This window comes from Pungitius pungitius, chromosome 9 (assembly GCF_949316345.1).
Source record: "Pungitius pungitius chromosome 9, fPunPun2.1, whole genome shotgun sequence".
NCBI classification, from domain to species: domain Eukaryota; kingdom Metazoa; phylum Chordata; class Actinopteri; order Perciformes; family Gasterosteidae; genus Pungitius; species Pungitius pungitius.
The window spans coordinates 13,046,300-13,110,616 of record NC_084908.1 but is presented as its reverse complement, the minus strand read 5'-3'; the positions used below and the strand labels follow the sequence as shown (position 1 = coordinate 13,110,616).

At 43.8% G+C, this 64,317-nt stretch overlaps 2 protein-coding genes across 23 annotated transcripts; both read left to right on the top strand.

The window, feature by feature from the left end:
* Positions 1–5,312: 5,312 nt before the first annotated feature.
* krt97 (keratin 97) lies at positions 5,313–8,637 on the top strand. Its single transcript, XM_037471076.2, has 8 exons — positions 5,313–5,773; positions 6,042–6,124; positions 6,437–6,593; positions 7,142–7,306; positions 7,414–7,539; positions 7,814–8,028; positions 8,332–8,393; positions 8,469–8,637. Exons 1-8 carry the CDS (start codon positions 5,381–5,383, stop codon positions 8,570–8,572), a joined length of 1,305 nt encoding a protein of 434 aa, XP_037326973.2. The 5' UTR covers positions 5,313–5,380; the 3' UTR covers positions 8,573–8,637.
* A 3,293-nt stretch (positions 8,638–11,930) lies between these two features.
* rims1b (regulating synaptic membrane exocytosis 1b) lies at positions 11,931–63,532 on the top strand. Of its 22 annotated transcripts, XM_062564704.1 has the most exons (34): positions 11,937–12,377; positions 26,656–26,869; positions 28,653–28,664; positions 29,122–29,142; positions 35,286–35,587; positions 35,861–36,765; positions 39,438–39,478; positions 39,655–39,765; positions 40,236–40,335; positions 41,059–41,182; positions 41,639–41,685; positions 41,801–41,916; positions 42,170–42,300; positions 42,484–42,655; positions 42,927–43,080; positions 43,319–43,375; positions 45,102–45,255; positions 46,362–46,478; positions 47,587–47,649; positions 48,090–48,167; positions 49,863–49,982; positions 50,738–50,827; positions 51,887–51,964; positions 52,400–52,465; positions 53,478–53,591; positions 54,082–54,188; positions 54,632–54,735; positions 54,868–55,028; positions 57,619–57,836; positions 58,815–58,959; positions 59,572–59,684; positions 60,210–60,311; positions 60,507–60,646; positions 60,786–63,532. In XM_062564704.1, the coding sequence occupies exons 1-34, from the start codon at positions 12,211–12,213 to the stop codon at positions 61,002–61,004; spliced, it is 4,863 nt and encodes a 1,620-aa protein (XP_062420688.1). In that variant the 5' UTR covers positions 11,937–12,210; the 3' UTR covers positions 61,005–63,532. The 22 variants fall into 22 exon arrangements, with proteins under 22 accessions (XP_062420705.1, XP_062420688.1, XP_062420689.1 ...); XM_062564705.1 differs by lacking the exon at positions 29,122–29,142; XM_062564709.1 differs by lacking the exon at positions 51,887–51,964.
* Positions 63,533–64,317: the final 785 nt, after the last annotated feature.

Sequence of the window (64,317 nt, the reverse complement as noted above, 5' to 3'; positions counted from 1 at the left end):
ATACAAAAGAAGCTGACTACGTTAGCCAGGAGATTTACCGTCATCTCACTCCCACACGTCCCACACCCTTTCAGCAAGGTGGCCTCAGCAGCAGCGATGATGATGACGATGATGAATAAGCCTATAAGATAAAATACCTAGGAAAACAGAACCTGACGGGGCGTAGTAACTCTCTGTGTCTGGGACGGAGGATTTCAGCTGTGGCTGTGCACAGGGAATGCTACGCAGCCTGTTTCCACATCATGTTGCTCCCTCAAAGGTCCAAGAAATCACATTCGTTCTTTCTCGCTGTCACACGACATTTGTAGGAGTGTTCGCCCCGGGAAATCCCATAATAAAGCCTATGGCGATATACAGGTAGTGATTTGTTAAAGAAATATCAGGGGCAGAGGCGGAAAACAGCCTTTGAGTAAATGAAAGCAAAACAAGTCAGTCTCAGATTACAGGTTTAAACCGTTTCTCAGAGTTCCCGCACGTACCCGACCTCGGCGACGTGGCATTCCTCTGCTCGTGGGCGCCAGCGAGCTCTTTGATCCTTTCGCCCTGTGAGCCCTCATTTTCTGTACACGGACCTGGAAAAAGATAGATCCATTACAAAAACACAATCATACTTTGTTCCACTGTTTAACAATTCTAAAACAAACTCTTTGCCGTGAGGTTTTTGTCTGCACATGATGGAATTACGCAAAAGTGGAAGATATTGTAGTGTAAATCTAAAGCCTTAAGAGGGATTATCTAGACATAAAGTCTTTACCAGACCGTGGTGTAAGGGGTATGTTCAGCTAAAGCACGTTCCATGTGCTTTTACTACTTCTTGTCTTGTTGCATCACTCAACCTGTAACTCACGGCAGGCCTGTTTTTGATTTAAACACACGTCATCTAAGCCTATACTGAAAATAGTTTTTTATGATTACGTTACCGGCCATTTCAATTTGTGACGTAAAAGAGGTTTCCCTGAAAAAGGAGCCAAATCCACGGTTTACCGTTTTTAGCATTTTAGCGCTTATTATTTCCATTTTCGAGTGTGTTCGGTCTCGTTTTTTTCTCATTAGCCTTTTTACAGCCACGGTCGCTGTCAAGTATGCGTACGGCAAGCGTGCCAAATACTGCAGCCATCCAGAAAGGTAAGTAGGCTAAAGGTAAGTAGGCTAGGCTGTTAACCCGCACACAAGACAACCAACACACAGCTTTTTAGAACCAGATGTGCACATTTTCAAACAACTTTTAATCAAAATCTCTTTTAATTCTAAATTTCCTTTGGCCTCCACACCTCGGACTTTATTGCTGATTTAATAGTGAAGAATGTGTGTCATTCCATAATCTTGAATTCCATCATTCAAGACAAGTATCTTTGAAGATGTTTCACTACTTTACCACAAAGGGACCAGCTCCATTCTTTGGACAAATGTGAATGAACCAACTAGGGTGGCTCCTCCTGACTAAGATGATAAAAATGATGCGGAGTAGAGACCGGAATCCAATGTGTCATTAACTGCTATCATTAATGCTGCTTTGTGCCATCCCAATGGTTCTCAAAATCAAAAAGGGTTTTGTATTCCCCTAAGAAAGATAACTTAATTAAGGTAAAAAACCTGAGAAAAATCACAAATAATGATACTATAAATACAAAGTCGTAGTGCAACAGGGCCCAAAAAACTATTATCCTTGTCATACGTTTTTACAAAGCAACTCAAGTTTGCTTTTGCTTCTCAAATAACAATTACAACAGGAGCGCCACACTCAGCTGTCATTTAACGTTGTGTAATACAAGGTTGGGCAAATATTTTTTAGAGCCAAACAAGTCAAGGCCGGGTTCCAGAGATTCTCCTGTCGATAAGTGAGGTCAGAAGAGAAGCTGGTGATGGGTGTGTGTATGTCTAGCAAGATAATTAGGCAGTGTGAAGAGACTTTCCTTTGTTTGATCTCACCTGGCAACATGTAATAACGTGACAACCCGAGGAGCCCAAAGGACCATGTTCTACCCGTCACTAGGCCTTCAGCGGAGGCGGCGTAGGCTGACACAGATACCCGATTAGTTCAAATAATAAAGGAGTGCTTACCTTCGATTAGAAGTTGCGTTTTTTTACACAGTAAAGGTTACGGGGTGTTTTCCATCACGGATCTCAATTCATCTTCATCTATCTGACACTCCATGTCAATCAGCCACTGTTTGCAAATGTGGTCAGTGGAGTAATTAAGATTAAGGCCAAAGGTTGCATAGATATGAGAAATAAACCTTTTTGGTATGTGTCGTGTGAGGATTTCTTCCAAAAAAGCACACGTTTGGAGCTTGCAGTTTTGGGGTATATATGTCTTGTTTGTTTGTAGGTAACAGAAGAAATGTGACTGTTGGAAGGAGTATTTGCCATTGCTCCTACTTCATAGAGTTCGTCCAGACCCTTCTCCTGCCAGGGCCTCCACACAGAGGGCCTCATGTACCTTCGTTTAGTAACGTTGCGTTATCAGCACCGCGGAAAACGCACAGATAACAATAAAAGCCCGCTGTGATACTTCAGTCTACCTCCTCCTCTCTTCCTATCAGCCAGAGTCAAAACAGCGATAAAAAAAAAGACAGTGACAACGAAGTTGATGTGTTATCTGGGCATCAGTGCTGGGGGAATTAATGTGTTGACTAGTGTGCTGCAGCAAAGCGTGAAGTACTTGTGTAGCTGTAACGCGGCTGAGTGCCACTGCTGACTATGATCCTGATGTCATGTTCTACCCGCTGTGGTAACATAGCGAGGACCCGGGGGGGGAAACGCAGGACTGGCTGCGGTCGGGTTATCAAAATATTGGCCAAATCCCTTTGTCTTTTCTAAAGCATTAAGACATACATCACTGTATTTAAGACGTTCACGTCGCTGTGTTGTGCTAAAGTCGTGAAGATACTCTTGTCCACAGAATTTGCACGAGGAGGGGGAGGCGGGTCCACGTCGCTGCATGCCCAACTGAGATCAATGTGTGCCGTTCGGAAAAAAGGAAAGTCTTGACTTGACTTTCTGAAAGAGGCACCTGCCGCCTGCAACTATTCTCTCTTGGCGCTACTTGAAACGAAGGCACGATTTCCAGGGAACTTTCAAGGGAGCGGTTTCTGTACATAATCGCAGAATACATAGTTAGGCGCACTTTGCGCATCCGCTCCCATTTCTTGGGGAAACTCCCAAGTGTGGGTTCCCCCGTGAGCCCCATGAAATGTGAAAAAATGTAAAAAATAATTCTTAAATCTGAGGTGGACCATGATCATGTTCCAGGTGTTCAGTGTGTTACGTACAATAAAGTTAGCCTGAACCTCCAGCTTTCCTTTTTGGTCATTTACAAAGGAACAGTTCTTTAAAGTGAGTTAACCACAATTTGTCGACTCCATGTCAATCCCCATTCATCTATGCACCAAGTTTGTGCTGGTTTAACTTTATGTTCGAGACTCCCAGCCCTCCTTGTTGCTTTCTGTAGTTTACCCTTTTTTAAATTTTAGTACCTAGTAGTTTAAAACTTTTCCGGTCATATACCTGCTTTCACTCTTCGAAATGATTGAGACCAGATTGGATTTGTTTGCTTTTGCCCCCCAGGCAATTCCCTCAAGTGTTTACTGATTTGATCCAGGATGTGAGTGGCCCATTCCCGCAACAGCATTTTAAATTTATTTTTTTAACAGCCGTCATGCCAGTACAACATCCCATCCTGGTCTACCAGTGGGTGATTTCATGACATTGCTGCGGTTGCAGGGTTCATTGGAATAAAAAACATGGTGCTAGACTGGCTGACACACCTGCTTCTAACCACAAACGATTACCTGAACACGAAACCTCTTGTCTGTAAAATAGGATTAGGAAAGAAGCCCTGGAACGGTTCTTGTTTTTAGTCAGTGCACAAATTGCTGCCCTTCGCCAGATAAATTATTACATGACTAACACTCTTACAATTTTGACAACTAATTGATCAAACGGCCAGATCTGTAAAACTAAACAAAACTTTCTCCACAAATCCCGCAAATCACACAAAAGCTTTTAATTATTGTGTGTAACGCACATGTGTTCATAAGTGTCTTGAAAATAAATAATTTAGCTCAAAACAACCGATTAAGAGGAGTAATCAACTAAGAAGAGGCAGCACAGGTCACCAAGGCCAGAGTGTATGAGTGAGAAAGATGCTCTTCTAGATATTCAACGTAATTAGTTTGAGCTTACAAAACACAAAACGGCTTGTGCACCAGCTGCCTGAGGCAGCAGCAAAGAATCTACAGTGTGATCCCCTGGGAATTGTGCCAAGGTCAACAAAAAAATCTTAAAAAAACATAGTGCTCCATGGCAGCAAATGGTTTACTGTTGTCTAAACAGTGTGGAAGAATAAATATGTATAATGCAATAGTCACAGGAGTGAATACTTTTCCTTTTGGCCATCATTTGCTGTGCTTTGTGGCTCAAGTAATGTTGTTCAGTTGGTTGGTCCAGATGGAACATTTTACAACAACAACATATTGCCAATGCGTGATCATTGTTGCTAAACAGGCTCCTAATGCTGCCGATTAGCCTTAAACCGAAGATGCTTGGACATGCATTTTGTGCAATGGCCAGCAGGGGGAAACTTCTTTGGTTGCAAAGTTTGGTTGTAGGAAATTTGTGAGAAACTACTTCAAACTACGACTTCACACATTGTTAACATTGTGTTCATGGCCTACATTGCTACAGTTTCAAGTCGTCATCAAAACAGCTTGATAAGTTAGTCATATATGTTGCCGTTTGGAGTAAAATAAAGTGGGTATGACAGTGTTTTCATATTATTAGCATGACTCACTTAAATCACTTCGGGTAGTAAAAGTGGTAATGATGCACCTAAACACACACGCCCCTGACTTTTAGCATTACAGCACCTTGTGTCTCACCTTTTATATCTAAATGGGTGTAAAGATCAAAGCAATTTCTTATTGTCCTCATTTCAAAATCAAATACAGATTCTGATTTTTTAAGGAAAAAAAATTGAAAAAGTAATACTGACAATTTAATACCCCAACTACCACAAGTAATGTGATGGAATCAGAGGCTGGGGTAAAGCAGCCACAGACCATAAAAGGAATATCAATCCGTTTGGGATTGTGTATCAGACTTCAGATGGTTTAATTGAAGGTGACAGTTCAAATTAAAAATGCCTCACACACGTATTCGCACTGACAGCCGTTGCTAAATCCTGAATGACACCCCTCCACGCCCTGTGTGGACACACCTGTGATGATTGCGAGCAGCATCTTTCCTCCTTCCTCGCCGACCGCTCCCCCTTCCAACGAGGAGGCTATAAAGTCCACCCTCCGCGCCGCACTCAGCCGCATCTCTCCCGCACCGCTCTTTGGGTTTTGACAGGTTTCACTGAATCCAGACAGAGGACACCATGTACGGCTCCTATTCCGCCCGTTCAATGTCCACCGCGTCCCTGCCAGGAGGCTTCAGGCGGGGTACGAGCGTCCACGGGGGTGCGGGTGGATTCAACACCCGCGTATCGTACGCGTCCAATGGCCTCGGTTCTGGCTTCGACTTGGCGAGCGCGCTCGGAAGCGGCGCCGGCGGCGCGGGCGACGCGGGCAGCTTCTCCATCTCTGGCAGCGAAAAGCACACCATGCAGAACCTCAACGACCGCCTGGCCACCTACCTGGAGAAAGTGCGCATCCTGGAGGGTGCCAACACAACCCTGGAGCGTCAAATCCGCGAGTGGTACGACAAGCAGGCCCCCGCCGTCAACGACTACAGCAAGTACCAGGCGCCCATCGAAGACTTGCGCAAAAAGGTAAACTTTCGCCATGAGAACGTTCCCCTTCTGCTGAGAAGGAAACGGTCCCAAACGTAGAACTCCAGCCATTATCGGTCTAGATCAGTATACGATGGCACCCTTACTTAAAGCATTTCTGTGGAATGCAAATCAGGTGTACAGAAAACTTTTTTTGGTTATTAAAAAAACAAAAAACTCCAGCTGACCGTTCATAAAATGAATCACTAGATGGTTGTATTATGAGTGGTGTAGAAACTGCTAATGCTTCTCCTTTTTTTTTGTTTAGATCGGTGTTGCCACACAGGACAATGCCAGGCTGATGCTGCAGATTGACAACGCCAGGCTGGCCGCAGAGGATTTCAGGATCAAGTAAGTATAAAGAAGCGTTTATAACCTAATTGGCGTTACAATTCTCTGTAATGGAAGACATCCGGGATTTTAAAGTTGCAATAGCCTGCAGCACTGCATCACGACCTGACGCACATGTATTTGTTCAGAAGTTTCAGGCTTTGTGGAAGTTTTTTTTTTCCCAAGGGCGTAATGGTGATCAAAGTGATTAAACTGGTGCAACTGGTTTCGCTGGCAATGCACCACCATGTCTGTACAGTTGTTTCCGGTAACTCTAATTGAGTTAAACAGAAACCTTATTAAACAGAAATCTTTGTGCTTTCTCCCTGACAGGTTTGAGAATGAGCAGGCGGTGCGCATGTCGGTGGAGGCGGACATCGCCGGCCTGCGCAAGGTTCTGGATGAACTGACCATGTCGAGGTCCGACCTGGAGATGCAGGTGGAGGGCCTGAAGGAGGAGCTAGTCTACCTGAAGAAGAACCACGAAGAGGTGAGACTAGTACTGTGTAAGGGATAGCATCGCGCCTCCTCGTCGTTGGAGAATAAGTAGTTTGTTTATCAGAAGGAAGTATGAGTGATCCGTATTGGCTTTAGTAAAAGTCTTACAGGTACAGTTTCATGGAGCAAATGCAATATTAAATGAATTTTGCTAAGTTAGTCAAACAATTGCTTCTTAAATATTACTTGTACAAACACCCTGGAATGTGGATTGACTGCTGTGCCTTTAGGTTGTTTACCTTAAGGGTTAGGGCTACCCAGGATGTGTGCAAATAATGACAACAAACATCTCAACAGCTCTTCCAAATGATCATCAACGTGAGAGAACTGTAAATACATCAACTAATAGTCCCATTTGAGAAATGTTGTATTGGCCTATTAACGGTAATTTCTCAAATAGAGAGGCATCCAAATAAAAACGAGTAACTAATCCAGTGAACTATAAATATAAATGTCATATCAATATAATTATCCTTTGAAGTTATCTAACTCTCCGGGTGGAATTTATCTTTGACCTTTGACTCTGTTTGGCGCCTGTAGGAGATGGCAGCCATGCGCAGCCAAGTCAATTCCAGCACTGTCAGCGTGGATTTTGACGCCAAACCTCAGGTCGACATTGCCATCACTATAGATCAGATCAGATCTCAGTATGAGAGCATCATTGAGAAGAATCGCCGCGAAATGGAGGAGTGGTACAAGGTCAAGGTAAGGGGAACGTGACAAATCTTTATGGTCATATCATTGGGGCCATGAATACACAGTGGCACCAGTAGCGTTTTGACCATTTTCCTGTCCAACTTCCTGTGTTACAGTTTGACAACCTGAACAGCCAGGTGGCATCGAGCACAGAGACACTCCAGAGCTCCCGAAGTGAGATCAATGATCTCAAGAGGACCCTGCAGTCCTTGCAGATCGAGCTGCAGTCCCAGTTGAGCCTGGTAATTCAGATCTCACATGCACACGTCATTTTCCCCGCAATATCTTTCTGAACCTGTTGCGCTGCTTAAGTCTGTCAACTCTGATCTGCTCACCATAGCGACCTACAATATATTACAATCAATATGTCTTTAAACTTTTTGCTAACCGTTTATAACCGTTTCTCACTCTGCTTTTTGTCTTTTGTTTTACATCTGAGCTAAATTAGGTGGAAAGAATAAGAAATTAGGGCTTAAATAACTCCTATCTCCCCATGGGTTTTTTTCTTCTGTGCAGAAATCTGCCTTGCAGGGTCAGCTGGCAGAGACAGAGTCCAACTACAACCTGAAGCTGTCCCAGCTCCAGAGCCGGGTCTACACCCTGGAGGAGGAACTCAAAAATCTGAGGGGCGACATCGAGAGGCAGGCCTATGACTACAAGGTGCTGTTTGATATGAAGACCAGGCTGGAGATGGAGATCGCAGAGTACAGAAGACTGCTGGATGGAGAGGGGTAAGGACATTTGTTATTCAGACGTTTGTCACAAAAAGTCCTTTAACTTAACTAATGATTTATCTGTGTTTAGACTAACGGTATTTACACGCTTATACAGCTTACACTGTCTAACTATTCTTTATTAATATGGTCAAGAACTTTATTTATGTTTTACTATTGTCTTCACAAACTAACTTAACTGGTTATATATTTAGCATACAGATAGCAGGTTGTCTTCTCATATAACTGAAGAAAAAAGAAGAAAAAATGAATTCCCAGAAACTTTTATGTTCATTTTGTATCTTACTTTCTGTTTTCTAGGCAAGGGTCACAGGTCGTCAAAGTAGTGGAGGTGAAACAGGCCGCAGTTGTGGAGGTCAAAGGTAAGTTACCACTTAGGTCTTTGCTCATAAATTAAATACGCTTGATATCTAACTTTGTTTTCATTTGGTCCACAGCTAAACCAGTCGTAACCCAGAGGAGGAGGATTTTGATTGAGGAGATAGTTGACGGAAAAGTGGTCTCCCGCACAGAAGATGTAAACACAGAGGTCATTGAGTAGATGTACCGGATGCCAATGGATCAAATGACAAAATTACAATAAAAGCTCTTTTCTTGTTTCTGACACCCAGCTGATGTTCTGCCCATCTGAAGTCTACTCAAATTGACTAGGATATCTTTTAAATATATTTTTCTTTCCAAATATTTGTGCAAGGTTAAAATTAAAAGTCAGAATTATTCATCCTGATATATTATATTAAGAAAACATAAATTATTATTGAACAACAAAATGGTTTCAAATGTAAAAAGAATTTGGGTTAGGGTTTTGGGATATTTTCTTTCTTGTCATATCACCTGATTTATTAAAGACCCATTGACAACAAATTTACTGATTGTCTGCTAATCCATCATCTCTTCTACAGACTTTATAGTATGTAGAGATGAGGTCTGCTTTTGTGTCTTTGCAGCGGTTTGCACATCTTTTTAGTTGTTGTGGTATCTTAGTAATCTTTTGGTATCTCTTTGCCAGAGAAGTTAAATAATAAAATAATATTAAATTACTATGAAACATTTGTATTTCTTATTAATTTGAATGGGAAACCACACCCAAAATGATTTAGACAAGCTATTGAAAGACATTCAATTCACGAAGAAGTGCATTTTGAAACTTACTTTAGGTAGGAGTGTTTCACTGTGATCCTCTCACTATCATTTTCTTTATAGGTTACACATATAGTATTGATAAGTAATAGTACATTGTTTAGAATAAGGTATGGATTCAAGGTTAAAGTAATAAAGTGCAATATGAAGTTTATTTGAACTATACATTTGATTATTAAACGTTTTACCTTGCAGTTAGTCTGCTGCCAATAGGAGTCGCTGCAGGCCCCTCAAAACTCATCGGAGTCATTTTTGTGGCCCAATGTCTCCACAGAGGCCTTAATTAACACTGAACCCCAGGGACCTAACTGGTGTCAACCTGCTAAATGCTTGAGTGTGAGAGTTGTGTTATTTTGTATAGTGTTATTTTATATAGTGTGGGATATGTTGCAGCAATGTAATTACCATAATAAACATTATTTGTTAATTTATTAAATCAGGTTATTCATGTATTTAATGTGCTGTGCTAATTGTTTACCTATTTTCATATATTGGTTTTCCCTTGTTTAAGGTCACATTGCAACGGATTATAAAAAATCCTTTGGGCAAAGTCAGAATCTACTGCTGAATCACAGAAAGGGTTCACAAAGGGCTCAACATTTCTGCCAGAGGGCCCTCAAACAGTCTTCGGACTGACAGTGGGTTAGCCCCAAACGTCTGTGAGTCCATACAGGAGGGGGGGGTGGGGGGGGGGAGGGATTGGAATTGGATCCATGTTTCACATGTACCCAATATTTACACATTTAGGATTATTCCATCATTGCCACTTGAGACAAACTGATAAATCAACAGTATGCAGTCTTGCTTTCTGTGGCCTCAAATATTATGTGGCTACAGGAAGAATCATGTTATCGCCCCGTATACGCAGTGTTTTAAACTTTCCACTAGATGGCTGTAGTTTCACTTAAAGTCTGGGCAATGTCCAGAAATGTCTTCCTTATGCAGTACTTCAGAATTCAACGTAATACATAAAAACTTTAGCATTACAGCTTATTATATAACAAAATAACTATGCTCAATACTCCTTGATCAAAAGTTTTTGTCAATTCTTTTTGAATTGGTGGCATCATAAAACCTACATTATTATAAAAGGCTTTGGGATAGCTAACTCCCTCACCAAAACCTAGTCTCCACCAACCATCCTTTTTTCTTGTGTTTAGTCTTCATGTTTTTCACCGCATTGTCTCTGTATCCCCTGAGAGGATGAGACAGCTCATTGAAAAAAAGGATTGAAGTTAAGCAAATCTCTGTCTTTTCTTTTTCCCTCTAGAGTAATAAGGCCACTACTTCTCTTCAGCCTTTCAATGTGTTTTTCTCAATTATTTGCCATTTAAATCAATTTCATGGGGTTGTCTTACTAAAGTCCATAATGTACATCTGCTTCTTGTCCATCACTCCTGGGAAATCTAGTTGTGGGGAAGTCTTTTTTAACTTTCTGTGTAGTTGCATAGTTGTTCCTCATCAGGCGTGGTGTCCTATAATATATTTCTTAACAGTAGATATAACTGAAGCTGAACACATAATACATCCAAAGAGCCATTAAAGCAGGGACTCTCAGTGCCCTATATACACTCACACTTTATTTATAGTCAGATGTCTGCAGCAAGGATCTACTCTGCCGTGGCACGACTGTGTCACTCGGGGCTGGTGGTCCCTAGTCACGACACGAAATCATGACAAAATTCTGCACCACGGCATGTTGACGTCAGCGCGGTACAGTCACCGCCTCGGTGACGTCACGTGACGGAGTCTTGGCGGCAACAATAGGAGTTGATGCCATCTGCTGGACGGACCCTGCCACTCACCCAGCATTACGCCATCGGAGAGAACCCGGTGCCACCTCTGCAATCGGTATAGCCTCGGGGTGTGGACGTGAATGCACAACGAGCCGAGAGGTGGTCTGGCCTGGAGTAACTCTGACAAAGGATGCTATTGGACAGGGGCCGTTCGATCGAGGAGAGGGCTTCCATCTTTCGGAGTTTAGCTGACCAACACTTTTTGGAAATTGGAACAGGAAAAATAAGCTAAAATTGTGGAATTCCACTGCAAATAATGAATAATAAGTAATAAGAAGGCAAACGTTTGAAGCAACGTTTTAAAAACATGTATCATTCTGGATGTTCGAATATCTCAGAAAACCATTAAGTGTAAATAGTGTAACTGTACGGAGAACCATCAAGTGTACTGTACAGACAAGCTGCTGTCCATGGTGCTGAAACATGAGTATCTGAAAGATCTGAGAATCATGCGTGGGCTTCAGGTGTTTAAAAAAACAGGCTTTAATACTTGATTTGTTGGAACAAAATACAAACAATACCACGAGAAACGGCAGTTACGGTCGATTATGGATACACATCCTCTTGTGACCAACTCTGAACTTGGTGTGCCAAGTGTGTGTGTGTGTTTGTGTGTGCGTGTGTGTGTGTGTGTGTTGTGTAGAAAACCCAATTCTCAAATGAGTAAGCGTGGCTCTGCAAAACGAGAGAGGAAGAAGGGCTGCATTCCCATTGACTGAGTGAGAGACATACGGTGGGAGAGAGAGAGAGGGAGAGAGAGGGAGCGAGAGAGAGAGAGAGAGAGGCAGTACTCAGACTCCGCCTATACCGCCCTAGCATCCAGCTCCAGTCCGACGACGGCACCACAGACCAGCCGGTGATCCAGCCCCCCCTCCTCCCCCCCACCCCCCTTAGCTCGACACAACTCCCGGTGTGAACAAAACGGAGATGGGCTCCCCGTGAATCCGGGCGGTGGAGGGCAGAGGCGGGCAGGCGGGGGCTGGGGGTGGGGGTGTTGGCGGGGGGACCGACAACGACAGAGTGGTGGGAGAAACACCCGAAAGGACAAACAAAGCACAACCGAGCGTGCCTGCGACCATGAGCGGCGCGCACCGTTCGCCAGAGTAGCGGCGGCCGCCGCCTCTATGCCCGCGGAGCAAGTCGTGAGGTGTGGCTCGGAAACGCTCCGGGAAACCTGTCAGCCGAAACGACTTGCCGAGGAGAAGGAGGAGGAGGAGGAGGAGTTGCGGTGGTGGTGGAAAAAATGTCCGCCTCGGTGGGGCCCCAGGGTGGCCCTCGCCCACCCACCGTGCCGACAGCCATGCCGGATCTGCCGGACCTCAGCCATCTCACCGAGGAGGAGAGGAAGATCATCATGGCAGTGATGGCTCGCCAGAAGGAGGAAGAGGATAAAGAACAAGCCATGCTAAAGTAAGACCAACCAGTCTCTCTCGTGTCTGTGGAAGTTAAATAGCATGTAATGCAAGCGATCCCCGTTACAGACGTCCCTCGTGCGCGCCGCTCCCCCCAAAATAGCCGGGGTTGCCGTCGTTGTGGTCACACCGCACACAACCAGCATCCACCGTGGCTAGCTGATGCACATGCACGAAGAAGAGTTGCTGGTGTGCTCCCCAAAAATGTACCCATGGAAAGCAAGAGCGCAGAATGTGTCTATAATTAGAAATCCTCATCATCAGCGAGACAGCGAGTAGCCTTCGGGGGCTCGATGCCGCTGAAATCAATCGATAAATGAAAACAATGAGCAGCCACCGTCGATAGAGATGACCCGAAAGAGGGTCAAACGTGTTACAGGTGTAGATAGGGCCGCGAGGACGGGGTGTGACAGCGCCGGCGGAGGAGGTGGGGTGGTGGATGATTCATAGCGTTATCCATCATTCACCTGCTCGTTTTCATCAATGGGGGACTGCACCCCATCCCTTGGTTTACACCGCTCTGACTCTCCCTTTACGCACGCACGCGCGCTCGCTCGCTCGCACGTAGGAGTCACTTTATCACTGTAGATTTTTTGCTTTCTCGTGAACGTGTGTGCGCGTCCCTCTCTCTCTCTCTCTCTCTCTCTCTCTCTCTCTCTCTCTGAATGTGTGAGAGAGAGAGGTAGCTTTGACAATAATGGGAACAACAATGACATTATAGCTCACAGGCCTACGGCGACACGATCCGTTTCACGACGCATGGCGGTGAGGCGGCGTGGACGATCATTTGTGCTCCCCTCCGGCGGAGAGAGGAAGATGGGGTGTGGTTGGAAGTCTTAGCAGCCCTGAACCGGACATGGTACACACGAGAAAAGAGAGCGGATACAGTGTAGCACCTTTGGAAAAAAAACCTTCTGCATATTCATCGCCAAATCCTCAAGAATCTGAGCTGACTACTGACCAGAAGGATGCTCTAGGCTCCACAGAAACCATGATACCAAAGTAGCATTGTAGTGAAAGGCCAGGAGACAGCCATAGGTCACTTCAAACTCAGTGTTCTTTTAGCCTGATGGCTGGGTTTGCTACAGCTGCCTCATACAAAGGACCGGTTGTATTTTGGTTTGGTAGTTTGACGTCTGGGGGCTGTGCAATCCACCGGAGCTGCATCCACACCTGCACTGAAACACGCGAGGGCCCAATGTCTGGCTTCATGGGGAAGGATGTTGCCGTAGCAGACATGCAGCATCCGACTGACTGCAACGTGAGGGGAAGCTGGGTGGGAGATGGATTTGGAGAGGACGTGATGTATTTAATGTTCCATTTAATGGCAACTTCTTTTTTTATTTCAATGCGTCTCGCACATGTTGTAACGAAGCGTTCCACTCATAAAACACATCTGGAGTAAATACAAAGTCAGCGATTTAAGCATGTCACTCGCAATTCACATTTTAAAATCTCTGGAAGGACTACCTTTGTGTTTCCCACCTAATCGTCAGTGAGAGGGACTTAATGTTTTCTGGGATTTTGTGTTATTCTCTTTAACTTGGGATGAATGTACATTTTTATGAGATAGGAATGCCTTACGGACAAGAACTTGCTGATTCCTTCCTTCCTTCTCACGCTATGAATGAAATGGCATTATGGGAAATGGATATGATTAAAGTTTATTAAGGCAGAACAAGCTCAGTTGTAGAGTAATACATATTATTGTATGAGCAAAAGAGAACAAGTTATTTAGTACTTATAATGCTGTATGGTCTTAAAATCATGTGTACTGCTCCCCTGAATAGCGATACTGGCATTGATGGGAGGTAAGCTCCTTGAATTAAACATGGAAAGATTGATATATGATAAGAAAAAACCTGCACACGATAAAGTGATATGCATTGTTGTCATAGTTACAACAGTCTCCATCTGTACTGGGTTTTGCCGTCACGCATATAATCTTAGTTTACAAAGATATGTTTGCTTTACAGACTTTTGAATCCTCGGTCACAGGAGTTAGACAAGCAATTCAAATAGGTCTGGGGCTCAATGTTGGCTATAATTGAGTGATAGAATTACTCAATGTGGAGGGAGGGATTAAGAACCTGATTACTGAAAAGTACAGCAACTGCAAACACAGATTTGTATTAATACACATCGCATACAGGTTGTTGATATACTAAATGTACGACTCTTACAATGCAGCCTGGTCTCCTACAAATGACAACAATTACCACATTGTATAAATGAATTCTCAGTTTTTACCAAGGAGGCCACTGCACTGTTCATGTCGTTCAAAATAAAACTTATTTTAGCTATTTTACTGTGTTACTTAAATACCAAACACACTGTCACGTATGGCGAGATGCTGGAGCAGGTTGCGGGCGGAAGAAGGCAGGACTCAGGCGCAGGATTCTCAGACGAAGTGCTCTTTATTCAGATCAAGACCGGACGTGCTCCAACGATCAGTAACATTGATAATGACGTGACAGGGGACAACAGGCACACGGGACTTAAATACACGAGGGAGGTGCAGGTGATTGGACACAGGTGGAAACACTCAGGCAATCACGGGACAAGGCAGGAAGTGAAGTTAACCCAGGACCACAAGGAACATGAAACTTCAAACTAAAACAGGGAAAGAGACCAAACCGTGACAGAACCCCCCCCCTCAAGGACCGAATTCCAGACGGTCCTAAAGGAGGGTGGAACCCAGAAAAACAGACAAGGGAGGGAGGGCGGAGAACCCGACAACCCCCGGCCGCCCAGGGGACTCCAAGGGTCGGCGGCACGGTGTCGGGTCCCTCCGGCCGGGATGACCACCGGGCCTCAGGTTCTCGGGGGGCGCCGGGCGGTGCGGCTCCGGCGTCGTCGTGGCGGGGGGTGCCGAGCTGTGCGGCTGCGGCGTCGTGGCGGGGGGCGCCGAGCTGTGCGGCTGCGGCGTCGTGGCGGGGGGCGCCGAGCTGTGCGGCTGCGGCGGCGTCGTCGTCGTGGCGGGGGGCGCCGAGCTGTGCGGCTGCGGCGGCGTCGTCGTCGTGGCGGGGGGCGCCGAGCTGTGCGGCTGCGGCGGCGTCGTCGTCGTCGTGGCGGGGGGCGGCGAGCTGTGTGGCTGCGGCGTAGTCGTGGCGGGGGGCGCCGAGCTGTGCGGCTGCGGCGTCGTTGTGGCGGGGGGCGCCGAGCTGTGCGGCTGCGGCGTCGTCGTGGCGGGGGGCGCCGAGCTGTGCGGCTGCGGCTGCATGGCATGGAGCTCCGGCCCAACCCCTGACCCCACCCCCCCTTCAAGGACCGACTTCCAGGCGGTCCCAAGAGGGTGGGAGGGAGGGGTCTTGGTCAGGCGCCGCGGGGCCGGGACCGGGGGCGTGGTTCTCGGGGCAGGAACGGGCGCTGACGGGGTTCTCGGGGCAGGAACGGGCGCTGACGGGGTTCTCGGGGCCGGAACGGCGCTGACGGGCGTCTCGGGGCCGGAACGGGCGCTGACGGGCGTCTCGGCGCAGGAACGGGCGCTGACGGGCGTCTCGGGGCCGGAACGGGCGGAGACGAGACTCTGGGTCTGGGGGTCCACTCGGGCTGGGACAGGCGTCTGGGGGCCCACTCGGGCTGGGACGGGTGTCGTGGACGGTGTTGCTGTCGCCGAACTCGGAGGTCCAGGACGTGGGGATCGTACCTGGCCTGGAGGAGGGCGGCCAGCTCTAGCACCTGCTCCCCGCGTTCGCTGAGGACTGGAGGCTGGGCGCTGGCCTCCCACTGCGAGTCCCAAGCGGTGTCTGGACAGCGGCGAGGGCGTCGACCGGAACGCCGCCCGGAGCCTGCTGGCGAGCCGGGGTCGGCGTTACGCCTGGCAGCCTGCTGCACGCTGCGGGGACCGCCGAGGGCCAGACAGGTTCCCAAAAACGGGTTCACAAAATTGAATCCTGCTGAGTCCTTACATGGTCGCGCCATTCTGTCATGTATGGCGAGATGCTGGAGCAGGTTGCGGGCGGAAGAAGGCAGGACTCAGGCGCAGGATTCTCAGACGAAGTGCTCTTTATTCAGATCAAGACCGGACGTGCTCCAACGATCAGTAACATTGATAATGACGCGACAGGGGACAAGAGGCACACGGGGCTTAAATACACGAGGGAGGTGCAGGTGATTGGACACAGGTGGAAACACTCAGGCAATCACGGGACAAGGCAGGAAGTGAAGTTAACCCAGGACCACAGGGAACATGAAACTTCAAACTAAAACAGGGAAAGAGACCAAACCGTGACACACACCTTATTCAAGCATAAACCGTGATGTTTAACTAAACATGACCAATTAGTTTGGTTCTGTTTTATTATTAAATTAACTTTTTGTTTCCCACAAAAAGTGGATAATCGTAAAAAAAAAATAATCTAATTGTTGAAGTTATGATTGCAGATACAAGTGCATTCAATTCAATTTATTCATACCTTTCTTTTTTTTAAATTCTTTTAACAAGAACACTATATCTCTTCAAAGTTCAAAGCAACCTCAAAATCTACTAAACTTGATGAACAAATTAATCTTCACTGAGAGAGTGGACTCAAATAACAACAATGCTGCCAGTGAGTGAAAACTCACCTCCAAAAGATCTCTGTGTAACTTACGTCACCACCACTCGCCTGGTCCTCCCCGGTGGCAGCGCCGCCTGAGACCTGAGCAGCTGGCAGCGATAAGGTTATAGAGATACACAACTTTATCTTTCAGTGTCCCGATCTCTTACTGAGACACAAAACACCTGGTTCTGGGTTAATTATTCCCGAGAAGGCTGCACCTGGGGTCCCCCGTTGCTGATTCACGGCGCTAACGGACACTCAGTCCATGTCTAGCGCACCGCAGACTTCCAAGACTCCCTCCATTGACTTGCAAAACCTTCCATTGAATTCCTAATCCAGAGGGTGTTTGTGGAGGGGAGCTGTGATGCTGTGGGGAGTGACCGACCTGTTTGGTGCTGTGACGTTAAAAATCCTCCTCGGAAACGCTCCACGTTCCCATTTACCAATGGGAACGAGGTTTCCAAAATGTAAAATATGGAAACTTTGTGTAAAATATTGATGCGCTAAACTGCGAGGTTGTAGACATTTCAGGCGCACAACACGGGGCCGTGAGGTCGGAGTGCCAGTGGTGGTTAATGGAGACACCCCGTTGATGTTGAGGCACAGCTATGAAGCCCAAGTAAACACTGCCAGTAGTAGTACTCTTTTTAATATACTGGAGCTAAAAACTGGCTTTCGGGTGATTTTTTTTGTAACATTCATCACAACTCAACTCTTTTCTGATCCGTGGTGCACAACAAGGGTTCGAGTGGCTGTAGCGTGTTGCTGCGCACCAGATGGACACGAGAAGAAATCAGGACCCAGGGCACAGAAGGAGGGAGAGCTCGCAGGATTTAGAGGTTTTAAGGATTAGAGTGGTGGAAAGAGAGAGAAAAGGGGGAGACAGAAAATGTGGGAGGAGTCTCTGTCACATTCACACAGCGACACACAATGACACATACAATGACACACAGACACACACAGACACACACACACACACACACACACACACACACACACACACACACACACACACACACACACACACAGGCACACGCACTGACAGTTAATCTCTTTACCAGGACTCCCCGAGGCTGCAGGCTTCAGGGTGCATGTAGAGGGCAGCGTACCCCCCCCCCCTCCCCCTCATGCTCTGATGTGGCTGCTACTGGTCACTTGGCGGTCAACTGGTGGCCAAGGTCAAGCATAAGAATTCAGTCATTTTTATTTTTTTACTATGGAAGGGGCTGCACATCAATATCTTCATGACAATCAACCCTGTGAATTTAGAAGGAAAACAGTTGGCTCATCTGAGTTTAGGTTGTTTTAAGTGCTTTTATTTAATCATATGTTTCTTATGAACTTCTTATGGTAGATTAAAACACTAAGATTGCCAACTCATAAAATGGTGTGTTTCCACATCAACATGAGGTTTTATTCACAGTAAGATTTAATTGTTTAAACCTGTGAGCTTCAAGAATTTATCAGTCAAAAACAATGCAGCAAAAGTCAACTTTGCCAAAACGTACACTCAAAATATCGATGCTTTTGATGGCAGAAATGTTTTCTTAGCTTCACCGTTGAAGAGCAGCCAGCATATGACAAGTTACCAAATCTAAAAAAAAATCTGATTCCTACTAAATCAGAAAAAGAGAAACATTTTCCAGAGCAGATTTAAGAGTTTTAAGGTTTCTGTGAGAAAAATGCTAATGTTGAATTATGGATCAGGTCTGAAAATAGCACTCACTTGGTAGCAGTTCCTGAAATATTTAAATATTCAGTTCACTGGCTGCAGTTGATGTTCTGAACCTCCTTTTCTCCTTGTTAACCTCTTTCAGTTTTCACCCACTGTTGTATTTCACTAATTACATTGTGAAATGCAGATATATGACTGTGTGTGTGTGCACGTGTGTAATGATTTGAACGTGTGTGTGTGTAATAATTTGAACATGCTCATTCTTATGTATACATATAGAAGAACACTTTTTCCACACACACGGTATCTATACAGTTTGTCGTACTGCAGCACGTCTAGAGGCAGCGCACAAAATGCACCATACGCCCAGATGCTGTTGCTGTTTTGTTGGTCTTTGGATGAAAGCTTCCAGAATGAATGTACGAGCCCCTGTGTTGCTGTAAAGTTTGTCTTGTTGCCTTGCTGCCAAACTCCAATGTTTTTCCAGACAGCTGGAGAGGGTGCCAATCCATTTGCTTCATGTGTGTGTGAGTGCGTGTATTCAGAGTGTTCACGCTTGGATCTTCACACACTTTGCTCTTAATTAAAGGAACTCAAAAGCAGTCGGGTGTGTCTGCAACACCTGGAGGAATGGAAGCCGGCATGTGGGAGGATGGGGAGGGACGGGGGAAGGGTGGGGGGGTGTGGGGGGGGTCCTAGAGAACTTGCTAAAGTTGTCTGCGTGCACATGATTTTTTTTGTGCAACTCTATGGTGTGTGTGAGCAGTTTGTCTACACGGCTGTCATCTCTGCTGCCTGTCTCAAAAAGCCTCGTTCATGCAAAACACTCGTGTGAGTATACTTTAGTTTGCATGTGCACCTCTGTATGTAAGTGTGTCCATGCATGCTTTTTACATTTTTGATGTGGGCCAGACTGTGAGTCAAGTAGCCGGACATCATAACACCAATGAAGTCAAAGTATGACATTCTTATTTAAACAGGGGCTTTAGTGCGCCAGCCCCAATTACATTCATGATCCTGGTTTATTCTGAGAGGGTTACTGTAAAAAAGTCATCATTTGTCCTAAAAGTGCTAATTTGCAGGTCCTGCATCAAAACCAGTCTTAAATCACACCCTTCACTTTCATCCATAGGGTTCTTTGAACATATGGTGTGAAAGAACTCAACTGATGTCCCACTACCTCATCGAGCCTCGGCCTTTTACTATCTGGCGCAATGTGGGAACCAGACTCGCAGTTGTGTGTGTAAAGAGCGGTGCCGATTTGGTTAATCATCAGCGATAGCAGCTGAGAAATGGGGGACATACGTGTGAATGGGAACCAGGACATGGCCTTTCTCCCTCACAGCGATCGGAGGAGATGGCCTCTGAGTGAGCGTGTTGAGAGATGAGAGACCTGAGCGAGGCTCGGTGAGTAGCCTCTTTAGAGCTCTCAGACGTCCCCAGCATTAAAGATTGATGAGAACGCATTCTACTTGGGCTGACCAGGCTCTCTGCATCTCTCTCCCCTTCCCTCCTGCCATCACTGTGTTTGTAGTCAGAAGAAGGGATGGGATTATTTCATGAGCAACCACATTCTTTTTTATTAATCAAAACAGTGACCTCTAGTGCTCTGAATGTAAGCATGCTCATCACTAAATAATAATGCTTCGTTGTGCGCATTTAACTGGAAATGTTAGTTCGCAGCAGTGCTAACTATTAGTGCTTTACTTGGGCTTGCAGAAAAATTAAGACGAGGCTTGTGGGATGGAGTGAGGCGAATAAAAGTCGCCCATGATAACTTGATGACGACTCCATCGACTAGATTCATGTCGTACGTCGCCCAGCAAGCTGTGTGAGGTCAGAGGCTGTGTGTCTCCGTTTTTAAGAGAGAAAGAAAGAGAATAAAAAAAGTGCAAAGTCAATCATATTATGTATACACATTTCAACATCTTAGCTAAGCATCTGAGCATTGTAACACCCGAAAAAGTACAGCTGAGGCTGACGGTATTTGGCATTTGGTCCATTTTATGTTCCGGACGTCATGTGATCGACAGCATTATCTCAGTTTATCCCAAGGGGGGCACGTCTTAACAAAATGTTACGGTAATCCATTTAAAGGCTGTTCAGACATTTCACTCAAAATAGAAAATCTAAACGCTTATTTTCAAAGTCTGTATGATTCATCCTCTTGAGACCTGGTCTTTACAAATTTAACAACAATTCGCCCAGATACTTCCCACATTTCAGTCTGGACGAGAGTTGTGGGAAAACCGACAATCAACATTTTCAATCCAAGAGCTCCTTCTAAATGTATTGCAGTGAGAAAGAAAAGTGAAACGGGCTTAAAGGGCGGCTGATTCAACAGTACTATAAAAAAGAACAAAGGTCTGAGTAGAAGGCCAGTAGACGGGTCAATTCTGACCATTTTGATACTTCAATCTTTCTATGTGGCTATTCGTTTAATAAATGTATCCTTCTTTTATAAAGGCGGACCCAATGATTCACGATTGCCTTACTTCGGATTGTTTATTGTTCACCACAAAAGGACGTTCTTAAAAAGCCAACACATGTGTGCATCTTTGATCCTCCTCAACAAAAAGTATATGGTTGAGGGATTTCAGTTTGTTTTATGGCTTTTAAACATATTTTGATGGATCGCAAATTGAATCCTGCTTTCTTTGGCCAGAATGCTGTTGGCAGCCTTGGTTCTTCTAATACATGACGGAGGACATGAGAGGTTGCTTTATTTAACACAGGTAGCTGTGTACTAAACCAGCAGACTTCTGCGCCCACAGCAGCCAGATGTGACTGTAACACTGGACCCTTTTAAAGAATGACAGCTGTGAATCAAACTCTACCAAGCCAGATTTCTTGAGAAATGGCTGAGCTATAGATAGATACACACCGGCCATCTGGGTGATTTATTTCTGCTAGCATTATGACATTGGGCCTCTTTCATTGCCTTTTTGACGGTGAAGGAAGCCAAATGCATAACAGTTGTCATGGAGAACATTATGTCAAGACCAACAAGAAATAAACAAAGAAGTTGTTTGCATTTGGTTGTGCACCCATCTGTTGCTCTTCATTGCTCAGTTTGCCGTCTCCTTCTTTCCTTTCATCACTTTCACATGCCACATTTCAGCGCAAATGCGTTTGTTTTTTGCTTTTATTTTTCATTTATGTACAGTAAATATCTAAAATCACTCAATTTATAACTGTTCTCTCCAGATCTTCTTCCTCCCCTTCCTCTTTCCATCACACTGTCCTCATCCTCTTTCCATCATCCTCTCCCCTTCTCGAGAGGTATTTATAGAGTGGCTCCGGATGCATCGGCTTCTCTCCTCCGCTGGTCTCTGGCCTACGCCTGTTTCCGGGCTTGGCTCTCATCCTTCATCCTTTGCTTACTCTTGTTCTCCTCCGATCACCTCCTCCTCTCCTGCAGACAGCCGCTTGTCTATCCATCTCTTTCTGAGCTTTTCTGGGATTGTGTATGAATCACTCCTCTCCTGCTCTTCCCGTCTGCATGCGTTCCTTTTTTTAAACCCCGGGCTGTCTTCTCCCTGTATGTGTCTGCTTCCATTCATGTACCCCTTAAGATCACTCCCCCTCCACCTATGAATTATCCTCTTCCTTGCTTCCTCACTGCGTGTGTCAGCCTGTCTTGTTGTCTTCACGGTCTCTCAAGCTCCACCACGAGCTCTTCCTATCCAGCATGCTAATGCAAACGATTCTGTGCTAGATAGCTCTACTTCAAACTGCTTGGTTGGTCCTCATCCCCAAACCCATTTTGTTATTTGTCTTGCTATTTTTTTTTCTATGATAAATATGTTTGGAAAACGTCTAGCAGAGCTACCGCACTTTTACTGTTGCCGACAAGTAAGATGCATCTGTCCTGCACTAGCAGCACTGCTAGCACACCTGAGAAACCTCTTGTATGTGGTCGAAGCAGAAAAAAGCCATTGTGATGCGGTGCAAAGCGTTGAAATGATGGGTTTAATGCTGCGTGGGTTCTGAAAGGGACTTGTTGTGTCTCCTCAGACTGAGGAAGCGTCTTCTGCAAAGCGTCACCAGGAATCAGGCGACGAGACCAAAATAGTACTGCCCTACACACATCCACCAACACACACAGCTTCCCTCCCCATCCTTGGGCAATGTATTCATAGCAGTGCTAATTAACAACACCATACCAGTGACTGGGGAAGAGAGTGGAGGCCTAAGAGGAAGGGAGAAAGAGAACAAAAGTGAGAAAGGGAGAGAGAGGAAGGGAGTCCTTGGACTTTTTTTGTGTTTTCTTTGCCTGTCATTTGTGTATGTGTGAGTGTATGCAATTGCGTATTCATTTGGATACTTGTTTTGACATGGTCTAACCCACATCTGGCTGTCCCTGCTGCTCACAACTCTCCCCCGAGGTCAATGTCCAGCACTGCCACGCGCTACGGGTGTTAGATTGTAAGTCGTTGTAGTGATGGCAATATGTTACTTTTCTGTTTCTTTTGCAGTGCAGCATCTAAATGCACACAAGGCAGACCCAGCTATACGCACACAGCACATAGAAGGGGAAGTTACTACCCACAGAGAGGGAGAGGACCAACAAAGTGTGAGCCGCACTCAAAATATCTTTGTGTTCCATCAACACATTTGCTAGGGTTTCTGATCCCTGCAGAGGCAGCAGGCCATATCAATCATATCATAATCAATGCACCAGGTGAGGAACACATTTAAACACAGGTTAAAAGCCATAGTTTCCAGATGTATAGTTAGGAGGGCTGGGAAGGATTTTGCAGGAGTCATTTGATGTTGTTTCGGGGTGGATCTCTCTGAAAGGCTCGAACTCACGATAGACTTTTATAGAGTCTTTATAAAAATAATGATTGAGATTTTTGTTTAATTTCATTGTAGATGAGCAGGAAATTGTCCCGACTTGACATCATAATTCCCCCATCTTATATTTAGAGATTCTCGGTCAAAGAGGATGTAGATCACCTTTTGTGATTTAGGCTAAGAACAGATTAAAAAGTCACCTCGTGCAGCTTAAACAGTGCATGTCTACGGAATGTGTCGAAGTCTTAAAAATATTGCATGAAGCCGTGGCTATAAGAACCAGAACAGCTGGTGCACTGACACCCGCTGACTCTCGGTGGTTGACGCCACCAAGTTACCATGACAACCGGCTGTGCACCCTCTGTTTCTGACAGCTGTTCCCATGGTGCCTGAACTTGGCTCAGCTGCTGGACTCCCGTCGGAAGGATAGATGGCTCCTCAGGGTCAAAGGTCATGTTTATGACGTTGCTGCTGTGTCATGTTGTGTTGTTCTTCCTTAAGAATAACGCACCAATCAGCTTAACATAGGTTTGTGTCAACAAGTCTGTCTATTTTGTTAAGCAAGCAAGGCCTACATGAAACATCTTAAGTGAAAACATGCACATGCAATTCAGATTCAATTGCGTATGTTTTCATGTACATACACTTTTATCTGTTGTTGTCCACAAACTACAGATGTACAAGATTTAACTTAACAGTATTATCTGTTTGAAGTGCAGTGAAGGACAGGCAGAACTGCTGATGGTTAAAGAAACTAGAAAGTGTGTAAAGGTGTAAAACCATTATCCTATGTTATAGAGATGATCTACGTTGCATTTACTATTTGAATAAACCTCCACATTAAAAGATGGCACAGATGCTTTGATGCTGAGCCCCACGGTTATTTCAGCGAGTCCCCTTCGGGAATCACAAAACTGCAGCACTCAAACTTACAGATTACAAACCAAATATTTGAGCAAACTGCAGCAAAGACATGCTAATATTGAAAATAATAGCATATATATATATACAAATATATATAGATGTATATATAACAATTTCATGCTGCATTAAACTTGCCCCGTCACCAAATAGCTGTCCCTGTTCCAGCCTTTCCTTCTGTCAGCTGATTGGCCAGTTGCCTCCCTGTGCGAGCTCTACATGGTGGAAGTCTGTTGTTCCTGCACTAGCACTACTCAGAGCTAGCTAGAAAGGCTCTAGTGAAGAGGAATGTTCAATTGTATTATGTAATGTCCTTTCCTGGACACGGAACGTTTCTGAATGATTTTTTTTCTTGAGGCTGTAGCCATCGCGGTAGTAACATTTTGTTTAGACTGCTCGTTCTTCAGCACAGACGAAGAACAGCCTTTTTCTTTTACAAATCAAACGTACTTCGAAAAGGCCGCGTGGACTTTGGGTAAGTGGTGGTGGAGGAATGTTATCTCTTTTGTCTCTCTCACCACACAAAAGCGGGCTGACCACGGATCAGGTGTAATGTTTTCTGCCTGTTTCCTAGCGAGCAGCTGAGCATTACAGGCATGTCTGCTTTCAATAAATCAAGGTGATCGAGTTTGACTGATGCCGATGAGATTATTGTAAACTGATTGTCTTTTGGGTTCATTTTAGAGCTGCAACTAACGATTATTTTAATAATCGATTCATCTGTCGATTATTTGTTCGATTAATCGATGAATCGGATAAAAAAATAAAAAATGTAAAAACATTAATTTCCAACCCTTTATTGAAAAATAGAACTGACTGTGCACTTTCTAAATATGTTTTGCACTAACAGATTGCTCCTTGAACATCCCTAAGTAAGCAAATAAAATGGACTAACACAAAAAACATACACACATCGCATGATGTATACTTTACAGCCGCCAAATTAAATATATTAGGCACAAAATCATGAATCATTGCCGTGGTGCTCCCGTGCCAGGCCATGTCGCTTTTGCATATCTTACAATCAGACATGTCAACCCTCCCGAATTTCAAAGCCCCTCCCGAAAATATCCCGGACCGACCTTTCTCCTGATTTCCACCCGGACATCAATATTGCTGCACCACCCGTCACTGGGCGCGCTGTTTCAGACCGAACAATAATAAAGGTTACACCTTGAAGTCGAGCGCGGCGATTAGAACGTAAAACTACTGGCGCTGCAAAGAAAACCGCAGCACCCCCCCCCCCCCCCCCCGTTGCCCGCTAGGACCCGCACCCCCCATTTCAGCGTGAAATATTTAGATCGCATTGGCTTCTCTTCCTCCGCATGTTTCAGAACAGTAGTACGGGTCTCTCCGATGTTCTGCTGCGCGAGCGCTCAACTTTTTTTCTCTCAGCTCTGCGCGCCGCGCGCAACTTTCTTTTAATACTCAAAGATAATAGTCGCGCGACACAACGAATCGATAATGAAATTCGTTGCCAACGCTTTTAATAATCGATTTTAATCGATTTCATCGATTCGTTGTTGCAGCCCTAGTTCATTTGACTGAATTTAGGATGTAATTTGAACATTTTTGATCTTGTATTGTATGATGTTTTAAAATGATGTCATCTTCATACTGAACCACTAATCGCGTAGCGGAAGTATTCAGTGTCCTGCTTGTAGCAGTGCTCCTTCCACTTATTCAACTTCGGGGTGTTTTTTATGTGGATTTTTACATTTTTACCTTTACAAAAGTTTGAATGCCAATGTGTTTCATTGTCTTGATGAATTTATTTTTGACAGCGCTAAAGTCTGTGTGCTGCCAGAGGCTTAACTAAAGTTTGTCTGCTTTTACAAATAGGCAAATTGGCTGCAAAGCTGTGAATGAATCCGTCTCCTTCCTCTCTATCTCTCGCACTCAGCGAGGCAATTAAAGTGCCTTTCTCGGGCCCGCTATGCCAGAGTCATGGTATGCTGATGCGCTATTGCTTTGACAGGTCTGTTGAGACAAACATTGTGGGTGTTTTCACATGGGCTGATTTGCAATTGACACTCTGGCTATTTCCATTATCAGCATCATTGGAAGCAGGCGGGGTAAAGGCTGCGAGGCACAGAGAACAAAAACTGAGCTGAAGTTTAATTTAATTGCGTGTATGATTTCTATTGTTACCTTTAAAATGGAGCCCTTAGTTATTATAAAGAAAATAAATTCCACCCCGACCCTGTGTGTTTGTGCAGAAGGTACGGACATTTAGCGAGGAACTCCACAGGTGGGTAAGCTCTATGAAGCACAAACATTCTGTGAAAACCCGATGTTCCACTAATGGGCCGTCTTCAACTTTTCTGCCCCCTCAGAACACTGCACCAGCAGTTTGAGAGCTACAAACAGGAGGTGCGTCGCATCGGGGCGGACACGCGGCGCCAGCCGACCCAGCTGAAGGATGACGCGCCCACCTGCGGCATCTGCCGCAAGACCAAGTTTGCCGATGGCTGCGGACACCTCTGCTCTTACTGCCAGACCAAATTCTGCGCTCGCTGCGGCGGGCGGGTCTCCCTGCGCTCCAACAACGTGAGAAACCTGAACCCGTGACCTCCCCCCCCCCCCCCCCTTCTTCCTTTGTACCCGTCACGCTCACCTCATTCCGGCTGTTGCTGATGAGCGCGGTTCATCAGCGTTTGTCTGCTTTGATGCCTCCCGGTCACAGGCCCCTGAAAGGCTCATTTCAAGTGTGAGGCTGTAGTGTTGTGGAATGGTTGCACATCGTTCGAACCACTTTCTCTCACTTGAACATGAAATCATTTATGTTGTCCCGTGGCTCCCGTGACGTTACTGCAGCCATCATAAACAGGCAGTAACGGGGCTAAACCTTCTCAAGCCGCATGCTTAAACGAAGATAAAAAAGAAAAGGCACGGGGTGCAGATGGGTTGTAGATGAGGCAGTTGCTGTCAGAATAGCATCCGAGTGTCACGGCATAAAAAAAGTTTTGAAACGTCCTACAATTGTCAAACAACTCTCGCAGCTTTGTTGTCATCCTTGCTGTCTATCTCATTGATTTCTCTGCACAGCTTCGAGCATTTCGAATATATGAAATAAAACGAATACACACATACACAGTTATTGACTCTGTGTAGTGAGGCATACATCTATTGTAACATAAATCGGAATCAGGTGTCATTTGTTCCATTTCTTAAACAAACATGTTTGCACTATTTTAGGACTCATCCATTCAAGTATTGTATGGGCTCCAACCCAAGAGAAAAGCCCCCCCCCCCCCCCCCTGGGTATGGTACCTGTCTATGGGCCGTCCATCCTTGGCCTGCCGGTCCCCAATCTGTTCCGGATCCGCTGGGCCCAGCTGGGCCTGAGCTCACACTGGCACCACACGCATGTATGATATGATATGATAATCCTGCCGCTTCCTCAAGCCCTTAAAATGACTTTCACAGAATCTATAAATGAAACAAGGTAAAATAATTTGTTTAGAGGAAAACTTTAACATCAATAAACACAGCAAAATATTGTTAAACTTTCAAACTATTTTTACATTAACAAACATAATATAAAAAGTACAGCACTATCACCATGCTTTTACTGTAGTTTAGCTTTTGTTTGTCCAGGCATTTAAACAGGTTTCCTCAGGTTGTACTGAGAAGAGCTTTGAGAATGAAATCATCATATCTTCTAAAAGTGTAAAATCATATTTGTACAACTTCAACCAAAAAATCAAGTTTTTCACAAGTTTGTAACCCTCGCTTTGAAATGATCTAACAAACTAAAACATGTTACTTGAGGCTGTTAAATGGCAGCCTTTTGTGTACCTTGCTGTCACGGTTATTTGTTATTACTCATTTGAAAAGGCCCGGATCGATTTCATTGTAGAGTACAGACAGAGTTTGTGGAAAACTTTGCTCCATGTTGCTTTTAGTGTCCCAATTTCCTCGGTGACGCATCCGGACGCTGTCTCAGGTCATGAGTCATGCCAAGGTCATGCCAAGCTGGGTTCATGCATGTTGCTGCATTCGGTCGGCACATCACTTGTCACATTCATTAACATGCCGTCGTCCCCACCAGCCCACACTCAGTCATTGAATATGAAGTATGTGTATCGATTCTGCAGAATGTAATTAACAAATGTTTGCACCACGTCCTCTTTTCCCCTTTTCTCCTTTGTTCTTTCCCCCTTTTTCCTACAATCTGTCCGCTATCGCATTTCACAAACTCACCCTGTCTGCATCTCTGTTTCTTAAATATTTTATGTTCTTTCATTTCTCTCCTTTCTATCCTCTCCTGGTCTACTTCCACCGTCACTTTTCTCAACACTCACTGCTACCCGGACTGCATGCCACAAAGGAGGACAAAGTGGTTAGCATCTTTTGTTTTTTTTTGTGTTCTTTCTGTGCTGTGACTTTGATGTTTGTGCCAGAGGTCTCTCTTTTTCTTTGCAGAATCTTAACTTCTACACTGGAAACGTGATTTAGAATATTTCTAAGATTCATTTTATTCTTTTAGTCCAGACTTATAATTCCACAGCTGAAAGAAAAAAAAAAAAGGTCAAACACAAACAATATCAGATGCAAGAGAGAAAGCTATCGGATAAGAGCGGAGCCTGTGTGTGTGTGTGTGTGTGTGTAAAAACCCACTTTGGATGGATTACTGACATGACTGAACATGGGTCGGTCATGGTTTCTGCTATGTTGATTTCTCCCTTCATTATTGTACTGTGCTGGGTGGAGCAACTGTGTCCTCAGAGGATTTTCTCCCGAGTGTAAACTCTGACTAACTCTGTGACCGTTGTCTGTCTCCTCCCCCCCTTGCAAAGTGTGTCATAGTGAAGGACAGGGTAAGGCTTGCTGGGTGATGGATTTTGCTGCATGGGCCACTACTATTGTCACCCCTCACACTCGGGTCTGTGCTCATTCACAGCATCAGAACAGGAATTAGATCCCGCTATGGGTTTTCTCCTCACAGATCGTTGGGGTTACGAGGCCACAGGACAGCTGGCCCGGGGATCCTGCATCCCAATTCTGAGAATGAATGCAGACCCTGAAAGTCGGCTAGTGGGCAGAGCGAGCATGATCCACAATAAAGGGCGTCTGAACCCTCTGACCCACCCTGACCCCTCTTCCTATGGCTGTAGGCATGGCTGTGCTGAAAGGGGGCCAAGGGATACTGGTTTAAATCCTTGACAAAAATGGGGATGGGGTATTTGGCTTTTTCCCAGATGGCATGCATATATGAAAGCACTATACCCACAGACTGTTTACCTGAATGCATAATGAATGCACACTCATGCCTGTGCATGCTTTTACCTGCCTGTGTGTTTGAGGCCAGACCAGCCTTGCCACCGGGAGACGGGTTGGGCCCAGGTATATGTCTCACTTTGTCCACCTCCCCTTAATGTTTTGGTCGCTGCGAAATGTCACCAACGTGTTGTTACTGCTGAGTCAGGATCATTGAGTAGAATGACATTGAATGCTCATTGCTCAGCCCTAGAATTGTCAGAACGAGGATTCCTTGTTTGTCTGGGCTTATGATTTCAGATAAAGCAGCAAATAATACAGGGAAGTTTGGTCATGTCCTTCACACAGGCCTTTTTCTGAAACTAGTTTTACAGATGCAAAACCTGGCCTTTTTCTTTGAAGAACATGATACACATGATTGTATTTGAACTGTTTTTCATTGCCTTTCTCTGTGGAGCTGTGGTGCTCTAGCCTGTTAATGGCTTGTGTTTGTTTATGTGTGTTCAATGACAGCTCCAGATAGCATCCAGAAACTGACCAAACCGCACACAATCTTTCGCCTTAGGAATACTCCACGCTGGTGGATAGCAGTCCCAACACACACACACACACACACACACACACACACACACACACACACACACACACACACACACACCCTTGGCTTCATATATTTAGAATGAGACATTAATGCTTGAAATATATTGTATTTGAAAATTCAAGGCAATTTGTTTTTTCTTTGAACCACAAATTACACCACAACCCACAATAGAATTAGTTTGATGCTTAGTTTTCTCCATCACACACCGTAAAGAGACACAGGCTCAGATTCTCACTGATACAGCCACGCAGCGTCTTGCTTGCCTACTGCATTACGCTGACACAGCAGTTTTTTACCTTTGCATAATCTCATCCTGGCTCTCAGTGCCTGGCGACTAACAGCACCTCCTTCTTCTCCATTCCTCTCCTATAATAAATGACTGTATCCCTAGTTGCCCTTGTAAACATTGTTCCCTTCATCTGTCCATTCAAAAGCCTGACAAACGTTATTGCGAAGCTTGATTTTGGAGCTGACTATGTCTCTCCACTGCCTGTGTGTCTAATAATAGGACCTCCCTCACTGGATCTGGCAAAAGTAAAGAGCAACATGCTAAGTGTTTGATGTTTGTGAAGTGCTTTGTAATGCTGTTACAGGCAGTATGATTATTTCCCTCTGAAAAATAACGTGAAGTCTACATGTGGATTAGAACTTTTTCCCAATGTAAAACAAACATTGTATACGACTAATTCATTGCTGATATCAGGGAAAGCCGGGGCAGGACTAAGTCTTATTTGGCCAGAAATATGCAGGCTGTGAGAATAAAAGATTTAAAAAAAAGTTGAGTTCACCAATTTACAGAGTTTTAATGTCACTACTCTGCAAGCTCCTGTTGAAGCCTGGTATCTTCAAATGGTGAATAACACCATCAATTTCCATCAGAGCCCAACAACTACTAACAACTGTCATCACCAGTACTGGGCAAAGTAACTGCACAAGGACGCACATTGATAGTGGTGGGCCACTGGGGATAGCCAGGGCTTTTCCTCCTTCGGTTGCCGCCATTATTCTAGAGCCATTACGCAGCTACAGCTACGTGTGACAGGCGCAAACAAATCCAATCTTCCTGCTGATAGGGGATCCAGATCAGGAAACGCTCATACGTGCCGCTTGGAGACGTTGCAGTTACATACAGTACATCGCACAGTGTAGTGTTTGAATGAATTGACGTTGGCGTGGAGCGCTGTGAACAGCGAGTGTACCCGCCGCTATCTGGAGCTCCGCTTTCCTGTCAGGCTGAATGCATCGGGTCTGCTTGTGGAGTTGATCTACCACCTTATTAGAGGAAATGGAGCATTATGTCTTTTGCGTCATCTCTCTTCCCCACCATTCAGGATTTACCATTCCCTGAGCGATGGCGGTTTTACACCCAGTGCTGCCTCATATGTCATTCTGTCAGTGTGTGTGTGTGTGTGTGTGTGTGTGTGTGTGTGTGTGTGTGTGTGTGTGTGTGTGTGTGTTTGTGTGTGGAGGGCAGGGTCACTGCACGTGCTTACTGAAAGACCAACACCACCCCCCCCCCCCTCTGCCTCGCCACACCTAAGGCCCCGATTCATTCTCCCCAGTAAAGGAATAGCTGATGTTCACACAATGCCAGCCTAAATGGATGCTGTTCTTGTTGTGGCCTGCTGTCGACTGCTGCTGTTGGCAGATGGATAGAGCGCTGCTGGGGCGGGAGATGAAGGGAAGGGGGCACGGGACAGAGAAGTGGCGTCTTCATGTCTCAAGCCAGGTGGGTCAGCTGAGGTAGAGGGTGACGAAAAGATGAGCAGTAAGACAGGAGATAAAAAGAGAAGAAAAGACAGCACTAAAAGGAAGTTAAAGAGAAAAAGAAATGCATGCCTATGGAAAAAAAGGAAGGAAAAAGAAAAGTAAATACAAATAATGTAAAGGAACAGAAATACAATGAATAAAGGAAGAAGAGGGAGATTAGAGGAAGTAAAGAAAAGAAGAAAAATGGAAAGGAGAATGGAAACTAAACAAATAATAAAAGATGGGACAGAAAAGGAAATAAGGCAGGGTAAGGGAAGGGGAATCTGGTCTCAGGTTGATATTAGATACAAAAAGCAATGGAAGCTGGAGTCAGCCTAAATGGTGTTTCTGCAGGTTTATTTTTTTCTCTGCTGTTTTTGTACATCAGTACTGACGTGGGGTTTTTTTCACAGTTTTACAGGCGCACACATACACCTCACACTCACTCACACACACTCACACCCACACACTCACACATCACATTGTTCCCCTTTCTCTCACTGGCTCTCCTTGATTTGGTTACCATGGAGAAGCACATTTTTTAGGCAGAAGGAGGTTGACATTATTACATGAGCGAGATGGCACTGTTAATTCCACATACACACAAACACACGCACGTATACACATCTCGCCAAGAGGCGGTCGCCCACGCCACACTCTTCTAGGCAAGAAGGTTTCATAAATGTCCTACATATAGCTGCTGTTCATATATCCACACGGACACAGAGGAATTCTCACAGCACTTTGCACTCCACAGTGGAGAGATGAACTCGAGGTGACACCATAGTCAGCTGCCGCTGGACGGAGGGAGCCGATTGGTCGATTTAGCTCAGGGTCTGGCACCACGCTCCGCCTGGTCCGGCACCTAACAATACGGCAAATACATCTGTCACACACACTATGGGCTTTTGCTGAGGACACACACATACACACACACTCACACATAATTAATTCCCCTTACAATATCTTTCAGGCTATCCAGGAAAACAGAGCACAATCACTCCAGTGAAGGATTATACGTATTATATGTGTGTGTGTGTGTGCCTGTGTTTTGTATCTTCTTTATGGTTTACTACCAACCCATATACATTGTAGGCTTTAAAGAAAATAACTAATACACGGATGAGAGCCCTTACAAAATGAGATCTTCTAAAACTGTCTTTGCTTATGGAGCACACCGGGCCATCAACACTCGGCCAATGACGTGCTTTGCTTCTACGCTCTCATTCAAAGATTAAGCTAGTGGATTAGAGCATTTACTCATCTTCACTAGCAGTGACCATATAGCAGTAGTAAGTATGCTATATAGACCCACAGTCTAACAAATAGTCCTTTCTAGAAAAGCCTTTTTTTATTTCACAAAATAAGTCAAGTTCCATTCAAGTCTTTGATGTATGAACTATATAATTATGAGTCGGTCCAACCTGTAGCTCACATATAGTCAGAACTGGATGCTGATTGAACCTATACTAGTTTTTACTATGATAATGTGATATAATGCATACATTTTGATACTAGAGTAAGATGTAATGAATTCAAAGCCAATATGATATGTTATTTTATAAAATATATATTCTTTATTCTAAAATAGCGATCTTTCTCCAAGTACTGGAGTCTTGTGATTCATTCGTTCATTCACACAAAAAGAATAGTCAAGTGGTTGTAAACTTATTACAAAGCAAGGCTTCACTTTTAAAGAAGTATAACAAAGTCAATAGGCCAAATGTTACATGCATTTCGTTTGTGAAGGAATCCTTTACAACTTGAACGTGGCTGAAACTGTTTCAAATCTATCGGGCATAGTGGGATTCATTTAATCTTTTTGTTTCAATAGCTGGAATTTGAGGTTGTGATTGACAGGTCATGGACCGCTGTAGCTCTTGTAGAGTGAGTTGATCCTCAACCACGCACTTTCAAGACTGTCCGCATGTCAAAGTTTTCTTGAACGGGACAGTATGCATATGAATGTCTTTTTTATTTATGTCTGTCTACATGTTGTTTTAGCTTAAATATAGTATTTTATATCCCATCATGCACCGGGAGGGTGGGAAGCAGGGATTGGCTCCTCTGGGCTTTATCTCTAGCCCTGTTCTGTCCCAGAGGGGGTTGATGGAGGGAGGGGGCGGGGCGGGGCGGGGCGGGGGGGGGGGGGGGGGGGGCTAGATGTTACAAATTGTGAGCTAGTATTGTCATCTGATGATGAGTTGAATAATGGTGAGGGGCTGAAAGGATTACCGGCGACTGCTAATCTGTGGCCTCTCATCTGACGTTAAGAGGTGGAGAAAAACAGAGAGGAAGAGACTGTAGTGTGCGGCTGGGTGGCTGCCCGGCAGCTGTGGGACGTGCGGGCAGCTGATTTACTTTAGATTAGACTGGACATGCGCCAACAAGGGCTCAATCAGGCCATGATGAATGTGCTTTGGCATGCTGAAGGCTAACTGCTAACTGCTAAAGTGACTGCTAACAGTCCATCCCAGTGGTCGTCGGGGAGTAACATTGGGGGTTTTCCAGAGGTCCCACGGGGGCTTTGTTTTGTTCGAAGGTCCCGCAGTGGAATACGAGGGAGGACTTTGTTTTTCTCTTCACTTTGGATCTGAAAAAAAAAACCTTGCTGGGATTATAAATACGGAGGGAGATAAATCCTGTTTTTGTGCTGCCGGTGTGATATTCAGTAGCCATGGCTACATGTGAGTATTCAATGTTGTCGATATAGCTGGATTTAGAGGACGAAGGATCACATGTTTCTATGCGCTACAAAACATTGGTGTTTGTCATGAATCGTACCTTGTGATGTAGCTTTTTAGCCTGCATCTGCAAAGATGACGAACTGACTAGAATAGCTTTACTCTATTTACTTTATTTTTAATTTCCAGTACATTTAGAGTTACACATTGTAATTCTCTAAAATGGGGATGATTTTATTTCATCACCAACGTGAGCAAAATTCAATCGCAAAAAAACAATTAGTGGGTTACAAGACAATAAGATTCAAACCGAATAGGACAAACACGACGCTGAAACACATTGGGGGAATTTCTTTTTCACAGGTGGCTCACCGACATTTATGGAAGTTGACAGACGCTCTTAAAGATGTTTTTAAAAGGTGATAGACACAAGACTATTTATGCCCTTTTCCTGAACAATGTTGGAAAATAGGTTTAATATTTCATTCGCACTATCATGGATAAATAAAGGTCAAATGAAATGTTGATGTCTAATGCTGCCTTTGTTTTGTGCAAGCTGTGGATGTTGAATAAAATAGTGTTGTGTAATTTCTTTTGTGTCACAGGCATGCCTGACACCTTTTTTGTTAGCTATTCCATGTTTCAAATAGAATATTTAGAACCTATCGAATCCAGCTTGCAAACGTTTTTGTCCTTTCGATCCGTGTAGGTTATGTGGGTATGCAACCTGTGCCGTAAACAGCAGGAGATTCTTACCAAATCAGGAGAATGGTTTTCGGAGTCAGGGGTGCGGCCTGGGAGCCTGGGCACCTCCATGAACAACCCAGCCCGTGTAGGTGAGACCCAACGGGACAGGAAGCTGATCCGCTCCAGGTCCCAAGCCCCGCCCTCCAGCACCAACAGCAACGCGGGGCAGCTCGACGGGACACAGCCGGCCGCAGGTGTCACCGCTGCCAAGGGTGCTGACACCATGCCCGGCTCGCGCTCCCAAAGCGAACCGCCTAAAGAAAAGTAAGGGCTTTGTTTAATCACAGTGAACACGACTCCTCTGAAATGTTTACCCTTTAAACTGCAGTAGCTGCGACTTTAAAGAAGGTTTTACTCGACTAACAATAAAAATCGGAGAACGGGAAACCATACCTCTTACAAAAAACCCAAACCCATACCAAATAAAGTCTTCTAATCTTACAGATACCTGTGGTGATGGAAAATATGCACCAGTGTTTATTTCTGTCTCTGTATACAACATGAAACATGGGTATAATGAAGCATCTTCTCACACAGGAAAAGGCCAGTTTCCCTCCATGAACAAAATGGAAAGGGAGGCATGGGGCGCGGTAGCGGCCGGAGGCCGGCTGGGAAGTTGCCATCTCAGTCGTCCCTGGATGAGCGAGTGGTTCCTGGGGACAGAGGAGAAAGACGTTTGGGAGATGGACGCAGGCTGGAAAAAATCCATTCTCAGGACTACGAGGACAGGGAGGGCAACTCGGGCCGCTCAGAATCCCACCGGAGACGACCGGAGGATGAGGAGCAGAGGGAGCGGCAGCGCCGCGAGGAGGAGTTCCAGAACCGTTACCGAAGCGATCCCAACCTGGCACGATACCCGGTGAAACCACAGAAGGAGGAGCAGGAGATGCGCATGCACGCTAAGGTGTCCAAGGTCCGCCACGAGCGACGACACAGTGATCTGGCAATCAACGAGGTGGGACTCGGGCCCGGTGAAGGTGGAGGTGGTGGAAGCGGAGGAGGGGATGTGCCTGAAAACCGTCTGGCCAGAAGGGGTGGAGGTGGGGAGGGAAACCACAAGGCCCTCGTGGAGAACCACCACGCCTTCTCTGTGGATAGGACCGCGGGGGTTGGAGGGGGAGCTCAACCTGCAGGAGGTGGATTGAGATCAGGACCTCCACCTGAGGGGCCGGTGCCTCCAGATTGGGGGCCGAACAAAGGCCGCCCGGAGCCCGGGACGACGCGGACACCGAGGGACAAGGGTGGGGACAGCCTGCTGAGGAAGGACTCTCAGAGCTCGGACCAGTCGGAGTCTCTGCGGCCGCCCCCTCCACGGTCATACAAGAGCAAACGCGGAGTCAACAAGAGGCAGATGTCCATCAGCAGCTCAGAGGAGGAAGGCGGCTCCACGCCCGAGTACACCAGCTGTGAGGACGTGGACATGGAAAGCGTCAGCGAGAAAGGTCAGTCAGGCAGATGTGTCCACTCTACTAGCTTAACTAAGCTAAATATATTCACACTCGCATACCTTGCACCGATTGCTAATGTGCATTTCTTTACATTAGACACTGTTCCTTATAGCAAGTCACAGCTGTCATATTCCAGGCATCAAAACGCAAAAAAGCTTAAACAAAAAAAAGCTCGTCCCTTAACTTTCGTTCAGTCTACCTGAATCAAAACACACCTCTGCATATGTTGTATTTTTGTCTTTTCAAGAGCACTTTCAGGCCTTTCCTGCAGCGTGCGCATCATTAGAGTCACCGGTTTGATGGCAAATTGTAGTGGGTAATTGATCTGCAGCTAATACTCAGAAGAATATGAATATCTTGATTAAATCATTGGACAAATGAGCATACAATTTGTTTTCAACCTTGAGAAGAATTGTTACTCGGATCAAAGATAAAACGTGCAAAGTTATAAGTTTAAAAGGTTTCTCGATGGTTTCTCGCCTTTCCATTGAAGAGTCTTTCCTTCTCCCACACTTGATACCTTCTAATACCAGAACATTCTAACTTGGGACTGTAAAACTGTACGATAAGTGATGGGATGACGGAGCCACCCAGCATACAGTGAATCACTATCCCTGTGTGTCATCTACACCCCTGTGCAGTGGCTAAACCCAGCCGCTCCCGGGACAGCTCTCATTTATTTGAAGGGTCCCTGTGATTTAGGCCAGCAGATTTGTGGAATTAGGTCGGTGGCTCGCATGCCATGTAATGCTTCGCAAACAGCCAGCTGCACCGGCAGCCCATAGGCCCCCCGCGGGCCGGAAATCCAGCCTCGCTGCGGCCCGCCGGCTGCGTGGTCGCCCTCCGGCTTCTTCGATACCTGTGCATTTTGCAGCTCACCACCGTCAGAGGAGCGTTCCTATGCCATGCTATGAGCTACGGGAGAGTGGGTGGAGTTGGCTGTGCTCTGTCAGCTTAACTCTCTCACTGGTCACAGAAGGGGCCCGTTCCAGATGTTTTAATCCAGATTACTCTAACTCAGGGACTGGTAATGGGTAGATGGTGTGGATTGGGATTATTAGGTGTTTTAAACACTCTTTAGCTAGCTGCGCCTCAAAACAGGATTCCATCTTTTACTCATCACTGGAATGAAGTGCGTTTTACCAGATACTGTGCTTCACTGTATAGATGCAATAGATTAAGCGGGATGCTAATGCAGCGGTGGTTATATTTCTGTTTAAAAAGGGAAGACAAGGAATACCATTTGCAATTACATTCAGATATATTTCTGGACGATTATATATGATTTTCACTGCAAATGTTACTACTTTCATTCACAAAACAGCCGTAAGGTAATTCTCCATGAATTATGACAATCTCGAGGTCGGAAATGAGTGGTCCAGATAGTTATACCTCTTTACACATGAGCCTATGCAAGAAATGTTCCTGGACATTTAGGGACTGACTGTATATGTGGAATGAAGTTTAGTCTGATTGTCAGGGTAAGGTCGTCATTTATTAAATCTGATGCCTGGGCTGGGATTTGTAAAATCAGTTAAATGATACTAAAATAGCCCCTTCTGGCTGTGTTAACCCGTTATTACTCCCAACGCACGATGCGGTCGGTGCACCTAGGTGTGTGACGCGGGCGCATGCTTGGCCTGCTGGGATGCAAGCAGGCTCAGTATTAAGTGCTGAATCTACAGTTTGAGATATTCCACGCAGGACTGCGCATTATGGAAGGGAAAGGGGTCAAACAAACACATTCATTTCTTAAAGTGAACGAGTTTAGTGTCAAAGTAAAGATTGCATTTTCAGTGTTTCCACTGACACATGTAAAAAAAAAATCTCTAGAGCAATCATTTTCACTTGACTCTTGCTTCTTGTTTACCAGAAAGTTCAAAACTCTGATCTCACTGTTGTTGTTGTTTTTTTTACCAGTGGTGGAAGAGGGGCCACAAATCGCTCAGACTCTGATTCTGGGCAAGTTGGTTCTTCTCAAGCCGACCATCTGTCAGTGCTTACGAGAGGAGTCATTAGTGTCTTTGTCCCTTGCCAGTCTCGGCTATGAGTTTTGGACAGGCCACTACAGTGGATCAATTGGATTATGAATGTAGTGTTGTTGTAATTATATTTTTATTTACCCCTATTATTGTACAATTTTTATGTCTTTTGGATTCCCAAGACGTCCTGATCAATTATATATACTCATTGTGTATTTTATTTTCAACCCCTACCTTTAAACAAAATAATTCTTATTCATTATTCCAGTGCATTCTCCATTGTACTAATCCTTAATCTTGTTTCCAAGATTATGTCAGAGAGAAAACAACATCTTATTAAAGCATGCTGTCTCTGTAGCTCAAACCATCATGATGGTCTGAAAACTCTCAAATACACTCCTACTAAAAATAATGAAGGTTGTATCGATGATGTATGCCATTTGACCGTAGGATCAGAGGTTACAGCAACTGATGAATATATCTATAGCAGAAGGTGTTGCATTTCAGCCAGTATTTGTAAAAATATAAACTACAGACAAACATCAGTACCAGGTGAAATCTGTTATAATCTGGATACTAAAAGCATTTTTAAAGGACGGTCCAATAGAGTTAATGTTGCCCTATAATCTATCAAAATGTTACAGACAGAGGTTCAGAAAACCCTCTTTCTCTTTCTTTGTGCAGGTGACTGGGACTGTCATTCTTTAGATCCTACAGTTTGGCATGTAAGTTTCACAATAAACGGACGTGAAATACCCACGCAAACACACTAAAATAATCATACAATATAATAATGTTTAAATGTAATTCTGTAACATTATATACTATTTTTCGTCCCTTCTGTCTGTTTTGCTAAATCGTTCCCTGACTTCCTTTACAATGCTAATAACTTTTCCTGTAGCATCCGGTCACATGGCAGCCGTCCAAAGAGGGTGACCACCTGATCGGACGCATCACACTCAGTAAGAGGTCAGCAATGCCCCGCGAGGCCGGCTCCCTCCTCGGCCTAAAAGTAAGCAGGAAATCTCTCACTCATTCAGACCTGGTTCACACCCAGCGTGCATTTTGCTCCTAATAATGTCTTAATGCTTGTCTTGACTTAAGGTGATCGCCTGATGAGTTCAAACAAGAAGAACATTGTGCCGGGGATGAAATATTTTTGGAAGCCACCCAAAATGTTCATGCGCTCATTCATTTGATTAAAAGCCAATGGGATTTTTCCTTTGGAGTTTTAATTTTTTTGTTTTGTTCGGAAAGTTAACCCTCAACAATCAACACTTTTTTAATGATTTTGGAAAGTGCAATTGCAAGAACTAAAATGCTAATATTAGTGGGGGAGGGTTTGGGACGCAGTAGCCCTCTATAGCGATGCTTTGTTAGTTCTGTGAATGTAGAATATTGCCAGTTGAGCAACTACTGATTCTTGCAAAGAACAACGAAATGAATCTCTGCTGCTCTCCATTCTCCTTCCTCTGTGTACAGGTGGTCGGAGGGAAGATGACAGAAACAGGGAGACTCGGGGCCTTCATCACCAAAGTCAAGAAAGGCAGCCTTGCAGATGTTGTGGGACACCTTCGAGCAGGTGTTTATTGTTTCCTAGCAGCAGCTATCGTATCGCCGACTTCACATTTGTATTCTTTGATGACTATGGTTTAAGCACGAGGTGCTTTTTTAAAGCTTAAATGAAAGTGTTCTGTATATCGTTGTGGGGGGGAACACAACTGACATTTGTCTGCCATTACTAAGTTCTATCCACGATTTGACGACTCCCTAAATAACTTGTCAATTAATGGTTCTTGCTTAATATTGGGGTAGAGATGTTACAGAACTACTTTATTGATGTTATACTTTTTTATAGAACACTTCCACTACATCATTTAAAATCCTTTGTAAGATGTAAGCCCTTTTTCACATTCCATTATGTTTTTTTTGTTACAAAATGTTCAGTTTCATCCATATTTGTTGGCGTTTAGCCTTTCTTTTTTGCTCTCTAGCTTGCCGCATAAAAAGGGAGGCACACAACCATACTTTACCTCCAAAATTACCTCCTAACGTCTATTCCACACTATTTCTATGTCATTTCACTCAATTAGGACCCTTCCTGGGAAAATTTGACTATTCGAATCAAGGTCACTTCTCCAGACTGTAGGAGCATTATTGTTTATAATTCATCTGACGTGGGGAGATTTGGGATGTTAAGATGTGCGATTCTCGTTAATTGCCTGTCTTTTTCTAGTAAAATATATATTACCACATGGGCCTCAGGCTGGATCATCAATGTGTGTTCTTCCCATCTTGGTTCAAGGTGACGAGGTGCTGCAGTGGAATGGAAAGTCGTTGCCGGGAGCAACTAAGAAAGAAGTATACAACATTATCCTTGAATCCAAGGCTGAATCTCAAGTGGAAATAGTAGTTTCAAGACCTATTGGGTAAGATCAAAGTTTTAAATATATTTCAATGGTCAGTAAAGTACTTAAGTGATGGCATTGACAGACACTTTCAATATATTTCCCTCCTTTATCTCAAAGCTCTATCAACAGAATTATGTCGAAAAACTTCTTGAGAAAAGTGTATAGAGCATATCAGTAAGTAATGCTGATTGAATGGCTGGAGCCCTTTCCCTATGCCTTCCTGGGAATCCTGAGATCCAAGAAATCCTGAATCCTTTCTTTCCAGCTATTCCTTTCTCCTCTTCTCCCCGACATGTCTGACATGTGAACGTGTATTCGATTGACTGCTTGCTCTTTTTTTTGTTGACATGTGTATTTTCCTCATTCATTTTATGAAGATGAATGCACACTAAAGTATTGACTGTGACTTAACATCTCAAGTGTCTGGAAGGATGTCCTGGCTATTTATAAATATTTACCTGACTCTCTTTACAGAGACATCCCAAGAATCCCAGAGTCATCTCACCCTCCTCTAGAATCTAGTAAGTGATAATATGTAGAGCTTTATTGTCTATGTTTACTACTATGTAGTAGAAATACACCCGTTACATGTCAAAGTATGCTTTAATTCCAACATCTGTTGATCTCGTTAAACAGCAGGATCCAGTTCCTTCGAGTCCCAGAAGATGGAGCGACCCTCTATATCAGTGATGTCTCCCACCAGCCCAGGGACCCTGCGAGACCTTCCTCTGGTACTGCCTGGACAGCTCTCTGTGAGTATCTGAACAGGACTGAGCCTCCAGTGTTCATTTCCAACTTGCTCGATACAGCAGTGGTGACGAGAGTACAGAAGAAGGCAGAGTACATAGTATAAAAGTGAAAAAGAAATAAAAGGAATAAATACTTCCACCACAAAGATTTCCACCCAGGAGACTGCTGGTCGTGTCCGTAAGATCCCAATGGGACCTTTTGGAAGTGAGACAAAGTGCATCATGGGGATTGATAGAGATTCGAATAATTTTACAGGTGAAGCTGTGGTACGACAAAGTGGGCCATCAGTTGATCGTCAACGTCCTTCAAGCCATAGATCTGCCACCCCGACCAGACGGACGGCCTCGTAACCCCTACGTCAAGATGTACTTCCTGCCTGATAGGAGGTGAGGTCGTGTATTTCATTTCGTAAGCCATATGTACATGAGTAATGTCCATCAAAAGCATCATTACACCAGCAGTCAGGAATATAAGTAAGATGGGTTTGGATTCGCAGCACGAAGAATTTCAACCATATTTGTTATCTTTTAACAACCCAAATTTACTCTTTTTATGCACGCCTTTGTTAGTGACAAGAGTAAACGGCGGACGAAAACAGTGAAGAAGAGCGTTGAACCCAAGTGGAACCAGACCTTCCTATACTCCCACGTCCACCGGCGGGACTTCAGAGAACGCATGCTAGAGATCACAGTCTGGGACCAGCCCAGAGTCCAGGAGGAGGAGAGTGAATTCCTGGGAGAGGTGCGACGCACATTAAATGCATACGTTATTTGGACAATGCAAACAAATGTGTGATTTTATAGATTCAATTGGTTTGTTCCTTTCTGGGCAACTGTATAAACATGGCACACTTTGTGAGGAGGACCTGTTCTCTATGTAGACATAGACATAAATTCTAACCATAAGAAAATGACTAGAAATGTGCAATAAAGCCATGGGGGGTGTTAACAATGACAATATATGTTCATAATACATAATATAATATCATTAAACCTTTTTTATCCACTCTCAGATCCTGATAGAGCTGGAAACGGCCCTGCTGGATGACATTCCTCATTGGTATAAACTCCAAGCGCATGACATGTCCTCCATACCTCTGCCCCAGCCCTCCCCGTACCTCCCACGCAGGCACGTCCACGGAGACAGCCCCAGCAAGAAACTACAGAGTATGTCTTTCCACATAGAGATTTTTGGGGGAAATACTGTGTGTATATATAGGTTTGTGTGTGTGTATGTATGACTCACCCTGTTTTGTCAGAATTCAGTTCTACTGGGTGCTTGGTTGCTAACCTTTCCTTTCCTTTGCTTAGCTTTCTCTTTCGTGTCTCTGAGTGTGGGAGACTAAAATTCAGAACCTCTCAACCTTACCCTGTCCTGTACATCTTGGTGTGTGTGTGTATACAGGGTCTCATCGCATCATTGATACAGAGTTTGATGATGGTTTGATGGTAGTAACTAAAGGTGGGTGGGGGGCATGGTTCCTGAGCATTTCCTCCTATTAGCCCGTAGGAGCCCAGCGCTGGGTGAGAGAGCATCTTCCTTGCATCCTTCAGCCTCCTTTTAGGCTCCACTGGAACAAATTGTACCCAAATATAATTAGTTAACATTTGCCCTATCAGCTAAAGGCAAACGTTTTGCAATTCATCATATTTCTTTCACTGCCTATTTTGAATTCCAGTGTAGTTGTGTTCAGCTTTTACGGCGGGCCGAGGCTGCAGTGAACAGTTCCTCCTCTTCTGCTGGGCCGTAGAGACACTGAAGCACTGAGTGCATGTTAGACTGTAGAGCTACAGTTGTTCACTGCCATTCCACTCAGTTTCCTGCCATTTCCATGCATGCAAAGTACACCGAACATGTAGAGTAGAAGCCGAATATGTGTGTATTATTTGTTGTTTGACTGCTTCCGCTGTGGCTACATTTCCTGTCAGCTGAATGTTGACTGTTTAAAATAGTCATACTTGTTTACAGTCTGGCTTTGGTGTTTTCCAAGTGCCACGAGGCTTTTGGATGTTAAATGAGTGATAGAGTTATACAAAAGCCATCAAGTTTATAATAAAATAAGTAATATTCATCGCTGAAATGTCAAGTTGTTCTTTTAGTTTGCCATAGCAAATGGCTCGAAATATGACAATACCCACAAGCTTCTGCCGCAATTGCTGTGGTGAAGAAGATGCGTTACTTAGAGTTGTGCAAAGTAAAAACGTCTCATTGTTGTTCCTTTACAAAACATGCCATAGCTGCTCAGATGCATTGCCAACTGACGCAGAGGTAGCTCTACCTTCAGCTCAGTGTATAAAACAGAATTTCAAGCTTGGGGAGAAGAATTGTTATAAGGCATAGTTATTAAGTAGTACACTGTCTTGTTGCTTGAATATATTCATTAGAAATCTATATTTTCTGTCAATGTTTCTCATCTTCTGTGGTGATTATTCAACCAGTTTCCTTTGTGAAAAAGCCCCGGGCAGTAAAATGAATGGTAAATTCATTCCTGGAGCCCTAAACACTCATAATATGCCCTATTTCTCCCAACTCCTTCCTTATGTATCTATGAGTATGTACAGCACTTATATATCACACAAAAATGAAACAAATTCAGATGGAGTAATCCAGTAATGTTGAATATTGTGTTATTAATTTTATATATATATATATAAGTTTACTCAGTTTTCTGATGTTGCTTTCAGTATACTGCTGGAAATACATGAAGAAAATCAGTCTTTAAAAACAATTAAAAAACGAATTCACTCTTAAATTTTATGATGTTTTTGTCGTGCACTTTCAGAGGCTTTAAAAGTCTTAACTCTCGTAAATCTCACTGATCTCGGGTCTGACAGACATTGCAGAAACAGTCAGCTACTCTGGCTAGCTCACATGTTAACTAATCTGTAAAACATCCAAATGTGATGTTCTACAGTTTGAAAGAGACTGGCATCCGTAGTGGTAGTCAGTAGCTTACAACTGGTGCATCCTTATTAAAAGACACACGCCTAATGCCTGGATGTGTGTGTGTGTGTGTTTGTGTGTTTCTATGTGTGCACCTTTGAATCCACAAACACAATTGTATGAATGTATGTGTGTATGTGTGAATTCTACTTTCTTTTGCCCTTGTGTGTGGGATGCACCTTTGCTGGATTGATGTGTGTGTGTGTGTCTGTGTGTGTGTGTGCGTGGGTTCATATGTGTGTAGGTGCAGAGCGTAACTCCAGGGAGAGAGAGCGGGGCAGCACGTTGGCTGTGCCCGAGCAGCAGCGGCCCGTCCAGCACCGCTCCCGGTCAGTGTCTCCCCACAGAGAGGACTCCTGCAGGGCTCGGTCCCGGCCCGCACACGTGCCCATGCAAAGGTCAGTAACACCTGCCACAATGACCTGGTGAACTGTGAGCGCTGTGTGTTGTCCGTCAATATCCAGCATCAGTAAGTATCTAAACATCTGATATCTGGTGGTTGAGGTTTAACAGACATATTTATTGGTCTCAGTGTTTGGTAAGGATAACTTCTGTTGGAGAATCTCAAGGATTCATAACAGATTACTTAACAGTCTAGTTGTTCAGGCTTATAATCTCACTACCTTATGGCCCAATCACTACAAAAAAACACATGTCTGTGTTTTATTGCTGTGGCATTGCAGTGTTATTACTTCTTCTGCAAGCTGGAGATGTGTCTGTTATTCAAGTAAATGTTAACAATACATTTGTATGAGATGGGATTTGTCTGGGATCTACAAAAAGCAAAGAAGGAACAGGACAGAATATAAATGAGTACATTTTTCGGTTAGTATCTTTCTTTTCTTTGCATCTTTTCCCCTTCTACGTCACAGATCTAGTGACGTCATTTGTGGATATTTACATTAGCCTCAGTTATACCTTTTAACCAATATTTAATCATAAGGAAGTTTATTTATTACGGCAAACCAGACAGAGCCATGTCAACTTAAAACAAGCAGAGGTTATGTGATGTTACTCAATTTAATTTACATAAATGCTGTGACTTCCTCAGATGTTCTGTTTTTCAAGGACTGATTAGGCCTAATGTATATTATTATATTATTGATTTATTAAAGGAAAAGGGAGCAGTCATGCCCCTTGCCCACAGGAACGATTTCAATATTTACCTGTGGAGAACGTGTCGAGTTTCAAACATGCGTCCGCAAAATAACTGAAGAAAACAAAGCAAAAATATATGCTTTTTCTAAATCTAATGATGTTTTCAAGAAAACATAGCATTGTTTTTCTAGTTGAAAGTCTTCCATTTCTATCCAGAATCCAGGCAAAAACATCAGAACATCTGCATAGCTCCTCATTTTGCTGTTTTGTATTTGTTTACATTGTGTATGATCAAACCATAGGTAAGGCCGGAACTTTTTGAATCCTCAGAACCACGTACTATGGACCAAGATTTATGAACCAAAATAAAATATTCATTCAAATAGAATATTTTCAATTTCTTCAGGAGCCTGGATGAGATCCACCAGAATAGCCACCATTCCCACTCAAACCCCCGCTACCACGACTCCCGTTTGGAGCACCAACGCTCGGGTGACTCGGACTACGAGTACTCAGAGGACAGGTAACCTGTTGTTGGGGTCTGTGGGGATCACGACTGATCATATTTTGGTTTACTTTTTACTTGTTAAGGATCATTCAATGGGATAGTTTGGGATTTTATAAAGTGGGTTTGTTTTAGGGTTCTTAGCCAGTAGAAGCGGACTACATTGCAGGTGGTGTTCCCTCAGTGTGGAGAAAGAAGGCTGGATTACCAACATGTATCGCTGTGGTGTAGCAGCACAAATGTACATTACCCACCTGCAGTGTATGATATATTATTTTCAGCAGTGAGACCGCCCTTTGAAGCCGTCATACCACGCTTCAGTGTAATTTCGCGATCTACAACACATGAGTTTGCCGGTCTACTGCTGCGTCCGTTGGTTAGTTTGTTTGTCTTAGTATCTTTCGAGGCAGTGGTAGACCGACGTATCCTGTGTTCTGCAGCCATATTGCTGCTGTTGTGAGAGGGGTCCAGAGGCTTTGAACAGAGCAATGATAACGGCTTCCATTCCCCATCGGAAAAGGCTGCCTGGCGGCAATGTAATGTGGAGTAAATATTCTAAATATAGCATACACTTAAGCCGATATTGATTATTTTAGGGCAGCCAAAATAAGACTGACTGCCGCCTCGGTCCGCAGCAGTGCATTGCTTTGCTTCTGTGCAGGTATTCATGTCTGTTTCTCCAAACTGGGGGCATGCTGCCATCCGCTGTGGGTAAATGCACTGACTATGGATAAGTACTTCATACAAGCCCACTTAACACAATCCAAACCATCACTGAAAGAATAAGATGCCCACACTTTGGATCAGTGCTTCTCTGCTCTGCATCAAGGACAAAATAAGTGCTGATGGAGCCTGTGAACATTTTGATCTGTTTTATAAAGGTTGATTTATGTTTTGGCTCGAGCAATATGTGCAATATGGTATTGCCAAACTAATTTTTACTCATACTACTAACAATTTGAAACTATTCATTGCAACAATGCAGATTGAATTGAAATCTCAGATTTTTGATTTCCTGGTTTCTCTCATTCATGAATTCACTTTACCTGTCTGAGTTGCCATCCTCTTCTGTTGTGTTTTCTCGGGTTGTTTGTCATTTGTTCACCCATCGTCATGGCAATGACAGTGAGGTCCTGGAGATGCACAGGTCTATCCGTGGCGGGAGTGCCGAGTGCCTGCACACAAACAGGTAAACATGATAATAAAAAAAGACAACAACCACCATCCAGCTTTATTTCAATGAAATATGCCCTTTTATTTTATATCCATTGCCACTATTCTTTAACAACTTCATCTTAACACGTGTTGACATTTTCAATACAGACAGAGTCTGTTGTGGACTGTAAATAATGTAGAATGTATGTGTGCTCATGGAAAAAAAGTTTCAGTATGTAGCAGTATGACACTCATAAATTGATATCCTTGTTTCATAAAACACACACAACATGCTGATCACTGTGTGAGGGGATTAGAGACCTGCAGGGTGGTTGACCTCAAAGAAAGCAAAGCTCTTTTGATTAATTTATTTTATTGAATTTAATGTGTTCACTCACAGCAGTTGTATATTTTTTTTCCACTTTTTGTTTCTTGCCTTGCTTTACGGTGCATGAACTCTACTGGTACAACCAGGGGCATAGGTAGATACAGCAACACCCTACCCCCCAAAATGCCCCTGTTAGTAAACGGTATCCATAAAGACATTTACAGGTAAGCATTTACAGCGAAAGGCAGTCTTGCATTCCCTTCTCCGTGCCTCTTCAGCTTTGTCATACTCATCTGTGGAGTTGGTGGGTCATTTCGTTTGCAGTAATGTTCTCTCAACGCAATAACTGCCCAAATGGCTCCTCAAGACCACTGTGCTGCTCGTGCTTGCTTTGGTCGGAGTGTGTGTTGTGTAGTTTTGTCATGGTGCCACTTGAGCTAAATAAAACTAAATGGTATGTGTTGCTTTCTCCTGCGTATTATGCAACCCTTTAACAGACCACACTTATGCTCTCCAACGTTGTAGTCCATCAGCTACAAATCATATACACTTTACATCACTTCTGACCGTTTTCTGCCTTTTAGTTATTCGCACTGTCAATTTACCAGTCAAGATGACCAAAAGAGAGCCATTAAAATAGTGCTTTCACAAGCTATATTCTTTAAACAATACCAATATGATAATGAGTATATGGTCATTTCTGTTTCAATCTCAAGTCCGTCGTCTGGCCTAGAAGGAGGAAACATTATTGATAATAACTTATTACCAGGCATTCCTGATGCAGTTGTTTACTAGTCAGGCTACAGGTAAAGCCTTTAAAAGGGTAAATTAGCTCCACAACTTTTAAAGTTTAATGTCTCCGTTGTCACATGAAAAAAACCTCAAATGAGGAAATAAATTCTTTAAAATAGAAATCTTAGGTTATAAGCCTAGAGTATATAAAATAACTGGACATAGTTACCATGACGTCAACCGTCTTGGACATGGCGGTTGCAGCATAACATTGGAGAGTAAGACAATGAGACAGTGGACAACAAGACAAATAACCACTACCATTACCTTTGACATTTAGTCACTAACTACAGACTGTTCACTGCCTTTGGTTTGGAAATTGTCAGCAAAAACTAACAAATATGTGATTGCAGTTAATGAGCAAAAACATGCAAATTCACCAGTATTGTTCAGTATTTATCAGATCAAGATCGTGGGATTATATTGCATATTGATATGTAGCATACTATTACTTTTTGCTTTTCTGTACCAACATTAAAAATGCATGGTGATCCGTATATAACCACCGAACAGACAGACCTGCATCTGCGATTCTTGTCCATTTCGCTCCATTCTGCTCTAATCCTTTTCATGGCACTCCTGTACATTTTACAGATCTACTGTAGCTCGCTTTCCTTGCCAGATGGCTCTAGATCTGTAGATTGTGGTATATAATCAGCGTTACATGTAATCTCATGTGGGGTCAATCCACAGGCAGGGCGAGAGAAACTCTCTCTACTTTATTACATAATGATTCCCTCATTCTGAGGTCACAGATGGGTGGATGCACTTCATCTCATGTGTTCGTATTGTTATTTTCTGCGTGTGGTGTTTTTGTTGGTTACCAGCATCACGAAGCAGGCACATTTATAATCTGATCTTTTTGTTTTTCTAAATCGGTAGGTGAGAAAAAACAACATCGTTTTTTTGTTTGCGCGTTAACGTGATGCTGTAGATGTTGCTTCTTTGTCTCTCCTCATCATTTTCAAGAAGCCTGCATAGTTTCATGCTTGTGTTACCTTCCCCCCCTTCACTTATTTGGCCTCTGCGTATTTTTGTCAGTTGCATGTGTCATTTTTTGTTTTCCTTTGCCTTCCTTTTGCACGCGGTCTTTCCCCACCTCTTGTGGGCGGTGCTCTGGCGCACAGCTCCACCCTCCCAGCATGCCTAAAGAGAAAGCCCCCGCTCAGGCAGGAAGGTGGCAGCACCATGCCTCGTAGCATCCTCACACACCGTGTGCTCAGGTTCACTGATGAGGTCACGGTTAGGTAAGAACACACCTGCTTCACACACCATCTACCCGCTCTCCCACCGCGCGCGCCTTATCGTTTTTTTTTTTTTTTTTTTTTTGAGGATGACAATGCAATGGGGGAGAGTTAAGCGTCTCCGTGCAGAGCATTAAGCAAACGCTAAGTCCTAAGCCCTTGTCAGTGTGAGGCATTTGGCCCGAAAACATTATGTGCAATGTCATGCGATGACACAGAGGCGGACATCTGTTGAAAGTAACTGCCGTCATGATGCAGCATGACATGGCAAACGTAGCCGACAGTGAACGTGAACGCTTGCCGGCCCTCTCTTCTTCACTCATTCTCCCCCTCACTGCCTTACTAGCAGGCCCCTCTACCACCTGGTTCCCATAGCAACTCACCAACCTTCCATCCGAGTGGCCTCACAGAGTATTGCCGCGAGGAATGGCTGTCAATGATAAATGGAGATACAGTATCAGAGCCATTACATGTTACTGCACTGTCTGATGGCCTTCCTTATTTTTTTCTGTGTCTCTCCCTCAATTTCCTATCTTCCTCTTTTTCTAATCTTTCCTTCACATTATTTTTCTCACATTTTTTTTGCATTTACTTTCATCTACCTCCCACTCATTCCCCTTTCGTTCTCTCACATTATTCACAAACTCTTCTTCCTGACACCTCTGCCCCCGCCCTGTGTTCTTGTGCATCTTGTCTTCCATCTCTGTCTCTTTTATCTTCTTTCTCTCTGTCTCTGCTGCCATGTTGTGGTGGTGCAGCGACCTGCAGCCGCCGTTGGACAGAGTGAGGAGTGCCAGCACCACTTGTCTGAGACCAGACACCAACTTTCAATCCCCTGACAGAGACAGGTATAGAAAGAAATCCACATTGAGTGACATTTTATATAAAAGATAAATACAGGAACAGGGATTATAGAATCTGCTGAAGTTTCTTGACAAATCAGGTTTTCCGGAGTGCATGTTGGAACCATTCAACATTTGGGGTTTAGGGTGCTGCATGTCTTCATGTCATGGGTCCGTTTCATACGTGAAGGAATTTGCATTGCAAAAAAACATCTACCCGCTCTTTGAATTTGTAATTTTCTTTCAGTAATGTTCTGCAAGGAATAATTAGAGGTGGTCTAAAAACAGCGCAGGTTACAGAGCTATTAAATGAGTGGCATGTCAGATGAGAAGATGTTTGTGCCCTAAAGCTGCAGCCAACAGACGTAAAAGATCGATAACAGCGGTAGAACAATGCACCTGGCTCCGTTTTCCTGTTTTTCCAATGCTAAGCTTACTGTTTTCTGACTGTCAGTAAGCAAGAGACACAATGTAGTTCCCAAAATGTCACACTATTCCTTGTAATAAATAGTCAAACATCATTTATTAAGACATTTCTACCACCCTGCTCTTAGTAAAATTGTCTTCTTAGACCTAAAACTGCATTGTCAAGAAGGGAAACATTTTCTTGTGGATTTTTTTTTCTTGGTGTCCCACATGAATTATCTTAAGTAACGTAACTTAACTTTACCTTGTACCTAACTTAAGCGACGTAACAGGCCTTCTTATCGAAACCCAAGCCATGATATTTTACTAAACCTAACCAAGTGGTTATGTTTCTATTCATAACTTCAGATCAAGGATAAAATATGTTTCTCTCAAAACTGTAATTGATTATGGAAGTTGTATTGGAACATACTTCTCAAGAGAGAGGGTTTCTTTGTACAGTAATTGCTCATAAGTTCAGTTTTTGAATCATTTTGAATGAATTATGAGTCAAGTCAAGCTGAATCTTTTGACTGATATTACGCCGCCAAATTCAAAGAAAAGTCATCATTTCCCAAACCTTGACCTTTACTCACTAACGACGTCTCCCGGTGTTCCTACCTTTTGGATACTCCGTCCTCCACCCTGCCGCCCCTCTAGGTGCTCCAACTCTTTGCCCCTCAAGACTCCCCCAAGCCCCAGGATCTTAGTAGAACATGTGGCCCCTGAGGAAGACAGGTATACCAGGCCCGCCCCCTCATGCTTTCTCCAACTCTTAAGTCACTTCGCTACTGCTCTGCGGCTCTGCTTTCCTGCTCGTACCTTCAAAGCACCTCCTGTAGCCCAGCGCTGAAACTAAAATGACAGTGTTGTGCAGATCTTGTGTCGGTCCCATTCCCCTGTAAATATTTGTTGTCTAAAGCTGTGTAATCCCTCTCTTATTCTGCTCCACCTGCCCTTTCTGTTGAGCGCCCGTTCTGAATTTACCTCTCTTCTCTGGCTTGAAAGTGCTTTTTATTTTTCTATACAAACCACAAAAGAAAACACACCTTCTACATTATATCCAGAACATCAGTCACTGTTCAGTTTTTCCATTGTGTGGGTTGTCACTCTCCATATTGTGTTTGTTTTTTTGTTCCTCTCTGTCTATGTTGTTGCTGTTTGCCAAAACAGGCAGTGTAGCAATTCATCAAGTCCAAACTGTCACAGGGCCAGCAAAAGAAGCCTGGAGGGGGACAGGTAAGATCATTCATTCATTCATTCACTCACCGGCTCGCCTTATTTAATCTCTTCTCATTACGGCTGTTTTTTATCCTCTCGCCGGAGGGATGATATCTACCGTCTGTGACTGGTTGTTGTTATTGACTGGTTATTGATTTTTTCTTCTTCTTTGAAGTCACAACTTATACAGTACAAAGCCTTGAATGCCGGCTAAAAATGAAAATATATACTCCCTCTTTACGCTATGCAGAAACATATTGGAAACATAATTTGACCATAAACCTTTTCTGATTCAGTATTACCATTAATCAATCTATCTATCTAGTCATATATATATGACTGAATGATTGCATCCATACAGTCTCATGGCAACTTATTCGGGAGTCACCAGCTAACGGTGCTGATATTCCAAATGTATTTATTTTAAAGTGATCAGAGGATACAAGTCTATTCTGTCTGTTAGGCACTGGCGATGATCCGAGTATTATTATGTATTGATAGGTGAGTGGAGAAGTTAATTTGGTACGATAATAACACAAAGGTTGAGATAATTTCCTTTTATATATATATATATATATATATATATATATATAAATCAAGCATGTGGGCGCACATATAGATTACTTCTGTTGCACAACAACACATTTATTTTCTTAGGAGACAAACTGATCCTTGTATTGTTTTTCCAATCATTAATAAGTGCTGCGCTGTAGGAAAAGTTTTCTCTTTGTTAGGAAACAAAAAAGGGACTAAGAAATGTAAAAGTGAGCTATATTTGGAATCTAGTGATTATGTTTGGGTTGTTTGGTTAGCTCGTATGTTGTGTTTTTCTAGGAATGTAAAACATTGTACGTCTTGGGACGTACAACAAATTCCAGACCAATATTCTGAAAGTAAAGTAAAGCAAGCAGTTAAATCAAATTCATCTTAAGAAATATCTACGACATGATTACTCAAAATTCCATTTGATTTCATTTTATTGTATTTTTAAGGTTCTATATTTTCATTTCTTTTTATTTGCTGATGGCAGTCGAATCCAGCCCACCTCTATCCTGAGGGGCAGTAGGGGGAGAGGGGGCCCGCTGAGGCCCTTTGGCCAGACAGTCTTGGCCGGGTCCTGCCCAAACTCGCCACGACTAGAAAGGTGCATGCTCCAGTCAGCGCTACGCCTCCACTCCCCTGTGTGCCGATGTCACACTGAGTGTGAGCAAAGCTATATGCACAAGTGTCACATCTCAAAAAGTCCAAATCATATTAGAGTCAATTCCAAGAAAGACCGATAGCAACTGCGTCACCTGAGCTAGTGATGTGAATATATTTTACTGTTCAGTAGTGGTTTGTGTAGTTTTTGTCAATTTTGAGTACCATCAGGAATGACGTAAAGTATAGCAGCCGGGATATATGGAAAAACTAAGATACTGTGCATATGGTCTATAAACACACTCAGTGCCACTTCCTTTATTTCTACTGCTCCTTTACTTATTTGGATTTATTCCTCCCCCACCTTGATCTTTGACCTACATTACTGAGCATCACTTTATTCTCTCTGTGATTCAGTTTCGGGCTTTACACCAATTAGTGAAGAACACAGTCATAACGATGTGTCTTCTTGTGTCTTTATGTTCCTGTCTCAGAGCGCACCCTCACGGCAGCCCCTCTTCTCCATCGGGGACGCCCTCATCAGGTCGCAGGGGTAGGCAGCTGCCTCAGCTCCCTGCTAAAAGCAGCAGTATAGAGCAAGGTATGTTGTCCACAGGGATGATGTAGGTTTGGTTTCATGAATCGGGGAGGTAACATAAGTCAACCCATTCTCTCACTCCCATCTGGTCAACTATCAAGGATCGGTCAGTGCATCTGAAACCGACTCACCGCTTAGAACAGTTTCAACCAACAGACTTGTATTCATATATATATATATATATATATATATACTGTATATATATATAATATATACATAATAAAGACACCACACATCACTCTAGCCCGGAAATCGTCCTCAGAAGTCACCTCCCCATCTGATTTCTACCAGCAAACCCAATGAAGAAGCCAGTTATAGTTACTCCCAGGTTAACTGTGAGCATGTCTGTCTGTACTCTACATGCTCCATCTAGTGTCAGAAACCAGATGCTGCATCTTGAAGACTTTTATTTTTTTTTACTCTTGTTTTGGTCTCTTTTGTTTCAGCCCTCGCAGTAGAAGAGCGAGCCAGACAACTGCAGATGAAAGTACATTCCTACCGGCCTTCAGCTTCCCACGACCCTGAGACGGACCTCAAGACCAAACGGGAGGTTCGGCATCCGATCTTCTCCTCCACCTCCCGCACTCGATAAACAACCTGTACAAAAGGTCAATTTTTTCTGTGGTCATCATCAGTATAATCCTAATCTCCCCCCCCCCAACCCCTTCGTCTCCGTCCGTAGATGTACGCAGAGCAGAGGCGTAGCAGCGACAACATGTCGGCCAGGTCGTCCGACAGCGATATGAGCGATGCGTCGGCCCTCTCCCGTGCCAGCAGTGCCTCCCGTCTCAGCAGCACCAGCTACATGTCTATCCAATCAGAACGACCCGGAGGACGACTCAGGTCAGTTCTCCTTCACTGTTGGTCACATGTTCAGTTCAGCTGTTACTGTTGCTGTGGATTTTAGCCTCTTGAAAATTACAACAATCCAACCACTCAATATCATCTCCGCCTTTGCATATTATACGCATGCCTATCATGTCTGTCTTTCTGCTTTATTTCTGCATGCCAACGGCTGCATGTTTCTGTCCTTGTGCATGTTTTATCTCCTTCTTCCACACCCACGCACCAACACAAACACACGCGCTGGATGGCGAAAAACGAAACAAATCAAACTCAGATCCAAGTCATTAGAGGAGGAGAGGAGGGAAAGGAGGATCTCGTGGGGGGTGAATGGAGAGGAGGAGAGGAGGGCTGCTGCAGGAAAGAGACGATTCTCTGAGGAGCTGAAGCGCCGGAGACACACTGTAGCTGGAGACACCAGGGAGTCCAGGTAAATATCAATAGATCCCAAACGGTCAAAGCGGACAATCCATCTTCTTACTGAATAACCAGATGTGGATCCCCACGATAGAACCCCACCGACTTTACACATAATGATTAGTTCATTGCTCATTAACAGTTCTCCTCAACCTTGATCACCGGAGAATTAGAAATACCAGGAGCCAATGTAGAATGCAATTTTGTTGCATTATAGGAAGTGTAGTTAACGTGAGCCATAAAGACCACGTCTACCCAAGGAGAAAACACCAAAATATGAAACGAGGAACTGAAATGTTGACAAAAGGATTTATTTTTAGCCGCAGTAGAAGTCTGCATGGAGTAAAGTGATGACGATGAGGTTAGCTGTTTAACTAATGTTAGCTATGTGTTAGCAAACTACTATGGCACGTCGTAGTTTGCTCAAACATAAGTTAATAATTCATTAAAAGGTAGAAACTCACAAAGGATCCCTTCTGTATGTGCACACATTTTAACACACAAAGGCAGACACACACACACAAACACACACAGACCCACACATTCCCCGGCTGACCGGCAGCAGTGTGCTGACAGGAACAAACGACCCTATCCCAGTGGACGTCAGCGGGCCAAGTGTTGATGTACTGCAGCTTATTAGCTGGTTAATGTATTGAGGTCTGGGAGAAGAAGAGAGAGGGGCCCCAGTCTTAATGGCTTTAGCACAGATCAATCCAAGCAGGGCGTTAGAAAAGCAAAGCCCCACAGCCCTTGACACACTTTCTAGATTCAGAGGTGTGTGCGAGAGAGAGAGAGAGAGAGAGAGAGAGAGAGAGAGAGATAGAGAGACAGACAGACATTTGGTAATTGCTAGAGTATTAAAAACAGATTTCTTCTTTATTTTAATATAATATAATATTTAATATTAATATCAAAAACAAAAAACAAACCCTACCACAAACATATGGCCAAAGTGTAGGATACCCAAAAGCAGCTTATGAAGTCAGCAACCATTTATTAAATTGGACATTGCTGATTTATCTTTCTTTTTTTTAAGAGAGGTATTGGTAAGACAGTGAGGAACAGGGGAGGATGGCCTCGGGTTAGCTTTCCCTCAGAGACACATTTTCATCTGAATTCAGTGGATACTCACATCTGCTTCAGGCCAGTTGGATAATGGAAGTCACTGAGTACCTACTGTACAGATGAATGGAATCTCCTCTTCTTCCATCTTCATGTATTACTTATTCTCTTCAACCTATTCTTTGCTTATATTTTTAATCAACTGCTCATTGATTTCATAGAATTCTTATGATGATCCATCTTCTATTACATTCATTTGCACATACTTAGTATCGCTTGCTGTTGGACAAAAATATATTTCAGAGATAATCCACGTTTTTCCTCTGAGGGCAATATGACTTAACTACTATTTTTCTATGGTTTATACATACATCCAAAACTATAATTAATACATCAATTTTCATTTTTTAAAATATTTTTTATCATTTGTGTCATATTTGGCCCTTGTTTTCTGTGTATGTTTGTGAAGATCTCTCCGATCCCTCCTTGCATGCATCCTGTGTTGCGACTGCCAGGACCCCACCCATCCTCCAGACCTGTACCCTCCCCTCCGATCCTCCCCCTCCGCTGCACGCCTTTCCTTAACCCCCCTGCAGGGGGCACCGGAGAGGCCTCAAACCACCCTCCCCCTGTCCAGTCGTTCACTGGACCCCCCGGCCCACTGGACTGTGAATGTTGGGGCCCCCCTGGGAGTAGGCACTATGGGGGAAAGGGGCAGCATAGCTGGACTCTCTTGCAGATCTCTGACCCCTTTTGAGGGGACGGACATTCGGGGGCTCATCCGAACACCTCGGGGGGGGGGAGCGTCGGTCGCTGTGCGGCTTCCGTCCGTGCGTCGCGGCTTGTTTGAGAAGAATTCACTTTAATACATGACATGATGATCAGCTTTCATGCCACAACTGTGTTGCATCAAACAAGCAGCCTTTTACCATTAAAAATAAAAAAAAATCAGATGTACTTAAAACATTAAACAACTCCACAACCCCAGGTAGTTGTAAATATTACTTCTTCTTGTCAACCCTCCTGTTTTTGAAGAGGTTACCGAAGCCTCGACAACATCTCCTTGTCATTCCACCGGAGCACCGTGTCACTCAGCCTCCTCTCTCCCCAGTCGGCAGATGCGCTCGTCGGCCGGCCGCAGCATGCTGAAGAGCTCCAGCGTGAGCGGAGAGATCTACACCCAGGAGCGCACGGACGGCAGCCAATCCGACACGGCGCTGGGCACGGTGGGCGGCGGCAGCAAGAAGAGGCGCTCCAGCCTCAGCGCGCGAGTGGTGGCCATCGTTGGCAACCGGCGCAGTCGCAGCACCTCACAGATCAGTGGCCCCGGTGAGTTGCCATGGCGGACCCGGTGACTGTATACCCCGATAGTTATTTGAGATATCAACGTTCCACAATTATTTTTTTATACGTTTTGAATACGTTGAATTTACTCAACCTGTTATCTCTCTGCAATTATTGCTGTGTGCACGACAAGCCTTTATTTCCCTGGTGTTTCTTATTAAGGACAACATGAAATAACATGTTTCAGAACGTTGTGGCTCAGCAGCTTAGCTCCCAGTCGCATAACATTGTCAAGGGGGGGGGGACAAAAACTGTACTCCTTCGTTTAAAGAACATTAAGCCTAAAGGTTTGTAAGCTGATGTAGAGAGCAAATAGATTCAGAGATAAACCTGAATCAAAAACAAGTATTTCAGGTAGATGCTTGTAGATGATAGATGCGGGACAAGGCAGGTGGGACGCTTGTTCCCAAGGAAGTAAAAATCTCATGATAAGATTGCAAAGGGATGATGGGAGGCTACATTTTTACCAATATCTTGAGTCAAAAGAACCACACTCTGCCTAACAATTTCCTGTTTACTACTGATTACCAGATCCAGCAGGACATGGGTGTGACTTTGAGTTTGCTTCAGAAACAGACATCACGAAGTCCCTCTAGGCTGCTCTTTTCATTCTACTAGTTTATTGCTTGATATAAAAAAGGCGATGCCCATTGAAAAATGTGGTCTGGAAATTGGGCCATTTCCTTAATAATGTTTGTTGTCTCTCTAAACACATGGGTTGAATGAAAACTTTTTCTTAATCTGTGATTTTTCATGTTGTAAATGAAACATTCCGTGAGGCTGCATTGATTGTTCACATCGAGCACATTTTATATATATATATATATATATATATATATATATAAATGATATATTCATAGAACTGTAGAGAATAAATGTGTCCCAAATTGTGTGATAATACTATTGATATTAGTCAATAATTCCTAACTACACATAATATGTTTCTGTCCCCCTTTTATCCAGAGGGGAAGAGCAAGAAGGAGAAAGGTGCACCCATCCAAAGGAGCACGGAGACGGGCATGGCAGTAGAGCTGACCCGCAACATGAGCCGCCAGCCCAGCAGAGAGTCCAACAACGGCAGCATGAACAGCTGCAACTCTGAGGGGAAGTCAGTAAACCAAACACTTCGTTCTTCATTCAACCATCTAACCACACTTCACCACATCTAATTTGTTCTCTCTTTATGGGGAATTGAAAATGATAGAATTAGAGTCAATTAATAGACTGTCAATCTGTCCATGTCTACTTCTACGTTCCTCCCGTATTTTGGAGAGTAACATTTATAGATTTCTATGTCTTGTTTTTCATTGGTTTGTAAAAGCTGAAAAGTTGAAGCTACTGTACCTGCTGTCACACCCAACTAGATTGACCTGAAACAAATGGTGTAGATGTGACAGGAAAGGTTATAGGTCAGCTCAGTATGATCTGGATTATATCCGAGAATTCACTTACACAACTGAAAATAATGTGTAATATTCTGAGCACACAGGTAAAAGAAGAGCACCTGTGCTCACTGAGGCAAAGATAAAACACCTATTTTGACTGAATCAAGTTAAGGCCTAGTGATCTCTATCATGGATTCTCTCGCTTGTGCAGGTTTTTCATGCTTTAAAAGCACAAGGCATCTCCTGACAGCAGCAAGATGAGTCAGAGTTCTCAATTCAGTCTGTGTGTGGATAATTGTGATGATTAATTCATGTTGATGTGCTTTCTGTGACAGTTTGATCTTCTCTGGAGTCAATGTGGGGGCCAGCAGTCAGTTCAGTGATTTCCTGGATGGTTTGGGACCGGCTCAATTAGTGGGAAGACAAACGCTGGCTACTCCTGCAATAGGTCAGTTACTGACGATCCTCCTCAAGCTACGTTTTCTAATAATGAATTCCTCTTTTAATTTCAATGAATTATTGCAAAACTTTTACATCAATGATAAACACTTTATTCTTCATAAATCTAGCTATTATTTTCTTTTAAAATTGTTGTTATTTGTTTTTAGTTTACACATTTTGATTCCAAGGGAGTGCAGTTGGATGAACCAAAATAATTCTAATATATATATAATTATTAATAATTACATTACTAATAACAATAAAAAACAAAAAATTATAGTAAAAAACTGTTGTTCTATTTCATTGATATGTAACTAGTCTAGACTGAAATGGGACCAGGTAATTCATACACTACTATAATTGCTAATATGCAAAAAAATAAAAAAAAGTAATACATTTATGTTAGTCACATGTTTTTGTTTTTTTTTGCAGTTGATAGCACCCGTCTATGTGTTATGTATTCAAGTTCTACTTGCAGATCTCTTACTTTTGCATGACACACACATTATTTTCACGTCTCTGTGCTTCCCAGGTGACATCCAGATTGGCATGATGGAGAAAAAGGGTCAACTGGAGGTCGAAGTTATCCGGGCTCGAGGACTCGTACAGAAGCCAGGATCCAAATCCCTCCCTGGTAAGAATCTTACATACTTCTCACTCCCTCCCTCTCAATACATCAATCATGCACCCTTTCCATTGGGGTAAACTGTATACTGTACACTCTGCAATCAACGATTGGATACACATAGCCAAAGCTGGCGCTGTACCTTTCCCATAACCGGCTGTGTTCCTACGTAATGGCTTTTTTATGCTTTATGTCTGCCTTCAGCTCCATATGTCAAGGTGTATCTGCTAAATAATGGAGCGTACGAAGCCAAAAAGAAAACCAAGATTGCACGGAAAACCCTTGACCCACTGTACCAACAAGCCCTGCTTTTCGAGGAAAGCCCCCAGGGTAAAGTCTTACAGGTGAGCCATCACCATATTTAATCACAAAGTCAAACGTTTTATTCCAAATTCATAATAATGTGTTATAGTGGGAGAAACTAGATTAATGTGTAATTTGACGAAAAATATTTTATATATATATATATATTTATTTCTTAAGGTGATTGTATGGGGCGATTACGGCCGCATGGACCATAAAAGCTTCATGGGAGTTGCACAAATTCTATTGGAGGAGCTGGACTTATCAAGCACAGTCATTGGCTGGTACAAGTTGTTCCCCCCGTCATCCTTGGTGGATCCGACACTCGCCTCCCTAACGCGGCGGGCTTCCCAGTCCTCCCTCGATAGCTCCTCTGGACCTCCTGGAGTCCGGTCATAGTGGACCAACACCTCTACACCCCCCCCCCCTCCCCCCCACCCCTCCGACAAGTAACAAACTCAGAGACAAGACTAACAAAAACAAAAAGGTGGCGGAAATGTAGAACAACAAGAACAATCAGAAGCATCCCAACCAGAAAGCTTTGTTGAGATCTGACAATCACTCCTGTCGTGGTTATTTTTGTTGTAGGGAGCACCACATTTCAGTGTGTCACATTCATCGGGAAAATGTCAGCATTTTTCTCCGTGTATGCTGGAGAAGCTGGGCTGTCGACAGACAGCAAGGAGTAGCTCCCCGGGACGAGGGGGGGGCGGGGGGGGCGGGGAGAGAAGACAAGGAATCAAATAAAGCAGGGTGATTTTTAACTGAATCAACAAATAGCAAAGAAATGTATGTTAAGCATCGGAATGTATGGACTGGAGACAGAGGTGATCACCCTCCCACGCAGTCTTCATCTGCAGTGGCCTCCTCCAGAACCCCAACAGACTGCCGGCGCCCCCGCCCTCCCTGGCAGGGCGCTTACGTGTTGGTATTCAGTCTGGAAGCACAGGGCCTTCTTCTGGTGCCTAGACCATGGAGCAGCATCACTGGTCCCTCTCTCTGTTAAAAATCCCCCTTTTCAGTATCTTTACCATTTGACCGTTTTAGCGTGTTTGCTTTCTTGCCTATTTCTTTTCCCCCCTTGTTACTACCGGCACAAAATGTTTTATAGTACGTAAAATGCTCATGATAATGTTGTCAGTCTGGTGTGTGCATGGAGAGAAAAAAAAAACGAAACACAATAGATTAAAAAAAAAAAACACACGATTAAATGTCTGCAAGTGTTATGCAGCGGGGAGATGATGACAGCTTAGATTTTTACATTTGACAGTGAGATTAGCGTGCAACGTTGTTTTCCTTGTTTCACCACTGGCAAACGTCCATGCCAGTTGTCTTTGTATAGATGTATATTAAGCCTCCCAGGAGGTTGACCAATAAATACAATTTATGTCACTTTGAAATATCACAATTGTTCAACATCACTGTAAAAAAATACAAAAAAAGTCAAACGCAAGAGCGAGGGCCCCCTAATATTTCACATTTTTTGGGGGAATGCATTCCCTCACCCCAGCACGTTTTTATCAGAACCTTAGTTTGCATTAGTTTGAAATTTGAAGAAAAGCACAAGAGCTTGATTTTTTACAACAAAAAGTTTGAACTTTTTGAGAAAAAACAAACAAGAAAAACATGTTGTTAAAAAAAGAGGGTAAAAAGGCAACAATCCTTTCACCGGTTCCATTAATTTCCTTGTCAAGTCGTTTGGAAAACAGACAAACAAACTGAAAAATAAGAATCACACACACACACACGGTGTTGCTCGTGCATATCTGTGAACGTGAAAGCCACCAATCAGACCGAGCAGTGGTGACAGCGTCGCCACTGCCCGACCTGTGTTCGGCCCGCGGACTCCTCCCAGCAGGAGCGCGGCGGGGCCAGCATGACTTTGGAACCTGTTCAGAGCTGCATGCACATTTTTGTAAAAAAAAAAAAAAAAAAAAAAAAAAAAAAGATGCTGAACTAGATACGTGTGTTAGTTCCACATACTGTAGGGCCGCTTGTATGTTGCATGCAGTTGTACAGTTTGCTCGTACTTGAATATTAAAGACATAAAACCAAGAAACCGAAGCCATTCCCATTACACGGAGACATTTTAACACAACTGCAGTCGTGTCCTCATCCCTCGGTCCGGTGCTGAATGTCTCTAAAACTAAATCCCAAGATTACGTTGATGTCTTTCCTCGACCCTCTGATAGATGCACAGGACTGTACAGAAGAGCTCGAGTGGACCTCGAAGCCCTTCATACTGTTATTCCACATTAGAGGAGACCTCCATGGGGCTGAGATGATGTATAAATAAATATCTACAAATCAGATCTACTTATATGGAAATATGAATTATGTTTCAACATAATGATTTCAGATACACCAACACCTGAACTGTTAAGATATATATATATATATATATATATAAAGAATATTGCAGATACACAGAGAGTCACACACTGTAAATACTCAACCACCATTCCCCGGGATTTCATTGGGTTCAGTAATAATTGCAATGGGTCCAAGTCATATGAGGAGGAGCGATTAATACGTCACTAGGGACCATGCAGTGGGATGAAACTAGGCGATGGACTACTAAGTGTACCATTAGTCTAAAAGTCATCGTCTGAACACTTTGTGGTTCAAACACAATGTCTGAACCCCCCCGGCCATGTTCAGATGAGTCGACCTTTCTTTTCACCGTCCGGTGAGGCTGTTTTTTCTTTTCTTTTCTTTTTTGTCAGTATTAACAGGAAAAAAAAATTGCTGATTGTTTACAACTTCTGTGTTCCAATGAAACAAAAAGAGAATTAGAAAAAAAGTAAAGCATTCACTGCAACATTACTTGTTTGTATAACAGATGTGGCTCAAATGATGTGTATGTTTTATATTTTAAAAAAAGGTTAATTTTTATTATTTACAAATAAAAAGAATGTGTGAAAGAAGACACCCTCTGAACTCGCCTTATCACTGTCCCCCTCGCACTCATCTGAAGATATCCTGTTTTTTTTTATTATTTTCTCAGCATGAGTTTAAGCTTGAGATTGTGTCACAAGGTCAAAGTGAAAAAAACGTATTTCTCAATGGGATATTTTACACGTTAATGTTAATATTTTCCCTATTCCAAAATTGTATTAGATTATTAGATTCGATCCTGAAAATGAATAGTTTTACTCACTACATTTTAAATTCAAATGTGGCACTCTTTATTCTGCTACATTTATGTAACAGCAGTATTTACTAAATATGTTGAAATGTATGGCTTTTAATTTTTTTTTTAATTTCGTGATATTTGGAGTTGCATACTTTTACTTGGAAAGGAGTGGTTATTCCTGTATATATTGTATCCAAAGTATGTTAGTAAAGTGAATTTAATTGTAATTTAAGCAGATGACAGCCGTCTACTACTACTAACTTAATACAACACCAAAACTCAATGCCCTCTGAAGAGGAAGTCGAACCAAAGCGGCCTCATGTGTGACCTCACATGTAATACAGTGCAGCAGAGGGCTTGGGAGATTTATGTTCCACATCCTCTCGTTAAATAAGCAGAGGGCCCCCAAAACAACATCTGCATGCAATTGCGACTAACCCTCCCACTAGGCCTGCCACGCCAGCCGGTCTCCCAGTTCCCCCCCCCCCCCCCCAATGTCACAGCATCGGGGGTCACAACCTCCTTCTACAAAGCATAGATATGGACTTTGGCAGAAGCAGAGAAGCAAAGATCATG

Bases quoted from the DNA above. Each gene is read 5' to 3' on its own strand.
- rims1b (XM_062564704.1), top strand. From the start codon at position 12,211: ATGTCCGCCTCGGTGGGGCCCCAGGGTGGCCCTCGCCCACCCACCGTG. The intron at 42,656-42,926 runs GTGCGACGCACA...ATCCACTCTCAG, and splicing joins AGAGTGAATTCCTGGGAGAG to ATCCTGATAGAGCTGGAAAC. The intron at 60,647-60,785 runs GTGAGCCATCAC...TTATTTCTTAAG, and splicing joins CCCAGGGTAAAGTCTTACAG to GTGATTGTATGGGGCGATTA.
- krt97 (XM_037471076.2), top strand. From the start codon at position 5,381: ATGTACGGCTCCTATTCCGCCCGTTCAATGTCCACCGCGTCCCTGCCA. The intron at 6,594-7,141 runs GTGAGACTAGTA...TGGCGCCTGTAG, and splicing joins TGAAGAAGAACCACGAAGAG to GAGATGGCAGCCATGCGCAG. The intron at 8,029-8,331 runs GTAAGGACATTT...TCTGTTTTCTAG, and splicing joins AGACTGCTGGATGGAGAGGG to GCAAGGGTCACAGGTCGTCA.